The sequence below is a fragment of the Ammospiza nelsoni genome, chromosome 3, assembly GCF_027579445.1.
Source record: "Ammospiza nelsoni isolate bAmmNel1 chromosome 3, bAmmNel1.pri, whole genome shotgun sequence".
NCBI classification, from domain to species: domain Eukaryota; kingdom Metazoa; phylum Chordata; class Aves; order Passeriformes; family Passerellidae; genus Ammospiza; species Ammospiza nelsoni.
In genome coordinates, this window is record NC_080635.1 from 73,855,780 (window position 1) to 73,927,868 (window position 72,089).

The 72,089-nt window shown below is 37.0% G+C and overlaps 1 protein-coding gene across 1 annotated transcript; it reads left to right on the forward strand.

The window, feature by feature from the left end:
• The first annotated feature begins 20,252 nt into the window (after window positions 1-20,252).
• On the forward strand, window positions 20,253-55,838 carry APOB (apolipoprotein B). The gene is given in 30 exon segments (XM_059468992.1): window positions 20,253-20,399; window positions 21,707-21,745; window positions 24,228-24,343; window positions 24,453-24,598; window positions 25,608-25,761; window positions 25,947-26,102; window positions 27,073-27,197; window positions 27,385-27,470; window positions 28,186-28,405; window positions 29,201-29,428; window positions 29,597-29,714; window positions 29,906-30,052; window positions 31,513-31,724; window positions 32,060-32,297; window positions 32,832-33,008; window positions 33,302-33,493; window positions 34,251-34,418; window positions 35,632-35,843; window positions 36,367-36,549; window positions 36,758-36,879; window positions 37,451-37,661; window positions 38,917-39,092; window positions 39,223-39,410; window positions 39,673-39,818; window positions 41,482-41,858; window positions 42,748-50,328; window positions 50,780-50,894; window positions 51,734-51,917; window positions 52,969-54,579; window positions 54,581-55,838. Coding segments are annotated over 30 exon segments (13,896 nt in total). The 5' UTR covers window positions 20,253-20,341; the 3' UTR covers window positions 54,791-55,838.
• The last annotated feature ends 16,251 nt before the right edge of the window (window positions 55,839-72,089 follow it).

The window sequence follows — 72,089 nt, forward strand, 5'->3', positions numbered from 1 at the left end:
GCTCAGCCCTGCATTGTATGCTGTGTCAAAATTCTTACCTAGATAAGCAGTTGGGCAAGCAAAGAATACCAGGCTAAACTTTGTTTCCTACAAAGGTAGGTAGCATTGACAAAAGAAGGCTATCTTTTGCCCCCGTCTTTTCCATTTCTAAGGAAGTATTATTAATAGTGATAGCATGCTGATTCTTTAAATTGACCTTAGCTTAAAATACTAATTTTCATACTTAATCTTACTTGTTCTTTAGTGGAGAAGACACTGTACCCCTTTTACTTTTCTAAGTGTGCAAAATAAAAGCAAAGAAATTAAAGAGAAACAACCAAAATAAATAGGGAAAAAACCAACAAACCAAAACAAAACAAAACTAAACCAAACTAACAAAAAATAACACAAAAGAAAATAAGAGGAAACAAAATGGCCAAACCATGAATAACTAAACTTCCGCAGTGACAGCTGCCAATGTTTCAGGGGTAAAAGGACAAGACACTTATTTTAACTATTATTCTGGCTATCTCTATTATGAGGAAGCAATAGGGGAATGAGAAATGGATTGTGATGCAGGTAGATACTCTAAAAAGGAATAAATCATTTCAGATGATCTGAAGATGCAACTACATTCACTTCTTAATCTGGAGCAGCACATGCTCCTAAAGAAAACCCCCCCTTACTCTGCTTTGATTCACATCAGAACTGTCTTGGGGTGCACAAACTGGATTCCTTTGAAATGAGATTAAAGCAGGAGTGCACTTTAAGACCTCCAGTCCTTGCACTGTCTGTGGGACCAGATAAAAACTGGTCTGAAGTCTGCAAATGTGCCTGCTTATGGCTGCTGAGTCCCCAGCATGGGCGGTTCTGCTCTGCATGGTCACTGCTTTGGGTATGCAGCACTTGCAGGTGAAGGAGTAGAATGATAAATGCCCAGGAAGAAAGTACATCTTCCTAATGTCTATAATTGAATCTCAAAAGATTTGTCACATCAGTGTCCAAGAACAGGAGGCTGAATAGGATCAGTTAATCTCAGGACTTTTTCTACTTTTGTGTTAGGCACCACACAAGCCCGCTCCTTATTGTCAGTGTGTGACAAATCCAAGGTTCAGTTCCAAAAGAGTAACATTTTGAAAGATTAATATGAATTTCTTTCTATCCTTAGTATTTGTTGTGCCCTCACATATTTTTTTTTCCTGTTAGGAATGTGGTGACCATTTTTTACCACTTATGCAGTTTTTAGGAGTAGTAGATATAAAGTGCAGATAGAGCATAAGGATTGTAATCAAATTGTGGTCCACCTAAGAAATCCCTGAGCAAAATATATTTATTAAAACAAAAAAACTAAATATTTGTGTTCAGCTTTTATTTCTGATAAAGACTCAATATATACTGGCTTCAGAAGTTATTTCATGTCAGCTCAGCTGATCTTGCTGTTGACATATATATGCTTAACCCTATGGAGATGTGAACTTAACCTGACATTGAGTTGCATTTGCTGCAAGCTGGGAATGAGCACAGGGAGAATTACTCTGGTAACTTGACTTTTCAACCAAACCCTCATTCTAGTCCTAGTGGATAAGCATTCAGTCATATGTGAAAACCTTACAGCCATGTACATTGCATATTATTTCTTTTAGATAATAGGGATTTATATGCTTTATGATTCACTATAGAGCAGTGGGAACGGTTCATGACCTAAGCTATATTAGGCTGCAAACCCCAAGATTTTGAATCATGAGAACTAGTTCTGCAATTTATGTTTAACAGACAAAACTTCCTTTACACCTCTTTGTAGATAGAATTGTGTGGTACTCACTGGCACTCATAGAAACAAATGGTTAATGGTGAGGATAGCAAAATAACCTTTGTAGAAACAGTGGTCACCAAATAAATGTTTAACTAAAATAAATTTGCCCTAGATTTCTTTGGCAAAATAACCAGGACGCTGAAAAACACACAGAAGTTTTCCCAGTGCCTTTCATTCCCTTTTCATGGAAAACAATTGTTTAAAATTCAAGAAAAAGTGTTCCAGTCTCAAAACAATTTGCTTTCTATTAGTATGTTTTCATGAGAAATTCTTGTTAAGTCTGCAGAGAATTTTCTAGGAAAAGTTTTCTGTCTTTAGAAAGTATTTAAAAACTCATCAAAAACATGGTGAATTTCAGTTTAAAAGAGACGAGTTCAGTGTTTTGCTTCAGGCTTTTGAGTGGGTTTTTTAATTTTGGTTTCATTTTGTGGTTTTGCTCTTTTTTTTTGGTGATGCATCTTTAAATATTTCTGGCTTCTGCATAGTGTTGTAAAGGAGCAGAAATGCAAATCCACCACTGGGAGGGTCCATGGCAACATGGCACATAACTGCTTTACGCAGAGGATTCTAGGAGAGCTGTTATCCCAATAGACCCTGAGTGTAACTTTGGGCCAAAAACTGTATTTCAGTAGCCTTTACCTGCTGTCACCTATTTGGTTTGAGAGGCTCAATCTGAGCATTTTCTGTGCCAACCCTTGTCCAAGTCAGAGATCTGTTAGTGTGCTGATAATACAAAAATGGAGAAACTGGGAGTTTTTTGGCTTAATCTCTTCCCTTAGCAGATTTTTTTTTAATGGCTAAGTAGTGAAATCTTACAGGCCTGAAAGGTTCATGAAGGCCCGTACTAAGGCGAGCTATATTGCTCTCTGTGAACAAAAACTCAAAGGATAAAATCCTGGCTCTCTCGTAGTTGATGGCAAAACTCCCATTGACTTCAATGGGGATAGGATTTCTTCCAAGTGCATGGAGTATTCCCAGGTCCAAATGTAAGCACACCAGCTTATTAATAAATGCACAATAACACAGCAAGCCAAAGGCAGTATAAATACCTCAATGGAGTGTGATTCAGTTTAAATGCCAATAACAGACTTACTTCTGGAATCTGTGAGGGATCCAGATGCCACAGCTAAGATCTCTCACGTTCAAACATCTGGATTCACTGATTGCTATTCAAAAGGAAATAATTAATAAAGAAAAAGTGGCAGAGTGGTGCTATATATCTAATGGCACAGGACTTTATGGTGATTACGAGCTTTTTTCTAATGTTTAAGTAAGTGAGAACTGGATTCCTTTTCTGCAGTCCTTACTCTACCTTTTTCCAAGAGAAAGTGAAAAATAACAGCTGAAGTTAACACAGTGCATATGAAAATGTCAAAAAGTTTTAAAATTGCAGTTGAAAAATACAAGAGAATATGAGCATTTTAATTAATATATTTTCCATAGTATAGCTATCTCTACAAAATAGCTGTCATTTATATCTACGTTTGAGTTAGAGAGAGTATCCCACTACTAACTGCTTTATACCAAAAGAAAAAACCCAAATCATATATGGTCTGGGGACATCTTTCCTGTATGGAGTTAACTGAGGCTTAGGGCAGTGGTCTGTTCATTTTCTATCTGCTTCAAAGGAGCACATTTGCTAATTAATTTGATTCGAATAAGAAAATTGTCTTATACAATAGTGAAATTTGCATGTTAATTTTCAATGTCTCTTATCAAAGAAAAGTCTTGAAATTGTTCTTTCTGCCTGTAAGTGCCGCAGAAAAGATATTTCATGCCTGAGAGAGAGAGGTAGGGACCAAGAGGGAGAAGTCTTTTACATAAGCTGTTTTTTCTGTTTTTTTCAATCCTATCTTTGGAGACTGGTGACCCTAACCAGGGGATGCAGCAACAACCTTTAACAGTGGTCTGATAAGCCTGTGAGGTAATCACCTTTTGTCTAATCATTTCCACCACCATCCTGTAATGAAAGCATTTGCAAGGCAGGCAGCTAGTCAGTAAAAAATTTTCTTTGCACTCCTTGCTACATGGTTTTTAGTTTAGGAAAACTATTTTTACCAGCTTGTATAATCATATGAAATGTATCATACTAAGACTGAAATTCTTACATGTTCTTGTGACACAGGCCTTCAAGCAGAGCTCATTTTTATACTGCAGGTATCAAACACAAGCAAATGCTGACTTCCTCTCAGTTGTAATTTATGTTGAGTGGAGAACATCACACATGAGCTCTGTAGTTTTTTACAGTGAGTTTTATATTTAGTTTCTTCTTTTTGAATGCCTTTGTTATCTGTTAGGTTAAAAAGTTTATGCTGTGTTTACTTTGATCTTTCTTCATTTTATCCCATGTACTTTGCTCCTTGAGCCCTTCCTCAGACTGAGCTCAGCTTGGCATATATTCTGTGTGGCAAGGCTGCAGAGCATGGAGATGATCTTGAACTCAGGGATCGTGGTTCTGTTCTCAGGCAGAGCCAGCCCAGGCAGAGCTCAGGGCACCTTTGCTGCCAATCACCCAGCTTCTAAGGTGGGCTTTGCTGCTTTGTTGGCATGACTGACAACAATCTAAAATTACCCCTCCCTCTATTTTACTGTTAAAATCCAGAATTGGTACTTGGATGGTAGCAAGACACTAGGAAATTAAAATCTTAGCAGATTTACTGCTAATGAAGCTGCAATAATTTATGTTGTGTCTTTCTTTAATGTCTGTAACTGCAGAAATACATTGAGCTAAATTGAATGCAGATTCAAAGACAAAGCATTTTTGATGACACTGCTTGCTTTCTCCGAGATATTCCATGCAAGCAGCTGCTGCTCTGGCCACGAAGCAATTGCTCTAAGCCTGTGCCTCTCTCCAGGGTTTCACATGAACTCCCAGTCAACATAGGACACACATTTCACATGCAGTGAAATGGTATTTCAGGAGTTATTACCTTTAAGCAATTTCATGTACTTGAGGAAATTTCACCATTGTGGCTAAGAACTCTGAAAACTAATTTATTCCACAGGTTTTCAAATACATTAGTGAACAAAAAGCATCTCACTAGTGCCTTTTAAAATGCACCCCAAAAAAAGAATTAAATGTATCACTGAACATCCAAACATTTGGCCAAAGAAAGCCAAAAGTTTTTTAAAAGGTGGGGTTTTTTTTAATTTTAATTTTTTAAAAATGTTAAGCTTCTAAGTCTGTAATAAGTATTGGAAGCTGATTTTCATTCAATCAACTTTGTCATCAACTTTTTAAAATTTAATGGAGGCTTGATTCTGAAAAAAATCTCTGTAGTGCTTATTTTAATTGGTTACCTATGCACTCATATTTAGAGCAGTTAGCAGCCTCGTTTTAGTTAGTACAATCTTTCAAAATCCTTCCCATCATTACCTTTTATGAGTTTGTCTATGTTTATATCAGATATATGACTTAAGAATATCTGTCTAACTGTGTCCATGACATAATGAGTTTTTCACAGTTTAATTTATACCTGTGTTAATGAAGAACAATGTACATGTTTTCCCCCCAAATCATCTGAATATCATTTCTTGGTCGACATAGGCAGCCAGCTATATGCCAATAGAAAATAAATCTTTATTAAGAATAATTATCATGATAATGGCAGCATAATAGAGTAATACACACACACACAATCCTGCAAATGTGAGAGTAGTCACTAGTTTCTACCAGTAAAGTGTCAACATTAATTTGCAACATTTAGTACTTTATTAAGCTCTTTGCATTGCCACCACATTCCCCAAATTATAACCAGAAAGATAAATTAAAGTTTTGTGGGAGTTTTGTGAATTCCGTTGTCATTGAACAGTTAATTGAAATGCCTTCTATTCCTTATAATTCTTTTCTTGTCACAAAATGGTATGTATTGTCAGGTGTATCCTAATAAGCAGTGATCCAGAAAATTAGTTTTTTAATAAAATTTCTTAAAAATGAAAAATACCACTGAAGGGAAGAAAAAATTATGAGCACTTTGAAAGAAAGGGTGGCAAGGTGTGACTGTCAGCAGAGGTGGCTAAACCTTCCTGCTGAAGGGAGCTGGGACAATCCATGGGAATGAATCTCTTTAAATCCTGTTCACCACTTGCTCCAGACCTTATTAAATAGTTCAAAGGAAATTATTTTAAATATTATTCCTCTTCATTAATTAATAATAAGTAATGTTTAATAAACACAGTGTTTCATGCAGGCAGTGTTCTTGGGAGCAGGCTGCCTGACTGGTTTATTAGATAATTTAGAAGAATAACATTGTCACATTTAACTAGATACCTTATTGAAAACGGCTGTTTTCTACCAGTTTCTGTCACTGTAGGATAATGGGTCTATTTTAATATTGTTTTGCATTATAAAAGCATTTCTTTTTGTTGGACATGCGATGAAACCAATTTCTTTCATGAAGGCAAAATTTGATTAAAGAGTTTGAGGGAAAGGAAAAACATGTCCAATTGTGGAACAGTTTGTCTGACATAAGTCCTAGATTTGTTGCTATGATTGTGTGCATTTTTTATATATAACTGGTAGCCCTATCTACATCACTAATTGCAGAAACTATGGAATCTATATGTAAAGATATAATAATCCTTAGGCACCTGATTTGTATTGATAAGCAGTTCTTGGTGCCTTTGAAATTATTTCTTTTTGTCTTCCTCTGTGGTTGTGCATTCCCTGACATAATCATGAATCTAATAATGAAACATAAAAAGTGCAATACTGGACTTGAGTATTTCAATGTTATGAAATTTATTAATGTCTGTTTTTCTCCATAGTTGTCAGCCATAGATATCCACAGTTTGTATTTTAGAAGCATTCCTGAAATCTTTGGTGTAGGTTCTTAGTAGGACTTTTTTTGTCTTTTTATTTTTCTAAAAACCCATCAGTGTTTGAGGAAAAATACCATCTGATGTTGCAATGAGTGGCTTCACCTTTCAGGGTAATGTTTAACCGTAGGTGTAAATGTGCACAAACAGAAAAGCTTTTCTGTAAGAACTCTGTAGTTTTAGTCTAAGAATGTGTATTTTCATCATTCTCTTAATTATTTCTGCTTAGCTAAGTTCTGCAGCATTTCTGAAGAAAAAAAAAATTGGAAACGACTATCAAAATCCTTAGGATCATAGTCCTGCTTCCTGTCTCAAGCAACTATGTTTTCTTCTGCTGGTCATAAATGTATTAAACTAGGCTCTAAAAATGTTTAGGTTTGGTTCCTTAAATGCCACTGTTTTTCTGCAAAGGCTCATAAACTAATGCATAATTTCCAGTCTTTGGCCTTGATGTACCATTGTCTGCTTTATTTTATGCCTGTAAAACCACCATCCTTAAGCTTATATGGCTCCTTTCTCTTTCTGTCAATTTACAGGGATCAGTAATCACCCTCTTAAACTTTTCTAGGATAGATGTGTCAGGCTGCTTTCTCTCTTCTTAGAGAAAGACGTTTTGCTTCCATATTGATTTGCATATGATTTCCATTCCCATCTAGTTTGAATTCATATTTGCTGAATATAAAGAACAAGAAGTGCTTATAGTGTTCTGCATGAAATCCCAGAAGTATCAGGGAAAATAAACAGTAATTATGATTATATTGTAGTGCATAATAATACCACCAGTACAATACTTTCATTTCCTCTTATCTGCTCCTAAATGGATGACTGTTCCCTTTTTACTACAGAAACTGATTCCTAATATTTGAATTAGGTTAATTTAGTTCCTTCCTGAGCCACTTTCTGATCTCTTCCATGTTGACTATATCCTAGATCACAGAGAGATGTGACAGGATTCAGTCTCAGTTTTAGGTTTGCTCTTTGGCTGGGTTGCTTTCCATCTCTGACGGCAATGTCATTGTGAAGTACCTCTCTTTATCACTAGAAAGCATCACAGCAGTTCTGCCACTGTGTGTGCCCCAAGCTCTGATAGAGAGTTGAGTTTAATGCCAATTTAATTTTCAGACCAAGCTTAACAGTAGCTTTCTGTCAACTACTTTCTTCCTATCCTTCCTTTGCTGTTTTTTTTCTTGCGGCGTTCATACATTCCCTCTGGAGTTTTGACACAACTCCCTCAACCTTCCAAGACAGAATTTTTTGCCTCTCCTTTTCTTAGTCATTGTTAATATTGTATTATATATTTTTATATTTAAATATTTATATTCTGTTGAAATATTTTAACAGTATTTTCTGACATTTTTGATATGATTTATTCAGTTAGGCTGGGAGTTCTTAATTTCAAGTTTTATCCTCTTGTTTATTATGGAAATTCTGGAATAGTATTGCTGTAAAGAAATTACATTCTATTTCCATGTGCTGAAGATCAGTCTCTTAATTTGATTTTTTTTCCCTAAGAATATTCTACTTTCATAAATGCTCATTGTTGGCTGACATTGTTGGCTCTGATTCCTAGAAATTCATAATCTAGCTATTTTCCTTCCCTTTTCAAGGTTTTATTCTCATTTGAAATTAAAATTCTCTGCAATTGCACTGGAACAGAATAAATAACTGTTATTTCCAGTTATTAATTACTGGAAATAACACTTTCTTGACTGTTTTCCCTAAACTAAACTAAATAGAACTGCTTTAGTATGAAACCAGCAGAATCATTGCTTTCCACTTACCTAAAAATTAATAGAAAGTTTTTCAGGTTTCCTCAATTTGTATCTCATATCCTTACTTTGGTTTAGCATTGCATATTTTTGTTCACTGCCTACACTTTGATGACAAAATATTGTCATTGACAAAATTTGATGGCTTATTGACTAATTCTAGGTAAGCTGCTTCCCAGGATTTTAGATCCAGCCTCTCCCAGATTTGAGAGGAATTGCAGCATTTCTCCTCCCTGCTTTTCTTTGGTCCTTGGGTGATGGCATTCCATTGCAATTCTCTCTATGTTATCTTCATGTATCCTTGGACTCTCCTCTCCCAGGCTACACCTACACTGGGAAACTAAACAAAACCCTTACTTTTTTTGACCCTTACTTTTTCTCACAGCTAAATACAGAATCAACAGCAGGGTTTAGTACCCAGGCACTATTTCAGACTTCTCTCCTGTCAGGAATCATTCCCAGTACACATCATGCATGTAAGCATTTCATGTCAATGAGAGGATTTAAATTGAAGGACATGGATTGTGCTATGACCCTTTGACTCTGACCCAGAAAATTATCCTTGGCCCATTTTATGTGTGAGCTCATTTTTTAGGTACAAACAAACCCAACTGTCCTCATCAACCTTTCCCCCTGTTACTAGTATAATTTCTTGTTTTTGCCAGACACTTTCTGTTTGTGTCTTTAATATTGTCCACTACAGCAAATCTGTTTGTCAAAACAGTCTTTCTGTAGCAAAGGGTGTCTGAATTTCTCTTCCTGCAAGTTACTATCTGCATTTCTGGGCATCTTTAGGCGTGTGAGTATTTGAACATCATATTCACTCTCCTAAATTCTGTGTTCCATCCCTAATTGCACACCATCTTTCCACTTTTCTAATATTTTTCCTCTTATATTCTGCTTTTTCAAATATGTACCTTCATCCAAGTAGTCATCCAGAGATAATACACCTCCTAGCTTTCTGGACCCACTCTCTCCTGACCATCATCACCTTCTCTCTATGGACCCAAACTTTAAAGAAATAGGAGGAAAATCCCATCCAAAGTAACCTGTTTGTAGACTATTTGACTGCTGACCATTTGGTGTTTCAATCTAATCCTACTTCTGTGCTTTGGTTGAGTTGGATCTCCATCAGCAGTCATTAAAGGCTGAAAATTTCCCGCACTGGTTGACCTAAGAGCTGGTAAGCCCATATGTAAATTCACCTCAGAATAATATTTTTACCAAAGTGTAAAGTCATGGGAAAATTTAAAGCACTTTCCCAACATAAATCTCAGGTAACTGAAATTCAACATTAGGCTTGATATTAATCCCATGAAACTGAATAATAAAAAGGCTAACTAGAAATTTTAAGTACAACTTCAATTTCAAAGACTTGGAGAAGTTTAACATTCTCATATTTACCTCCTTTAAACTCTATCATCCATCAACAAGTAACTTCTTTCTACCCTCTATGTTCTCCCTCAATTCTACACTTTTGAGTGCATCAGGAATTACTCCACTTAAGCACAGAAGAACAAATGTCTACCTATGTAAGCCTGTTAAGTGAAAATTCTATGTGAGGATGCAGCTAAATCTTTTAAATTTATTTTCCAGCCCCACTAGAATCAGGCCTTATGAATTACTATTTAGACTGAAAGATGGATTTTTATCGAATATAAAGTTGACTTACAGAAACAGCTACACTCTTTCCACAGCAATGTAAGGTGATTCTGAGAGGTATGCTGGAAACTACTAGATGGAGCTATAGAATTACCTTGCTCTGAAGGGAGATTCGTAGTTCATGTGCTTAAGCATGACAGTTTGGACCATTTCAATACTGTTATCTGGGATGTAGGTGTGTACAGGTAATAGAAATATTTACATTTGTACTCTGTGGAGATCTAAATGTTTAATCAAATGGGTACCTAATGCTATCTGAGCTTCCTTGTGTTCCTCAGCAATGTCAGCTATTTTATAAACAAGTGGTTCTTAAACTTTTGATGTGGCAGCTGGAAACCAGTCAAGATCCTCTAGGATATTAATTTATTTAAGGTCTTCAAGTTTGCAAATACATAAATTATATCCTTTCTGTATTCTTGCATTGTTGTATCCACCTGCTTCAGTATCTTTAGGTTGTATTCAGATCACCAGCTCAGTCAAGAGAAGTCTTCTTTTATGTCTTTATAAAACGCTACTTCACAGTCCAACCAGAACAGGACTTCCAGGAGGTAAGCAAAACCAGAAGGTACATTGATAAAGATATTTAAACCTGAGATCTCAAAAGCTACCTATGGGTCATACTTATTCTTCAGTTTTGTTTAATTAGATTAGGTTTTACATTCAGATATATTGCCAACTTCCTGGTTCATTGAATGCAAGATTGAAGGCTTGTGTATCTATTATACTTTCATCCATGGTGAATTGTCTTGTTTGAGCTTCAGCTGCTAGCTGAGATGGCTGCAAATCTTCTGTAAAATTCATATATTGTTTCCAGCCACCATACAAGTGTCCTTGATAGCCAAGGAGCTAAAAATACATTTGGCTGGCCCTGTGTCAGGAATGGATTTCACACACAGGCACCTTCCAAATGTCTTCAGTACTACAAGAAGAGTAGACCCTCAGTGCTTCTAATTGGTTTGTGTGTCTTTATCTTAGTTCTTCTTATCTCTTCTTCAAACCACACAATTAGAGCCTCTTCAGTCTCTCTCAGATAAGAGGTGGTGTGGCTCTGACCTGTGTTTCTGTGATCCTTCTTAGCTTCCAGCACATGTTCATTGAACTGGAACCACTGGAACCGAAAAATAGCTCCGTTTGCTTTCTATTATTTTTATTGTTGCTGCTGATAACATATCATTGCTCGCATTACCACAGTACTGATATAATATTTTAACACTGTTCTCCATTTTCTTGCTTCATTATGTTACTTTTCTTTTTGTACACCTCTACACATTGATCACAATCCTGCTCGCAACTATATGCATGTTCTCTGCCCACCAAATCCTTACTGTTATGGTGGAATTCATCTTACCTGAATTTAACATCTGAATATTGGAGGCCTGAAGTCTACTCCACACTAGGAAACAAGGCACACATGTTGCATCACGAGCTTGGGAAATGGGCAGAGGGATGTTTCAGGAAGCCCCACAATAAAGCACTCTGAGGTTATGCGTGGTTTAATGCCACAAAAGTGAGCACTTTAAGGAGCTGAAGAGGTGTATGATAAGAATCTGCTAGGTTGTCCTAGCAGAGGAATTCCGGAGAGGATAATGGATTACAAGGGCTTAGTGAACAGGGAAATGAGGAGATTTCAGCACTGTAGCACTAAAGCAAGACTTAGCAAAATTCTACCTATTAGGAAGAAGTAAAGATAACAATGAGATAGTGTGTGGTATGGGTAATGTGCTGAAACAGAAAATAGGAAGAAGAAATGGAAGAACAACATTAGAAAATAAAATTCTTTAGGTGCAATTGTGGCAAAGAAAAATTAAACAGAGGTACTGGATACAAGGGGAAAAATGGTAAAAGGTCAAGAAATAGAAAGCAAAATGTGGGGCAGTCAACAGAGAAATAAATGCTGAGAGCATCAGATGATAACAAAGAGGCAACTGCAGAATAGAGCCCAGTCCTCCTGTGCGATAGATTAACATAACTCCATCATGGTCAACCAATTCATTCGTGCAGATAAAGTGACCTTTACTGTTACATGGTCTCTTTCATTAAAATATGCCATAATTGGCATGCTGATATGTTGGAAGTATATGCCAAAAAGTCTGAATAAGAAATCCTCACTCTTGCCAACCAAATAAATAGTTAGATATTTTATTTACCTTGACTAAGCATGTTTGCAAAGAACTTTAAAAAAAATTAACTTCTGAAAGTTTTCTTTCTGTTACTAAATAACATCTGAACTGAATACTATTTGAACAACAGGATGTTCCCAATTTTTTTTTTCTGAGCTCCAGCTGCTATTGAAAGATAAACCTTAACCTATCTTCACAGTTTATACCTTATCTTAGTGTTAAATGAGGTTTGGTTTCATTTGAGTGAACAGCATAATGAATCACTACACTGCTAATAGCAGAGACAATTGGACAGTCATGCACTAACATGAGACAAAATGCTCCATCTTCACTGAAATCTTTGAATAAAGAAGTTTTATCTTAAGTGGCAACTGTCTTCAACTCACTATTATCCTGAGAGGCATGTTTTCCACAGATGTCATGGGCTGATTTTTAAAGCTGCAGACCCCAAAGCAGAAGCTCTGTACAGAGCCCTGTTACGATGTCAGTCTAGCCCTGGGACATCATCCAATGGGTAGGCAGGGCCAGCAAAGGGTAGCATGCTTATTTCCAGCACCATTCTTTCTGACTCTGTGGTGGAGTTAAAAAAAACAGATTTTACTGAGAAAAATGTAGTGATATTGGAAATAATTTTTAACCAAATCTTTAGATTTGGAACCCCCTTGATTTATCAGAAGTCTGTATTAATCAATGTATAGAAGTTTGTATCTGTAGACAAGTAAGGAAATAACCGTTCCACATGTAAGATATTTACAGTAGAACTCCTATTTGTGGTGTGAAATAATAGAGACAATTTATTATACTGAATAAATACACCTCTCTCATGCTGATTTATATTCCATCAAGGTTATAATTCATCAAAACTGAACTTCCTTTGCAAACATATAACTGTTATTAATATGACTTTTAGGAGACACATTTCCTTCTTGAGAAATACAATAACAACAAAAAAAGTCTTATCCTAGTTAGAAGACTGATAATTTTTTTGAAGTCCAAACTGATAATAATAGAATCATAGAAACACATAATCAAGGAAAATAAAATAAAATAAAGTAAAATAAATTAAATAAAATGAATAAAAATTCATGAAGTACAGCAAATGTTTTACTTACAAAAATACATTGAAATACATTGCAAAAGTTTAGATTTTACAGCATATTTTAGATGTCTTGTTCCTGTGATAGGGAAATACGTAGTATTTTTATGCACCACAATATTGTCCATATATTGTCCCATACAAGTAAGAATACAATTATTTAATTCAATAAAATTACCTTAGTATTAAAATATATTAAAATCTATTTAAAATATTGTATTAATTTATGTTAATTTTATGTTCATCTAGGGTGGTGTATTGAGTTTAGAAAGGAACTCAGAGGGTAAAAAATTCTTTCTTTTCAGATGCCTTCTAAAAATGAAGGATTTTGGATACCATCAGTAGTTTGTGCTGTTTAACCAGTAAAATACTCAGGTGTATGGGTAAGCTGAAGATATTTCAATGATGCAAGCCATGTTTAGAGATAAAAGGCAGGGATTTTTTCAAATCTCTGTGACTCTTGGCCTGTCCTAGAATGTAAAATCACAACCACTACAATAATGTTTCTAATTTTGAAAGCATTTTTACCCAGGAAAGGGAGCTGAACCCACTGTTTATTAAGGCTACATTTTCAAAGGTGACCAGAAAGTGAAAAACCTTTGATGTCAGCACCAATCAGATGCAGAACATGTCCCCCTTCTTTCTAACTTCTCAGAGCCTCCGGCCCAACAGGCGCAGTTCATCGTCCAGGAATGAGAATTATAACCTGGTGAATATAGAGATTAAAGTTCAGTCCCCACCTGACAGCCATATCTGCTGTCGTCACCCTTGTGGCTTCACGTGTTTTGTTTTCATTTCTGGTATCATGCAAAAGCACTGACTCATTTTTTTTTCTTCCTTGTATTTCATCTGCACCTTAGTAAAGGAAAAAATTATGTACAGAGACCTCTTTCTCCTCCTCAGATGAGACACTGGGTGTCACACCTATTTCCTTAGCTGTCATATGTGAGTTCAGTCCACAGAGACTTCCTTGTGGCTTCGAGCTCCTGGTATGTCACAGGGGGCATCTTCTGCAGTATCAATTATCTAACATTAGGGACAGCTGATTCTGAGGGCTTCCTATGCTCTGTAAGGCAAGTTATAGTCTGCTTGTGGTTTTATTCCCTATCACTAATATGAAGGTGGATTTTTTTTTTTGCCCTCTCCAAGGAGAATAATGTCCTAAAAAGACTCAGGAATGGTCTAGTAAAATTACATATAATGTTGTGTAGAAAGCTGTGTTGCACAATATCAATCAGCTGAAACTGATGGATCAAATTGATGGATCAGCTCAGAGAGAATGAAAGTGACCTGTCAGAGTCTTTGGCTTTGAATCATTACTGAACAGCACTCAAAAGGAGAAAGAAAAATGAACTGCTCAGAGTGATGGAAAAAATGAGCTCCCAAAACAACTGGAAAATATTTAAACATTACTCCTCAGTGTATTTGTGAGCAGTAGAAGCCAGCAAAAAGAAAAACAGCAAGGCACAATTACCATGAATGATAATTCTCTGGATAAAGCTTCCATTTAATTGAAGTGCAGAAGGCTATTTTGCTATAGTGTGATTCTTTGAGGACCATGATATTCTGTAGAAAATTGACATGTGACAGATAAATATTTGAAAAGAAATATCAATAATAATTTTTAAAAACACCCAAAACTTAAATAAACCATTTCTTTTTTGATGAATTCAGCTTGTAAGTCTGGAAAAAAAATTGAGACTCTGAGAAGTGGCCAGATGGAGAGATGAGGAAAAGCATCATAGAAAGCACAGTGGTGGTGTGAATTAATTTGGGGAAAGCAGCTGGAATTTGCAGGCAGGGATGGCATCCTGTGTACATGAAAGCCTGTGGGCACAGCATGAGCTCCAGCAGTATGAAAATGATGGAGAGCTGAAACCATGGGAGAGATGAAGCAAAAAGGTGCACAGAGTTTCAAGTTGGAGCTCTCAAAAACCATGGCTCACTGAACCACTTATGTCATGAAAACAATGTTTTGGCAGGGCAGGCACTACTGAAACATGTTGCAACCTGAACAGAAAGGATGACAAAGTGCCACTGGTTCAATGGAAGTTACTAGAACAGCAGCATGTAATTTTACTACAGGAAATCCCCAGATTGTCATTCTGAGAGTAAATGGGTTATTTCTTAGCCTTACCTATTTTGCAGATGAACTGAACATCTGTACCAGAAACAGTATTATTAATACTAAAAGAGACAATACACAATCAGTCTTCCAGTGGTGAGCTAAAAAGCAAGCATTTGAATAGAAAGTATGGACAAATAAGAAAGAAACAGGGAAAAAATACTGGTTTAGAAATACATCAAGCACTTCATAATGTCACCTTGTTGAAGAGAGAGACTAAAGATGTTTGCTACATCTTTGTAAGGATGTCTTGGGAAAATTAAAAACTGAATTTAGAGATCCAACCTACCACAGTTTTGAAAAGCAAATTCCTTTGCCTAATGACAAAACAAAATGAAGGAACTGAGGAGGTTTAATACTTTGAAAGGAGAGTAGGAATAAAAGGTTCAAAGGATTCAGTACATTTTCTTGTTAGTGTTAAAAGAAGTCAGACCCTTTGCCCAAGAATATACTCAAAAGAACTAAATAAATATGTAAAAAGGAAACATTTTCCACTACCTACAAGGAGAGACATTCTGGAGGAGATGGCTTATGCCAAATATTTTTCAACTCTTGATGCCTCAGCAGGCTTCTGGCAGCGTTTCTTAGACAAACAGAGGGTATGTTTGTGCACCTCCAACACCTCCTTTGGGACACACAGTTTCCCCCAATTGCCACTGGGTTATAGTTAGCACCAGAGGTGTTTCACCAGAAAATACAACCATTTTTCTCTGATGAGGGACATGCCAAGACCTGAACAGATGAAACTGTGAACTGGGAAATGCACTATAAGGCTAAGACCAATGTTTCCCAAATAACAGAAGTGCTGGGCCTTCACCTGAATGAGATAAAAATAAATTTGAACGCCACATAGTGGGTATATTTCTTAGAAGAGAAAAGAAGGAAGAAGGAAGAAAATGGACAGACAAGAAGGAAGGAGAGAAAAAAGAAAGAAGAGAGAGGAACAGAAGGAAAGACAAAAATGATTATTTGGAATAGAAGTAGGAAGGAATATAAGGAATAACTTTCTGAAGGGTGGCTGTAGTGAGCTGGGGGTCGGCCTCTTTCTCCGGGCAACAACGGATAGAACAAGAGGACACAGTCTCAAGTTGCGTCAAGCTAGATGTAAGTTAGAAGTAAGAAGGAAATACTTCACAGAAAGAGTGGTCAGAAACTGGAATCATTTACCCAGTGAGGTGGTAGAGGCATCATCCCTTGAAGAATTTAAAAAAAGACTGGATGTGGCACTTGCTGCCATGATCTAGCTGAACAGTTAGAACATCGGCTGGACTAGATGATCTTATAGGTCTCTTCCAGTCTTGAAAATTCTGTGATTCTGTGATTCTGATTCTGTGAATATAAGTAACTTAGTATTAACCATAACTGCTCCTATAAACTGTCTGTTTTGTTTTCTTGCAAAAGTCATTGAATGAAAATGAGATACAAAACTTAATAAAGTCTTTCAATGAGCTAATTAAAGAATTCTTATCCTAAGACTATGCAAAAGCCTCTCCTAAAAGTACTGTGAAAACATCTGAGCAGTCTCCAGAGAGACAAAGAAACTCTCAGTATCACCAAGCAGACAAAAAGACTACATCTATAATATATCATGCCATATATAAGATATGCACATACATAATAGGTACAATTTTATATATAAATATAAATATAAATATAAATATAAATATAAATATAAATATAAATATAAATATAAATATAAATATAAATATAAATATAAATATAAATATAAATATAAATATATATACACTATGCAATATATAATTAAAGGTTAATGGAATTTCTCTAATTATATCAGCATTAAGAAAATATTGTTACATTGCCAAAACAGGCACGACTAAAGTAGCTCCTCTCTAGAAGACAGAAGTGTAGGATGGAGTGAATTCAGGTGAGTGATTTGATGTGGATTTCTCCATGTAGTTGTGGGAAAAGGTGAAGTCTGAAGACAAGAGTTTCATAAAATAAATTGATGTTTTAAGAAACTAATCTAGATTCTGAATGTCAGAAGAACTACAACTTAGAGTTTTCAAAAAATAAAGTGTTAATGCACAACATGGTTCAGAAACAAAATTCAAACCCAAATCAGTTTAATTGGCTTGGTTAAAGTTTGAATGTTAAATGGTTTTTTTGTTCAATTCTATACATTTAACAATTCCATAATTGCAACTCGCCCCAGTACATGCACCAGGCATGAGGTTCCTTGGTTTCTTGGTATGGAATATCCCTTTGGCCAGTTTGGGACAGCTGTCCTGGCCACGCTCCCTCACAGGCTCCTGTGAACCTCCTCACTGGCAGAGCACAGGAAACTGAAAAGATCTTGAATTTGGGTAAACACTGCTTGGCAACAAGCAAAACTTCATTGAGTTGTTAACATTATGCTCATGCTAAATCCAAACTACAGCAATGCACCAGCTACTAAAGAAGAAAATTAATTCTATCCCAGCCAAAACCAGGACACTAGGTAATACAGCAGTATAGAACTGTCACAGCGGATTGGTGTATGCATGACCTGCATGCTTATGGGCTGAGTCATAACTTTTGTAACCTTTTTATAGCCATGCAACATGATATTAATACAGTCAGGTTCAACTTCAGGGTGAATAACCACTTGAAGGCAGTAAGGAGACGCAGGCAAAATAGAGAAATATCTAACTCTGAATGGTGGGCACTCCACAGCTCTGTTTATTTGCAGTGCTACAGTGAACAAGTAAATAGATTTTAGGAAAGAGTCAAAGCCGTTATGTTTGCGTGCAAAAATTAATCAAATGCTATGAACAGAATGCAATCTTTGGTACAATCTTACTATAAGAAAAAGTCATTTTTACACATCACAGCACATATTGGGGCAGCTGTGGACACAAAAGTAAACAAAACACATTACTTTTTGGAAGTAAAAAAATAAAAATCTGTATTGATTTTTATTGAAATCTGTATCTGTGTTAGTATAAGCCAAGGACAGAAACCAGAATGGTAAAATCAAAGAAATGACTGCTTTCTGGTGTCTCCAACACCAATGAATCCACAAAAGGAATTTTTGCAGGAAATGTCTATGAAATGGCATACTTTTGTTAATGTCATCAGACAAAATCCTGATTACAAGAAAGATGCCTCCCTTACTGGAAAATACAGGCCATCATACATCAATGGTTACCATTTGGCTGAGCTGATGTTAGGAGTTACATGATCTCAGTGCACCCTGGGAAATGTAATCCTTAAGTCCAAGAGAAAGGGTATGAAGAAACATGAGACTTTAAAGATAACTGCCATGATGTATGGTAAAATAGTAACTTTGCAGGGTTATAGAAATTACTGCTTAGCTAAGCCAAAATTTGATTTTTGATTCAACAAGCTAAGGAAAAATATTTAAATATGTGAATGTCAAAACATTTCCATTTGATCAGATATATGAAAAATTAAATTTACTGAACAAAATGTTCTTAAATATTTCCATAGTCAATTTTTTTACTGCAGTTACCTTTGATAAATATGAATAGAGAAAGAATTCAAACTACTAGAATTTCTCATGACATAAACCTTGTCTTTTTTGCCAATACACATAAACTTTAAAAAGGGGGATTTGTTTGCATTTAATCAAGTTTATTCTCTTCATAGGTTTATCTTCTTCATTAAGATAAAATGTATCATCTAGTTTTGATATTTTTGCTGTTATTAGCAAAATAATGAACCTAAAAATAAGGAAACAAAAGAATTATGCAGAGCTTACTTTCAAAATAGGCACAACCTGTTTTACCTGAATATTGTAAATCAAAGTAAAATATTTTTTAAAAGGCATATGACAAGTTCTGTTCCAAAGGGAAAAAAAAACTTTCAATCTCCCACCAGTAGTTGCACAATATTCTGATTTTGTCAAGTACTTACATTCTCAAGCTTATCAACATCTGTACTAAAGCACGATGCAATGATAATTTCTTCCATCTCCAATTTATGCATTGTAGTCACTTGTGTAGATGTGGTGCATTTATTTTGAATACATTGTTAGAGTCTCTAGCTGGGGGATTTGGCTCTTAAAACTCTGCTTAAGGGAAAGACTGGTGAACTGGAAGTGACTTATCTCCAGCTCAGTCTTGTGCCTTCAGATAAGCCTGGGGGCAGCATGCCAGTGCTTGAGGGATCGTGTCCTACCACAGTCCCTGATCTGCCACTGCAGCAGACGTAGGGCATGGGGACCCGCTTCCGTGGCAGCAAAGACACAGGAGCTGTTGATGTGTTACAAACAGGGGATGCACCTAAGAATCATCACATAGGTATTAGAACGTCACCCCTCAAAAGGTGGCAGGACCAGAAGCACAACTCTAGTGCACCTACACCAATGCACACAGCGTGGGTATCGAACAGGAGGAGCTGGAAGCCACCGTGCAGCAGGGATTCTGTGATGTAGTGGCCATCGTGGGAACATGGTGGAATGACTTGAATTACTGGACAGCCATAGTGGAGGTCTCTAAACTCTTCAGAAGATGCAGTCAATGAAGAGGAGGCACTTGGCTAACGCTGTATTTTAGGAGTGTTGGGATTCATCACGAAATCAGAGTTCACAAAATCATAGTTTTGGATTCTCAGAGGAGCAAGGATGAGGAGCTAGCAGGAGTGCTCACTGAGCCATTGTCAATCATTTATGAACAGTCCTGACTAACTGGAGAATCCCGAGTTTACTGGAGGTTAGCTCAATATCTTAGAGGTTTTTTCCAACCTGAATGTTTCTGTGACTATCAGCAACCAAAGCAGGGCATGGTGTGGAGCGCAGTGAGGATCTGGGACTCTCACCTTTGGACCTTTGGCAATTTGCTCTGAGCTTTCTAAACTGTTTGACTCAGCTGCTTGCTACAGACTATATAAATGAAGGTCCAAGTCAGAAGGCTCACTGTCCCTGAGGCAGCAGGGAAGACTTGAGGAGGGAAGAAAAAGGAGATAAAGAAAGAGCAGCAAGAGGGACCAGGGCTCACCATGGGCCCTGTGCAGCTCTTGCTGCTCTCCCTGCTGCTCAGCAGTGGTGTTCTCACACGTAAGTATTCTCTTTTATGTCAGTGCTCTCTACTGCTTTATTTATGAGCCCAATAAAACAACAATATGGAAAAAAAAAATCAAAAGTACCAAGGCTTTTAGAATTAGAAAGGTTCAGTGTGGCAAAGATATAATTTCTTCCGTTCATGGGAATGGGCAGTCATAGGAGGAAAGTCATTCATGTTGCCTGATGGCTTTTGATTTAATGTATTTTGCAACTTGTGAGGCATTCACTGTTTTTCTGTAGCATTGTCTTTTTAAACCCTCATGGAGCTACCATAGCTTGGAGATACCATGCAGACTTGGCCCAGCTGTTGCTAACCTATTTTGCAGCAAATGTGAAGAGAAAGAGCAGTACAGCAAATTGTATTTGGCAGGCAATTTAAATGCAATTTTGTATTGAAGGGATACAGTCATCAGAAAAAGAAGTAGGCCACTAGAGGTTTTTTCCTAAGATCAGAAAAGACAACTGAGATCAATGTGATGCTATGGATTGGGAGCTATCCTCGCTTCCCAAGAAGTGGCTTTTTAGAATACAGCTCTGTAGTGTTACCTAAGGCTTCAAGGAGCTTAAGGAGAAAAGTGAGTCTAGAGGTAATTATGCAGGTCTGGTTTTATACAAAGGTCTAATTCATCATATGGACATCTTTCTTGAACTAATGTTCTGTTCCTGACTGATGTTACACAAATGTATTATTACACTAATTGCTGTTAATGATATTATTAATTTTATTTTCATAGCAATAGTAGTATTTCTGATGCTGTTGTTACCGTGACTAATGTTACAGTCTATTTCTATAGAGTGGTCTACTTAGAATTTCCAGAATGAAAATGTGGAAAGTGTGCAGAGGACATTGTGAAAAGTGCTGGCCTTCATGTGTGATATCCCAAAGAATGACATAGCATCCAATAAATGCCAAAAATTTAGTAGACTATGTTTAATTTAATTTAATTTAATTTTTTTAAATAGAGTCATATGGAACATATCTAAGACTGATTGGAGCAAATAATTCTTAACTTGAATAAGCTTCCAACCAGCATTCTTTTCCTCCAAAGAATAAACTCTCAATATCCAGAAAAGATTTCTTGGCAGAGAATTTTTGTATTAACCTTCAAAGTTGTCCTATTTTAAACATACAAAAACCAGAGTATAGCCATTCATCCATTTTGCAGTATTTTTGTGTGGTCAAATAGACCAAAATTTAAAAGTAAAATGTGTTATATGGTACATTTTATCTGTCTGGATTTACAAATTTTTTGTAAACAGCTTTTCCAGTTTTTAATGTTGTTTGTTTGGGTTGTTTACAGAAGAAGAATCACCTGAAAGTGCAAATCCAGGATGTTTAAGTGAGTGACTTTTTGCATTTCCTTTTTTTATCTAAAGTCATTATTTTAACTGAAAACATCTTTCAAAGCCTGAGTTTTCCCAATCTTTTCTTCTGAAATAACTTAAATGAAGGTGATGGTAATATTCTTAAGCCCTTCTTGATATGTATTTTAAGTATTCAATTATCCATTAGACTTGGTTCAAATAATTTTAAAACTTTCCTAAGACTGGACAAGCTTAGGTTAAGTTTCTGAACCTTCCTAAAGCTCTCATTAAGAAACTATTTTCTGTTGGGTTTGTGGGTTTGTTGGTTTGTTGTTTGGTTGGGATTTTTTTATTAATTTCTTAATTGTCAGATGCAAATTCCTTAGTCTTGAAGTCCCTGGTCACCAAAAGTGAAGCTTTAACAGTGAGGTTAAGTACACTACACCTCCGTGTGGACTGAATCTCACATTTTATTTACCCTTCACAGCTGCTGCTAAGCCCACATAATTGCACATAGATTTCTAACTAAATACCTGTGGAATAAATCATCAACTCTGTCGGCAAGGACAGCAATTTCTTTAAACAAGCCAAGAGTCAGGAAATGCTGACTTTATGCACTATCTTTGTCAAGAACTCTGACTGGTGCTGACTGCTCGGTTAGATACATAATGTTCCACCACAGGGTCAAAGTACTGAATGAGTTAGTTCGTTCTTAGTCTTCAGGGGTTTTTTTCTCCCTTTGTTGGGTGCTTTAGCACCACCTCCAGGCAATTTGGTTTACTTCAGATGGCTGAACCATCTCAAAGACTGCTGGACTTCATTGCCAATTTCTTGTTTATTTTTTGATACAATTACTTATTTGTTATGTGTACGTCTAAGCTTATAATTTCACTATGCCTTTTTCATTGGTTTCTGTTTAAAAGCAGGATATGAAGCAATAATTTTCACTCTAGCAATATAGATACTGGCATTGCAAATTTTTCTGAGTACAGTTGGAGACTAAGATAGCCAGAAGTGACAGGATTAGTGATGAATCCTTTAATAGCAGCTAATTCTAGGGTTAAATAGATAATTTAATTATAGTACTAATTTGTTGTCCTCCCTGTGTATGAAATGGTGTGACATAAAGGGCAATGTTAACATTGCCATTGGCTTCTGATGTGACAAAGATTTGATAAAAGAAGATTAGGCTACATTTCTGCTAGCACAGGCAGGCAAAGTCATACAGATTTGATGGTGGGTATTTGGGCTTACACCAGCATTACCTATCTTTGTTTTTTCTATAGAAGTAAATCAGGACTGCATATAATCAGGCAGTCACAAATAACCACAGAGGAGCAATTTAGGAAATTACCTTTCATTCAGGATCGCAACAGAATCAGTTCCAGTGAGTTGCTCAGTCTGAACCAAGGGAACAGTAATTTTTGCTTCAGATTGATCTACACTGCTCCAACACAGACACTTCAAGTGCCTGATCATCATCTTTAGTTTGAAACAATGGCTGCAGTTTTAGTGGGAGTGATTTGTTATTGAGGATATTGTTCGGGTTATGTTACTCATTTCAAACACCAAAGTAATGTCTTGTATTTCTGTATTTGACATAGAGATTATTTTATTTCTTTATATTTCTATTAGCACTTTCATTCGTGCTTGCAGGGTTTAAAATTACAGAGGGTTGGGTTTGAGGGCAACAGGGAGAGGTTAAATTAAGGTGGAATTCATTCTTTTTAGGAAGCCTATTAGGTTTTTGATAGAAAGAGAAACACCTCTGGAAATACTCCCTCCTGCAATAGTTCTTAATAGGTCATAATTTAGTGCTCTTCCCTTGTTCTGGATGTTCTCCAATTAACTAAAGCTTATGCCCATTAAAAATAATCTACCCTAGTACAATTTTCTGATCTAATAAGTGAATTAGAGTAAATCATATTTCAGAGAGTCTGAAGCAGAAAGATTGTCCATAAATTCAGGTGAAATTGTATTGAGGAATGGTAGTTTTGGTGTGTTGTCTATTTCTACGGTTTTTGCTTTCAGTCTCAGTCATGTGGCTAGTAAAGCAGCCCCTTGTATTTGCATTATGATGGAAAAATCTGAGCTGAAAGGAATCTTTTTATTACCAATTTGAAAATTACAATTTTATTGGCTCAATTTAGAAGCCATAGGGTAGTTTTTAAACAGTTTCAGACTTCAAGTTTTCTCCTGTCTTTCTCATTTGCTTTTTGGGCATGATTTGAAGGACAGGTGGGGTCACACTGTCAGATCCTATCTGAGCAGTGGACCCCAAAATTTATGCTGCACCCAGAAGTTTTGTCCTATGCTTCAGAAAGTATCCAATTGACATGAAGGCATCACTTCTCTGTCTGAAAGATATTCTGTATAAGGAAATAGTTGGAGCATGGGTGTTCAGGCTTCCTTTTTCTGGCATTTATTTTAGTTACACAACACTAAGCATGCACTGTAAGGATTCCATATGCATATCCTACCCAGGTCATAAAACCACTCATATTTTCCCAATTGCAGAGGATGCAACCAGATTTAAACCCCTGAGAAAATATGTTTACTCATATGAAGCAGAGACATCAAGTGGGATCACAGGAACAGCAGATTCTCGAAGTGGTTCAAAGATCACTTGCAAGGTAGGCAAAGAGGAGTAAATACACACAGGTGGGGACTGTGTACTTAACAGCATGATCCTGGAAATGTGAAAATGCTAAAAAGAATAATGTATAATATTTGTGTTTTCAGGTTGAGCTTGAGGTACCTCAGCTATGCCGCTTCGTCCTGAGGACAATGCATTGCTCCCTGAGGGAGACTTTTGGTGTTGACACCAAGGAAAGGGCTATTCTGAAAAAGTCCAAGAACTCTGAGGACTTTGCAAGTGCCATGTCAAAGTAAGCAATGTCAATTATCAAAACTTGGGACCTTAACATGGAACCAGCTGCAGTGTAAACGGTCCACCCTGATTATGTTTTTCTAGGCATGGGACACATTTCATGATCACATGATAGATTTGTAAGCTGGTTCCACAGCAGAACTATGCATGATACACTGAAGAGTTTACATAGTCCTCAATTGCCAGTAGGGAAGGGAATTTTACATACAACATTTTAACCTGGAATGGTTTCCTAATTTCTGTCATCTACATCAGGAAGTTGTTGGGTAGTGGCTCAAAAGATTATTGCAAGTGTAATTATTATTACTTCTTGTAAGCACATTCTCAAATGGCTGCACTCAGCTGGTTTAAGATAGTTTTCCTTTGCTAAAAAACTGTGCAATAGAAAGGCATTTGAGACTGAAGTCCAGATTTCCAATCCCAGTCTGTGTAGCTAATCTTTTCCCTACCTATTTGCTTTTATAAGTAATTTCTTCTACTACCTCCACTCAGCTAGTCTCTAATGCTTGTCTGTGCATATTTTAGTCATGCACCTTCATGCTTTTTTCAGCACCTCAGTAATTTTTTTTCTCATTACTTATAGATCTCAAACCAACTAGAGACAGTGTTAAAATATGTTTTACAGAAAACAGTTAAAGTTTTCTTTAATGACTCAGACTAGTAGTGAATCCTTTGCATCATTTCCCAGTTTATTGCAGTAGTTAATAATTATCCCAGTCTAAAAATTTATCTCCTCTCTGCATTTATGCAACTCCAACTTTCAGCCATTGCTCTTGATATTTGCTTGCCCTTAGATGACGTAATCTGGCGAAATCGAAATGTCCTTGGTTGGAATTTTGTTGCTTTAATAGTAGTACTTTCTGTTAGTAACAGCAGTGAATAGTAAATAATGATAGACCAAGATAAACATGATGCTTTATCTCTAGCCCAGTAGGTTATTGATAACATGTTCTTCACTGAGTGGCTTTAATATGATTTCATACTAATGTTGTTTTTCTGGGGGGCAGGAATGAGCTAAAATTCAGCATTCAGGATGGAACCAAAGTCAAGCTGTATCCAGAGAAGGATGAGCCTCTGAATATACTGAATCTCAAGAGAGGTATCATCTCAGCTCTCCTTGTGCCAACAGAAACGGTGGAAAACATGAAAACAATTCCAATGGTAGGTCTTTTGAAAGCATTCACGTTATTGCGTTAACCAATGGAAAAAATTTCACCCAGACAGAGCTATTCCTGAACACCATTTTCAAAAGGCCTGGACATTCAGATCAGAAAGGGTGCCTTTCAGGTAGATCAGGAAATGTCTGACAGCACGAGCAAAGGCATTCACTTCTTTCTTCTTTCCAGGATACTGTGTATGGAAAGTGTGACAGTGAAGTTGAATTCAAATCCAGAAAAGGGAATGTTGCAGAAGATATTTCAATCACAAGGTACCTGAAAGGCTGTGACAGCTTCAGTCCCATCAGAGATCATGTCAGCCCCATTGCCATTGTAAAAGGACTAGTAAGTATGCCATTAAAAATTATTTAATGTAACATTTTTCACACCAGCACTTAAAATGATCAATAACCACTACCATGACTACTTTTATATTTATTTTTTGAAAACGTAGTTTTATTGCACTCTTCCATTAGATCAGACTGCAGTATTGTTGGCTGTTAATAGAAAAAAACGGATGCAGAGCAAGAGTTCTTCAATGTTCTTCTCTATTTTAAAGGAGAGCTTTTCATATATGGAGTTACTCCCATTGATTATTCAATAATCCAATAATCTATCAGAGCATAGCCAAATTGGGTCAAAATTTTCAAAATTCCAATTTTATTTAAAACAAGTAGACCTCTAAAATTCTAAAAGTATGTGTAAGGTCCAGGAGGATAGGTCTCTAGCTGCCCTGAAGTAAGAGGTTTGACAAAATGTTTGGTCTGTCTGTTAATCCACAATGATCCCATGCACTTGCTTGCATGAATATGGTCAGATTTCTTTCTGATATGAAGGCATCTGTGCTTTTGGATGTTTTAACTAAAAAAAAAAAAAGGTTTTATATAATGTGGAAAACACATTTTAGAACTTTTACCACTTCTACAGCTTTTTGTAGAAATCTTTAAAGTTTGTGTTGCGAGACTGAACATCGCAATTGTTACAAGGGGAATGAACTACTCTAAAAATTACAAATTGGTTTTATAAAGGAGCCTTTATTGTAGGCAGCAGGGGATCAATCATGCAGTAACTACTAACCCAAGCACCTCAATAAGGCCTGAGGGAACATTTCAGTGGGATTTTTGCCTGAGAAGAGACTTAAATCCAAAGATTATTACTGGCACAATTTTGTCTTTGTGTAAGAATGATTCCAGTTATACGCCTCCATTTCCAATATATAACTATTAATCTAAAAGTAAAACTGTGTCAACCTTTAAAACTATGACTGCTTCCCATTCTACTCAGTAAGCTGACTGTCAAACTATTTATTTTACAGAACACCCCGTTATCTGCCCTTCTGAAGAGCACTCAGTTCTGTCATTACAATATTGATGCAAAGAAAAGGCACATAAGAGATGTTGTCTGCAGTGAAAAACACCTGCTTCTGCCTTCCTCAAACAAGTAGGTTGTTCACTATTTATCATTAGCCTATATTTATAAATATCCATTTTAAATGGTGATGTATCACATTCTGCCCTGATTTCATCCCTAAATGGACATTTTGTTTTGAAGAATGCAGGAGGCCTGTCAAGACCTTATAAAAGCACTTGCACTTAACTAAAGCACTAAATTTGTCTTTCTTTCCTAGAAGTCGCTATGTTGTCATGACAGAGGTCAACCAGACTCTGAAGCTTGAAGATACCCCAAAGATCACTAACAAAAATTTTGATGGAGGTATAGCTGCAGTTCTCAATATCATAAATACAGAGACAAATACAGGGAAAATTTTTTGTGATTTTTTTTATAGTGAATTAATTAAGGATGTGGGGACCAAATAAACCCATCATTTAAAATGAAATATTACCAACTTAGTAGGGAAAAGTTTGAGTATAAAATGAGAAAACCAGAGAAGTTTAAAAACACCTCTAATTTTAAATAATCTTTGTGTTTTCATTTTAATTTTAAAATTATTCTTTAAAATTTAAAAATATATAATTTGCTTGAAAATTAATTTTAATCTTATTGGAAATTAGTTAAATGAACCCTTTTCAGCTACCCATGATTTCTTAAGCATCTTTTCGCTTCAGTGCCAAATGTAAGCAATCCATTATTACTACATATTTTGTTCTGAAACATACTTTTCTGACCTGTTAATCCCAGTCATAAAATACTTCTTACAACATATATTTATTAAAATTTTAAAAAGAAAAATATGCTAATCTGAGAGGTGTTAAGGAATAATCTTCATTAAAATACAAAAGAATGTATACAAATATTCAAGTTTTGGGACAATTATATTAAATTCCACATCATTATTTTTGTAAACTGTTCAACAGTTATTAAATAATGTACAGACTTTGTATTTATACTGAATGTATGACAGAAGATAAAAATTAACATAGCTCCCCGACAAAGACATAAAGAATGCATTTTTTTTTCCAATTTCTAGATGCACTGGAAGAGAAGGGACTTGCACTGGAAAGTACAGATGCCAAACTGTCCAGGCAGGGCGATGCTGTTCTGAAAACCCTGCAGGAAATGCAGAAACTTGCAGCTTCCCAGGAGAACCAGCAGAGAGCAAGACTCTTTTACAGATTTGTTTCTGGGCTGAGGAGTTTGCATAACAGCAGTCTCGGCCTTCTTGTACCAAAGATGATGGAAACCTCAAGGTGTGTTTGAGCAGTTCACAGTGCAAAAACACCATACATCAATGCCATGGCAAAACCATGCTATGGTTGACGATTTGCTGTAAATGGTTTTAAATTAGAGATGTATTGGATGTAATGAGTGTCTTTCAGAAAGATAAGTGTTATAAAAACTATACATAGAGGGAAATAAGGAAGGGAGCCTCAAGCCAACTGTGTATGCCTGACACAATCCTTTGGATGTGTTTTTATAGCCAAATATCTTTCATGCAGCTTTGCTCAAAGACAATGGCTGTAATTCCAAGGCCCCAAGTGTAACTTATAGCAAAGAACACAGTTTTGAGTGGAGACAGACTTCAGCAGACATGGAAGAGTGCTACTGTTTGGTCTGACCCTGCCGTCCACTCCACACCTTTACTCTTTTGTCCAAGCTGGACTTGAGCCAGTTTACATATCCTTTATGTCCTCCATCTGAAAAGGAACTAGAGCCTCAGTCTGGGTCAATATATTAGATGATAATACTTAAAGTTGTGTAAAAGTCTGTTGCGAAGGAAAAAAAAAAAGATATGTCCATGTAATGATCATATCATTAATGCTTACTTTTTCTAATTTAATTGGTTTATTAGTATAACTTGTAAAACTAAGAAACTTCTTTTTTGGTAAGAATTGATGTAATTTGCTTCCTGACACACATAAGCTTACATCATTTCTATTAAAACACCTTAATAAAGCTGCCATATGTTTGTTTCAAACAGTCAACATGCAGCAATAACTGCAAACAGGGAATTAATTTATAAAAGAAATCTCTTCTCCTTTCAGCTCCATCACTGTCCAGGCCCTGACCCAGTGTGGGACTCCAGAGTGCTACAGTGCAATCCTTCAAATCCTGAGAACTGGAAATGTGAATCCACTTGTGGCAGACCTGATCACATACACCCTGGGACTGTTGCCTTCTCCAACTCCACAAAGAATACGGGAAATTCTTAATATGGCCCAGTATCAGCCAAGTAGAGCTTCATTCTATGGCTTGAGTCATTCTGTTACTAAGTAAGTAAGGATAGCATGCAATTGTACAAAATTACAGTGCTTTGAGTAAACCCAAAGAGTGTTCACTTTTGTTTTATTTTTATTTTCATGTATTTACTCTTTAGGAATAAAATGTAGACATTTCCCAATTTCCTCTTCTGTTTCTGACGTGTTTATCTATTTCTTTAGGTTCTACAATGAGAAGAAGATTGTGACAGAAGAAATAGCAGATGTTGCAGACTTCATGGTTTCACTGCTTGGCACTGATTGTTCTGGGGAAGATGAACTTACATACCTCACACTTCGGGTATTTTTATTTCCTTCTTTCCTTCTGCAGGCTATTATTATAATACTAATATTGTATGATATGATATGATATTATGTGATATTATATGATATTCTATTATATTTATGATATTATGTTATATTTACTATCACATTACTTGTCTTGGTGGGGAGGAAGTTTTTATTATCTTTCTCTGTTTTCATCACTACCAGGCTATTGGAAACATGGGTGCAGTAATGGAGAAAGTTAAACCCAGTGTGAAATCTTCTCTGAAGACATGTATCAGAAATGAAGCTGCATCACTTTCAGTTCAGAAAGCAGCCATCCAGGCATTCAGGAAAATGACAATTACTGAAGAGGTAAATTGGTGCAAGAACCAGGATAAACTCTTCTCAGTTCACCTTGACTGTTCACAGGAGTTATTGAATATGCAAAGCTATTCCCATTTTTTAAATTCTGCTATCTCCCTTTTGGCTGGCTCCAGTTTTCAGAACCCCTTTAGTAAGTTTCCATACACATAGCTGGGAAACCTCCTGGTGTAGTGGGTGTTGCTCTTTTGAGATGCAGTTTCTTTGTCTAGTTATTCTTCTCAGTTTAAATGGGAAGATCAAATCTGTTCCTTTTAGTGTCTTAAGTGTCTTCTGCTTATTTAAAAGTGGTGTTAACTAAGTAATTACCCCAGAGTTAAATGTATTCAACTAAGAAAAAAGTCATGTCCCTATTTTATACTTGCATTTTTTTGTCATTGTTAACAGTACTGGGTAGATGTGTATTTACAATGCAGCGACATTACAGCATCCCTTACAAAATAGGTATCATTAAACAGAGCATTTCTGCTCAGTATCGTGAGATAGTTTCAATATTGCAAAATTTCTTCCCTAAAAGATATGCTCTCATTTCCAGATAAGGCTTAAAAAGTCTGGGAAACTGTGAACACCTGAAACTCATATCCTCAGATTCAGTTTAATACATTTAATTTTTTTAATTATTACTTAGTTTTAAATTATGTTTTTTATTTTTCCTGCAGCAGTAGATTTTGATCTTCTTTTTCTAAACTGAATTATTTTTTTCCAAATTTTGTTCATTTGTCTGCACAGATGATTCCCAATTATCAAAAATCAGAATTCTCAAGTAAAAGTGTAACCTGTATGTACAAGATAAAAAATAAAAGAAAAAAAAAAAGCAAACAGAAAAGATAAGAAGAAAAAAGAGGGGAAAAGTAAATTAAAAATATAAGAAAATTAAGGATAAGAGAAACTATTTACAGGACCATTTAGTGACAGGACAAGGGAGAATGTGTTCAAATTAAAAGAGAGTAGTTTTAGATTAGACATTAGAAATAAATTCTTTACTGTGGGGGTGGTGAGACTGTGGCTCAGAGAAGCTGTGGATGCCCCATCTCTGGAAGTGTCCAAGGCCAGGTTAGAGAGGGGTTTGAGCAGCCTGGTCCAGTGAAAGGTGTCCCTGCTCATGGCAGAGGAACTGGAACTAGATGGTTTTTAAAGGTCCCTTCCAATACAAATGATTTTGAGATCGTCTGATTCTATGACAATCACTTTCAGTAAAGCCATAATTTCTATGATGTTTTCTAGCAAAAGAAAGTTTAACAAAATAACTTCAAAGAAACTGTTGTGATAGGCTGTAGAAATAAGGTACAAAAATAGCTATGCAGTCACTGAAGACTTGGACTGGTGATCCTTATGGGTCCCTTCCAGTCAAGAATATTCTGTGATTATTTCACCCTATATATTCCCAAAAGGGTTTGGCAATATCATCCATGAGCCAGTTCATCAATGCAAACCTCTCTCTGTTTGTGCAGGACCGTTCAGCCCTTCTCAAAGCATTCCAAGAACCGGATGCACCCACAGACAAACGTCTAGCAGCCTATCTCCTAGTGATGAAAAATCCCTCTCCAAGTGATCTCGCAAAGATTTTGAGAGTCCTCACAAAGGAGAAGAGTGAGCAGGTGAAAAGCTTTGTTGCCTCACACATTGCCAACATCCTGGACTCTGAAGAACTGGGCATTGAAGAGTAAGTGAAATTTAGGTCTATATTGGTCTCATTGGAAGAAAAAAGTTTTGCCATAGCTGCAGTAGTAGTTATCTAGCAGTATAGTTTTGGACTGGTTTTTCTGTTTATTTGGACAAGCACATCAGCTGAGTAAACTGGCTTTGTCAGGACAGCGCCAGATTATAGTCTTTTCCTTGAGTCTTATGTTTACTGTTAAATATGTGCAGAGACCTACCCATTAGCAATTAGCACAGTTGTATGAATGTCTGCAAAGGCATTAAAAAAACATTAACTAAGACTAAATGAGTGTATGGAATATATACTAATCATATTTTAATTGCTATCCTCTTCCCTAGTCTAAAAAGCCAAGTTGAAGAAGCTCTGAAAGGAAATCAGCTCCCAACAGCCAAAGATTTCAGAAAATTCTCACAAAATTATCAGATTTCAAAAAGAGTTTCTGTACCTGGAATTGACCCCATCTCTGCCAAAGTAGAAGGAAACGTGTTATTTGATCCAAACAGCTATATTCCTAAAGAGACCATGCTGAAAACCACCCTGCATGCCTACGGTTTCAACCCAAGTGATGTCTTTGAGGTACAACAATTACCAAAAACATTTGCTAGTATTCAGCTGCTTTCTTTCTCTGTTTTCTTATAACAATTTCTGTGAATAATGTATTTTTTTTTACAAGCCTTGGGAGAAATCACTGTGACTTCAAGGAGACTTTGATTTGGTCTCACTGGGCTTTAGAGCAAGCCATTCATTATTTGATGTCACTTGCCACTGACTGGATGGACGACCCTGTGGAAGTTATTAAAGGGTTCAGGGTAAATGAACCCATCCATAACACATTGACTTAGTGCTAATGAATCATCACTGGCACACTGAAATACTCATAGTAGATTTTAAGTGAGATACAACCTATGCAGATATTTTTTTGTTGAACCTCACCATAGAGATAAAATGAATTATAAGACATAGTGTTCTATATCTTCTGTTAAGAGTCATGGGCTTCTAGGATACACTTTAAATGCATTTTTTGCTCCCCAGAAAGTCTATTTGTCGTAAAGTTCCAAAGAAAAGGAGGCAACAGTCTCAGTTATGCATTGTCCTTTCTGTTCATTTCAGCTTGGCTTGGATGGAAAGGGATTTGAACCAACAGTGGAAGCATTGTTTGGAGAGAATGGATTTTTCCCAGACACTGCAACCAAGGCCTTGTACTGGGTTGATGGCAAAGTGCCAGAGAAGGTTTCCAAGGCACTTTTTGACTATTTTGGTTACTTGCAGGATGGCAAGCAAGATCAGGTACAGCTTGAAAACATTCTCTGTGCAGCACAACATTCCTATCTTTACACAGTAATTACAGCACTTAGCGCTTTACTCTGTATGTTCCTTCTACTCTATTGTGAGATAAACAGAAATCCTTAATGTTATTTAACAGCATGTTTTCTTAATTGTAGTTGGAGGGATCTTTGTGTGGGGAGAAATCTATAAGTGCATGTGCAGAATAGCTGACCTTCATGAAGTACCTGTTCTAGATATGTGACATTACATACTTCATATAAGTCTGTTTTATTGCTTTCTGACTGAATTTTCAGGATATTGCGAAAGGAATAATACTTAACCTTGAAAAACTGATTAAAGAATTGGGCAGCAAACAAGCTCCAGAAGGAAGAGCATATCTAAGGATCCTGGGAGAAGAACTTGGGTACATGAAACTCAATGATTTTAAACTGCTGGGAAGCTTGATTTTAAAGAGTGTTAAAACTCTTCAGACTGTTCCTGAAATGGTATGTTTCTGATGCAGCAATGTACATTATCAACCTTTTTTTTTAAACCAGATATTTTTAAGATTTAGATTGTATTTAACTTTATGCAAAAATATTTGATATCAGTGTGAAAATATAATTATTTAAAATAAAATACCCAGGCTTATGTTGAAGGACTGAGAAATCTATGAAGACTCCCCAGTAACCAAGTAGTGTCCTCCTGGAGGATTGGAGGGGAAGAAAAAAGGGAAAGTTCAGGTCATATTGTATTATTGAGAAATCTACTGGAACAATTCCCAAAACTTTGGTACTGGCTATTAAGCTACATGACTAAATTTTAAATTATGTAAATATGTTTTAATATTAAAAATGTCATCCTTGTCAAGTTAAAAAGAAAATATGTAGTAAATTTTGGGAATATTTGGTAATATCCTTCTTTCATTGAAGTAAAATAATGCTTTGCCATTATCTTTGGGGAAACCAGAATATTACATGGTGTCTAAACCAATTCACCTTTGTATGTGTATGTTAAGGTAGACAACCTGTGTGTGTCAAGGCTGGTAAAAAATCTGCTATTAATTTAAATTTCAGCTTTTGCTGACAGTGTTTAGTATACTTTTTGAAGCAGTGAATCTGTGGAAATTAGATTCTTACTCCATATGAAATTAACTTTTGGATTATAGAGTTGCAATCATTCCCTGATCAGTTTGAAAAGTACAAAATGTGCATATTCCAAACTGTGGATTTGTTAGTGTTCATTTCCTTGTTTGATTCCCAGATTGCTCAAGCCATCTCAAAAGGTGTTGACAGGGATCTATTTGTCCACTATATATTCATGGACAATGAGTTTGAGCTTCCAACTGGAGCAGGTTTGCAGCTGAAGTTTGCCTTGTCTGGAATAGCAACACCTGGGGCAAGAGTAGCTGCAAAGCTTCATCAAAAAAGCGTAAGTTTCAATAGTTGTCTATATTTTTTCTCCTCTTAGTAATCTGCATTTTAATTTATGGGTTAAACTGTAACACTAGAAGCATTTTAAAGATTGCAAAATGTTCTCAATATTAAAAAAAAAAAAACCCTAACTCATTGGAGGTCTTTGGTAATTTGTGGATGAAATTTAAATTAGATTAAGTAATACATATAATAAATTACAAATGAGACATAATAAAATGTATGAATTAAAAGTATTTCAATCACTCTTTCAAAAATAACACTTTTTGATCTGTTTATTTCTCTCCCCTTGCACTCAAAATACAACAGTAGAAAAGCTACACTATGTGAATTTGCTATTCAAGCCTAAAAGTAAACAAAACATTTTGTTGGGGCCAATTCAAATAGAAAAAATTTGATTAGCAGTTAAAAGAAATATTGAAAATTGAGTCAACTAAAATATTTTTCACCTGAGAGGGAACATCTTAAAATTGTAGCAAGAAAAAAGCATGTGACACAAAATTAATTATCTACTTAAAATTAAAAGAAAATAATTTTTTCTATTCCTTTTTACAGTTCTAATAACTACCTTACTCTAACTTAGTCGATATTTTCTAAGAATTTCTTATTAGTGTCAGTTAATCTAAACTTTTCATTTCCTACCATATACAAATTTAAATCAAAATAAGAAATAAATTCTCAAATTTAGTACTTGTTGCCCTTCAGTTATCTTTGGAATCTTTTCCAGAATTTTGCATTCTGTCCTTTCTTTCTTAATGGCCAAAGCAAAAGGTTGACAATAAGCCAGTGTGTGTTTGGAGAAATTCAAATCTTGGATCCATTTCTTTTTTGTCATTTTGTTTGTTTGCTCATTGTCTTTGAAAACTGCTATTTTTTTCTTATAATGGAGAACTGGCTCATGTTTTCAGATTTATAAATACATGCAAGTAGCTCCATGTATAAAATCTTTCTGAAGCATGAGTATTTTTACATTAAAATAGGTAGGGATTCTTGATGTTTTCATCTTGCTGATTTGTATACCACAGTTACCACTTATACATTCCATTTGATTATGTGATTTGGAAATAAGATTTTTTGAATAGCAAAATCAATTCTGTAAAATTTTCCTCTGTATTAACAGGAGTGGTATGGGTTTTTTTTTTTTTTTTTTGTATAACCAGCAAGAATTATATTAGACCAATAAATACCCCTTTTTTTTGATTATTAAATAGATGCAAGCAGATCTCATTGCTAAACCTTCAGTAGCAGTGGAGTTTGTGACACACCTGGGAATAAATATGCCTGAATTTGCTGGAAGTGGTGTGGAGATTAATTCTAATATTTTCCATGAATCTGGAATAGAGGCACATGTTAGTGTAAAAGCTGGACAATTGAAATTCAGCATTCCTGCTCCGAAGAGTCCAGTAAAACTCCTCAGTATCAGGTAATGGGAACTGAATGAGAACTTTCAAGGCTATGTTCTTCCTTCTGTTCTTGTTTTTTATTGTGGTGGAATTGAAAATCTAGGATAGGCATGGAGAAATTTTCAGTTCAGAAAAATCCCAGACATTATAAAACTGCAATAACTTCTTTTGTGAGACAAGCAAATATGCCAGATAAATGGTGACTTGGAGTCATGGCTTACAGATTATTTGTCACTATTTTTGAAATTTTATACAAGACTCTTACTATTTCCGTTATTTTGTTTTCTTTCACATAAAATTATTATAATAGCAATAGATAATTTAAAATTGAATTTAAAGTAAATACTTGCATTAATTTTAGAGAGAGCAAATCGCTCAATACACTAAATTATAATTATCAATAATAATACCTACATCATGTAAAGCCAGATGTTATTTCAGTTAGCTCCTACATCAATAAGGGAATTTTATTCAGAAGTAACTGTGTTAATGGGACATCTGAGCACCTGTCCTGGGAATAAATTACTGACTCTTCTGTTTCAGTGATACACTGCATTTGGTGTCTCCAGCCAAAACTGAAGAGATTCCAACTCTGATAGAGAACCAAAAAACCTCAACTTCTTGTAAGCCTTTCATTCCTGGTCTAAATTTCTGCACCAAAGTATTGTACCCTAATTCCACTGATGCAGAGGCAGTTCCTTATTTTCCCTTGACTGGAGAATGCAGGTAAGTCATGTGAACTTAGACTATGTTTATTTTGTGCTAACTACCTTCCTGCTTAGTCTCCAATAGTCTCTCACATCAAGCTTACCTTTAAAAAATCATTCAAACTTACTGGCAGCAGCAGCTCAGAAAGAGAGCTGTTGAGAACTGTATGATTTCTTCTGTTTGTGGTCATGGACAAAAAAGTTACATTTGTTTACTCCTTCTGTAGATTTGAGGTTGAATTAGTGTCCACAGGCGAAGTAAAGGAATACTCTGCAAGTGCAAACTACGAACTGCAGAGAGAGGGAAATGACCAGATTGACACCTTAAAGTTTGCTGTCCAGGCAGAAGGTAAGTGTCAAAAAAAAAACAAACCTGTGGTTTTTCTCAGTTTTGAACTGTCATTTTATAGAAAAGACATTTTTAGTAATAAATCTTAATAGTATTCTTAACAGTGTAAGATAGAATACCATTTTCACACCCAAGCAGGCCCACAATTTAACCAGATTTCCTTTCATGCAATCTCAGTGCAAGATTTTCATGATGAGAGGCTGATTTTGTATTTTGAATGATTTTAATAAAAGTGTGATGTTGGTGAATGGAAGCAAGGAAGAGGAGATATTGAGGGGGTCTATATAAGCATGAGAAAAATATGTTTCTTATGAAATACAGAATGAAAGCATACAAAACATCTGTGGGGTCATTTAAATAATAAAAGTATTGATGAGTCAGTGGATCAGCCCATGGTGTGTTTAGAAGACGAGAAGAAAAAAGATGGCCCAGTTGCAAATCAGACTTATTAAAAGTTGTGTTAGATCTTTGGTGGGATATAATTGTCAGCTGATTCTTTTTGTTCACCTTTTAAGAAAAGTCCAAATAGATTCCATAGTTGTGAATAAATAAAGTACGTTATATTTTTTAGGTATAAACCAGCATGAGGCCACACTGACCTTCAGGTACAACAGAGGCAAAAAAATTTTGACCAGTGATGTCCAGATTCCAGATGTTGGTGTTGACTTTGGTACAAACTTCAGAATTACTGATGAATCCATTTCTGGGAAGAAAGCATACACCTTTGTCTTAGACGTCAACAACAAGAAGATTACAGAAGTTACTCTTACTGGCCAGATAAGGTAACTCAGGAAAATATTTAGAATTTAACAGCTACCTTTGAAAAGATTTCACTGGATGTAAAAATTTGGCAAAATTTTCTCTTGTTTTGGAGAAATTTCTTAAATACAGACACAGATAAACTTGCCATTGAAACCCCATTATAGAAAAATTTTAAAGTATTTTATTTTTAATGCATCAAATGCATACATATAACACATTGATTGATCTTTCCTACTATATGAATATATATATATATATATATATATAATTTGTATTACAAGTTCCTTGAGGTAGTTCTTCCATGTTTGCACACACATGACTACAAGAATGCATTGTACTACTGTTATTGCAGGTGTGATAATCCAAGAATATAAACAAGGCAAGGTTTGTTCAGAGAGGTATTATCTTTTACTGGATATGCTTGGCTCTAAAAAAAGTTATTACATCTCCCCATGAAGAAATCTAATGGCACTCAGTAAGAAACAAAACCAAAAATAACTGAGAGCTTCCTGTAAAAATTCCCACGCTTCTCGATGAGAATATTTCCGGGAACATCTACAGGGGAGCTAACAAAAATGTTCAGCCTGCCAGGGTTTCTAAAATTGTCTGCCTCAGAAACCCATAGTGAAATGGGCTGATCACATTCTTTAATAAACCTCAGTCTTCCATGGAATTCTGTGATCTTGATGGTGCCCCAGGGAGTCTTTGTCTTTGCTGTTCATGTAGAATTGCCTCTGATATCAGTGGGAGCTTTGGACAGATGTCAGAGACCTCAATTCCCTTTCATTTGCACTAACATAACATTAGAAGTTTGCTAGAGTCAACAAAGTTACAGAGATATAAAATAAATGTGAATAAAGGAAAATGAAGCCCACTGGCATAATATATTTTGCCAAGTGTTTTGTCTCTATGTGATTCATGGCCACAGTCTGTATCCTGAGTAGAGAATTTAGCTTGAGTAAGGCATTTAGAATTTGATTCAGTTACAACTTTACCAGGACAGGTACATATTTCCATCCTTTTCACTCCTTTGAAATTAACACAGACTCATTCCTGTGTGTATCTGCACAGTAGCATTATAATAGTCTATTACAAGTTTTCCAAAGTAACTAGCATAAGCTGAAAATATTAATTGAATTAGAACAGTGTTTACAAGTTTGATTAAATCTAATTTTTTATAACACTATTATGCCTTTGCTATAGATTTAAATGCTGAAATTGCTCCTGAAAAAATACAATTAAATATTTTATTCACATGTATTTTTTCTTTTACAGATATGCTGGAGTGGAAGAGGCAACATTAAGAGGCAGCATTGCTTTTCCTCGCCTGGAAACTGAACTTGAAAGTGAAGCATTGGTTAATTATTCACCAAACAAAGCCTATCTTCAGATCAGCTCAGCTGCAACAATTCATGGAAACTCAATTTCAAAAAGAGTTCTTCTCAGATATGGTAGGAGCAAAAACATGATCCACATACACAACCTGTACACTTTAAGCATCTTTTTTTATTAGTTTATAGTATTTCTCAAAATAAGAATATTACTAATTTTACCATTTTCTTTTTAAAATTTGAATTTTAGATGCTGAGAAAGTTGAGCTAGAGTGGAATTCAAGTGCCAGTGCCGCTGTGAAAAAACTGTCTTCCGCCTTCCCAGCTGACTTTTCAGACTACCCAAAAACTCTGGAGAAGCATACCAACGAACTCCTGGATCAGAAAGTGGCTCACACAGATATGACACTGCGACATATTGTGTCACAATTTATCGTGGTATGGTTTTCAACCTGCAGTAGATATCCAGTACATAGACCGAAGGAATTCTTGCCTCCCACATGAAAGCCAAAATAAGAACTACTTGTAAAATCACTCATCAAATTGAATAAGCTGTGTATTTCCAGCTTTGATAAGAATGAGTCACTTTAGCAGATACCTAGACCCCAGTATTTGGGTAGTTCAAATAACTTTCAGATACCTTCACAGAGAAGTCCTAAAACTTTTTATTTACTTTACAAAACTTTTCTCCTCATTGTAGGCAACCAACACCTGGCTGCAAAAGGCATCAAAAGATGTCCCTTATGCCCAGACTCTACAAGACAAACTAAGTGCACTGCAGGAACTGAACATTCAGAAACTTAACCTGCCTGTTTTCACCATTCCTGAAGAACTTTTCCTGAAAAGGTAGGGAATAAAATTAGGATAGTGAAACAGGAAACTGAAAATAGATATTTGTTCACACTTTAGTGTTACTTTATTTTGCTTTGGTTTTATAAAACAGCATGGAATTGCTGTAAACATTAGCATAAAATTGGAATGATAACAAAGAACTTTACAGTCAGAGAAATGAAATTATACAGAGGAATTGATGTACGTATTTAATACAGATTTGACTTCATGTCGTATGTGAAGAGATCCCCAAGTATTGTATATATTATAAGGCATACTGAATGAAAATACAGTCTTTAGGCCACAGAACTACCGAAGCCATGTTTCTCATAGATTTGTGTCCTACATCCCTGCTGACACTTTGGCCATCACCCTCATAGCTCTACATTTTCCTGTGCAGTCCTGCTGGACAGTTCTTCCCATTCCCCTACACACAGTGGTTAACCTCCACCAACAGAGCAACCTGACCTGCTCCCACGCCTGACATGCTCAGAGGGAAGTTGTACTCGTATGGACTGGATGTGTGCACTAGTTTGGTCCCATCCCTTCTACCTACAAGAGTTTCACAGGACTTGTATGAATGTCCTTACCCTTCTGTTAAATTTCATAGAAATTAAATGCTGAAATAAATGAAAAGGACAACAGAGGCTAGTGTAAGATTGGATTCAAAAAACAAATGGAGAAGAGTCTTCAATTTTGTATCTCTTAGATCTGTTTTTCCATGTATTCTCTTTTATTGTGCTAATATGGTATGGTGTGTTAGTGCTACACATCTCTATTGCTACCTTTGTGCTCCTGAGCTAGTATAAGCAAGGAAGAAACTTGTTTTTTTCTCCTAGGTTGTTATCATCTGTGCTAATAATAATGGTAATAATGGGGTATTTTACTGCTCTTTTATGTAGCTTTTTAAAGGACCAAATTTCCTTTTGTAAATTTGTAATCCTTTTGTAAAGGAACAAAATTTCAAAGGCATTTGCTTAATTTTCATCTTAGGATGTAGCTCTAAGTGTAAAAATTCAAGATTTTGCAATATAAAAGACCAGTTACGAAAACAAGGAGTGTCTTTGCCAGCCTATTGTTCATTCAGAAATTAAGGCCAAGTTTCTTTGTTTTGCCTTTTCCTAATTACACTTTTTGAGCCAATGATCCATTTTTCAGTCCTAGTTCCTAGTCGCATGCTTAGATTTTATTCCCTTTTATTCAGAATTTAAAAAAATGCTGAATATTTAGATGAAACTTTTGAAATGGTTATAATGGGAAAGATAGATAAATTCTTAACACTTATATGATTTCATGCATTTCTCTAAGAATACATCACTTTTTAAAAAAAAAAATTGCCTTTTTCTGGTACTCAGCATCCCACAAGTGTGCCAGTAATTTTGGAGGATTTTTTAAAATTTTATCTACAAGTCCCTTTGTTTATGAAATAAGAGGAAAAAACATTGAAACAATTCCCTGGTATCAAAAATACTTTTGATAAATACTGATGAAGGAGTGCTTGAAAATGTTGACATTAAAGTTTGATTGTTACATTTCTCTCTAAAACTAAAATCAGGACATTGATATAAGCATGTAAGGAAACTCAGTATCTTGGGCAGAGGAGGAAATCATGAAAACTCCTGTATATGCTTTATGAGCTTAGTTTCTAACAGCCTATCTTTCTATCTTTATTTTCCAGCGAAGGCCGGATCAGATACAACTTCAATAAAAACAGTTTTGTAATTGATATTCCACTGCCATTTGCGGGAAAATCATCTGATGAGATACGGATGCCGAAGACTGTTAAAACACCTCCTCTGGTAGTGGAGTCCATGGGAATAAGTGTGCCATCTCAGGAATACAGAATCCCAACATTTACTGTTCCAAAATCCTATCCTTTCCGTGTGCCTTTGCTGGGCAAGTTGGAGGTCTCTGCTAATGTGTACAGCAACTATTACAACTGGACAGCCGCGTACACTGTGACTAACAGCACCACAGAGAGAGCAACCAGCGTAAAAGCTACCTATAACACAAATGCTGATTCTGTTTTGGAGCTGCTTTCCTACAGTGTGAAAGGTAAGGATGTTTGCTAGACATCAGTGTTTGTAAACCTTCTTTACTTATTTTGTATCCCTTATATCAGGCACAGTGTATTCATTCCTATCTAAAGACAGGTGTTGCATGATCTCGAATCACTTTCCCTTTGATTTTAAAGATATTGGGTGTGTCTGTTTATTCAGGCTCTGAAAGTGAAGAAGTCAGTTTAATTCAGTTAAGACTTTTACAGTCCATGTTTTCCTGGATGTTCCTTACTAAAAAAAATGTCCTTCAAAACTGAAGGCATGACTCTACAAACACTTGTGCAGCTGGTAAATCAACTGTTTTCAAAATCAGGTGTGCAAGTGTATGTGTAGGTATGCCCACAATTTATTTCTCAGTCTATTAATATGTGTATATATGTATATAAAATTGTCTTATCTTTTCTTATGTCCATATATTGTCATAATATGGTATTTTTAAGTTGGTTCCCCTAAAACTGCAGTTTGGGTTCTTAAACAGCAAAAGGACAACCTGACTTCATTTTCTTCTAAACTCCTCGCCATAACTGAGGCATGATAAACAAAACACTAAAGTCTAGGAATGTTAGATATGGGCTATTCTTGAGTCCATCTTCTTAATTTAAATAATGACATAATTTTATGCTATTTCACATTACTATATTTAGCAGTGTAGTGTAGAAACTTAATTTATTTTTAGTTCAAAACTTTAGCTTCAAAAAACAAAATAGTAGCCATTTTTACTGAAATATTCAGTATTTACCAAAGCACTTAGGCCTTTAAAACAAAATATCATCACAGAAATTGCAATTCAAGCAGTAGCATAGAAGTTCAGTGGCATCAGACAAGTTCTCAAAGATTAAAAGGTATAGACACACTTACCTTTTGTCTCTTTTTTCCTATTAAAGGTTCTGGAGAAGCATCATATAACAGAAATGGATTCATCTGTGCATACGAAAATCACCTGAAGCACAGAGTCTTAACATCAGTTTTTAAGCTGTCTGGCAGAAAGAATTATGAACCTGTTCCAGTTTCAAACTACACCTTATCACTTACAGCATCAAGTACTCTGGGTCCTCAGCTTTCATTTTCCAGTGACATTGTTTCTGAAAAGATCAATAACATGAATACCAATAATGTCAATATGGAAGGGCAGCTGGAAGTGGCTTCAGTGTATGCAAAGAGCATTTACACTCTGTCTACCACATACAATGAAAAGAGGCAGGTTTTAGAAGGAAAATCAAATCTGAAGTTGGAGTCTTCTTACCTTCAGGCTACCAATCAGATATCTGGCAGATACAGTGATGGTTCATTTTCCATTACTTCAGTTTCTGATGTACAAAATGAGCTATTAAAGAACACAGCTACACTGAAGTTTGAAAACAGCCAGCTCAAAATGTCATCTGAAACCAACGGGAGGTATCAACATACTGCAGGTGTCAATAAGCTTGAAATAATTTTGTCAAAGAAGATGGCAGCACTTCGATCCGAATACCAAGCCACTTACAAGCAAATCCAGTATTTTGCCGTGTTTGCAGGTTCCCTCAATTCCCAGGACCTTGTTTTCAACACTGATATCTCCCTGACTGATCAGAAGAATCGAGCTGCACATAAGTCATCACTCAATGTCAATCGGTATGGTCTAGCCAGCAGTGCAACCACCAACATGCAGTTTAGTCCCTTGGCAATTCAGAGTGAAATGAATGCCAAGCTCGACACTGCTGGAGGCTCCATGTCACTGTCCTCTTCCGGGCGCTATGGGAAAAACAATGCAAAATTCAATGTAGGTGGAAGAGTGAGCCTAACAGAAATAACGCTAGGAAGTGAATATCAGAGTACGGTTCTGGGTATGGACAACAAACATGTTTTAAATTTCAGAGTTAATAGAGAAGGACTCAAGTTTTCAAATAATTTGCAGGGATCATTCAAAGAGATTAAGTTGGAGTACACAAATGATTTGAATATTCCAGGCTTATCCTTAGCATTTGTTTCAAAATTAGACAACAGCTTCAGCTTTGACAAGTTTCACAAACATGTTTTTGACCTTCAACTGGAGCCTAGCTCACTAACAGCTAAACTGAGCAATAATCTTAAATACACTAAAACGGAAGTTTCCAACAAAGCAGAACTCCTTCTTGAGCCTCTGAATATGAACTTGGGTGGCAATGTCAGAGGAGCCCATGGAGCAGATGAAATAAGGCACACCTACACCCTTACATGCGCTGGTCTAACTGCAGACTTGAAAACAGACACCGTGGCAAATGTTCAAGGTGCAGCAGTGAGTCACAGAGTTCATCTGGATGTGGCAGGACTTTCTTCCTCAGTTACCATGAACACAAACTGTGATTCCAAACCTCTCCGTTTCAGCAATGTTCTGCGTTCCACTATGGCCCCATTTGTCATCACGGCTGACGTACACACCAATGCTAATGGAAAGCTGGTTGCTGTGGGTGAACACACAGGAGATTTGTACAGCAAATTGCTGTTTAAAGCAGAGCCTCTTGCTTTCACTTTCTCCCATGATTACAGAGGTTCTACCAGCCATAGCCTGAAGTCTACAGGAAGATACACTACCCTGCTTGACAACAAAGTTCAGATGCTTTTTACTCCATCGGAGCAGTCAAGTTCTTGGAAACTGAAAAGTCAGCTAAACAATAATGTATATTCACAAGATTTCAGTACTTACAATAATGCAGAAAAGATCGGTGTGGAACTTAATGGGAGAGCTTTAGCAGATCTCTCTGTAATGGACAGATCAGTCATACTGCCATTAACATCTGAAGAAGTTAATTTAATTGATCTGTTGGGTCTCAGGAACAGCATATCGGAGCCTCAAGAATTCAGCATCTCTGGCTTTGTGAAGTATGACAAAAATAAAGATATGCATGTTATCAGCCTACCCTTCTTGGAAAATTTGCCAGTTTACTTTGAAAAACTCAGAAGCACCATCCTATCCACACTGCAGCCCATACAACGTTATCTGAAGAGTGTAGATATCGAACAACACGTGAAAAGATACAAGGCAACTTTGAGCAAACTGCCACAGGACATTACCGATTACATGGACAAATTAGATATCAAAGGCAAAGTTAGCAGCATGAAAAATAATTTTGTTGCTTTCACAAAGGACTACAGAATAACATCTGATGATCTCCAAATTATGCTGGAAAAAGCCATGGACAATCTTCAAGAAATACTGTCTCAGCTGCAGATCTATCTGGTAAAAGTTGAGCAATACATCAAAGACTGTTATGAGCAGTACGACATTAAAGCACTTATTGCACAGCTTCTTGATCAAATAGTTGACACAATGACAGCTCTAGAAAACAAATATCAGGTAAGAGCAACTGTAATCAACATCATTGAAAAATTGCGGGTTTTTTTCCAACAATATGATCTTAACAAAATTGGAAGCAGCACTTTGGCTTGGATTAAAAATCTTGATGATGAGTACAGAATTGCAGCTAAAATACAGGAAAAACTAGAATCACTCAAGATTCAGATTCAGAATATTGATCTCAGAAGCATTGTGGAAAATTTGAAACAACAGATTAAAGCGTTTGATGCTAAAGAATGTTTAGAAAAATTTAAGCGATCATTGCCAATTGAAAAAATTAATGAAATTCTTGAACAAATCAAAGACTTTATTCTAAATTGGATAGAGGAATATGAGTTATCTGAGAAGATCAGCGCTTTCCGTGGTCGTATGCACAAATTGATTATAAAATATGAAATTGATAAGCAGATATATTTTTTAATTGACAGAATGATAGAACTGCTTAAAACTTACAGGATAAAAGAAACTGTCCAGAAACTGACCATCTACCTGCAAAATGCTGATGTGAAGTCATACTTTGATAAAGTTGTTGCTTTTGTTGATGATGTTGTCAAGAAAGTGCAAACCTTTGATTATGAAAAGATGATAAAGCAAGTCAACAAGTTCCTTGACATGGTTATTAAAAAGCTTAAGGCTTTTGATTATGACCAATTTGTAGACGACACAAATAAAAGAATTCGAGAAGTGACTCAGAAAATAAATGAGGAACTCAGAAATCTAGAACTTCCACAGAAAGCAGAAGCCCTGAAACAGTATATAAGAGATTTTAGAACTGTAATTTCAAAATACATGGAACAGCTAAAGGACACAAAGCTTGCTGCAGTAATTAACTGGCTCAGGGAGCTCATAGACTCAACAACATTTGCTAATCTCAAAGCCAAGGTAAATGAACATCTAGAAGACCTGCGAGAGAGGATTTCTGAAATGGATATTTCTCAGGAACTCCAGAGGTGTCTTCAGAAGATAAGCCAATTCTACAATTCTGTTGTCATATACATCTCTGACCAATGGAACAAAGCTTCCAAAAAAATCACTGCATTGGCTGAAGAGTATGATCTAAAAAATTGGGCTGAAAATATAAAACAGTTTGTTGAAACTGGATTTAAAATCCCTGAAATCAGGGCAGTTATAGTCACTATACCCGCCTTTGAGGTTAGTCTCCGAAGTCTTCGGGAAGCAACATTTCAAACACCAGAATTCATTGTCCCACTGACTGATCTCCGTATCCCCTCCTATGAGATCAACATTAAGAGACTAAAGGACATGAAAATCCCAATGAAATTTACTACCCCGGAATTTAAAATTCTAAATACCTTTCCAATTCCTTCCTTCACAATTGACCTGATTGAAGTTAAGCTTCTGATTGTGAGAACAATAGACAAATTCATGTCTGCAGAATTTCAGTTCCCATCTATCGATATCTATTTGAAAGACCTGAAGATGAAAGATATGCCTTTTTCTGATATTTCTTTCCCAGAAATACAAATGCCTCAGTTTCAAGTACCAGAATTATTGATTCCAAAGCTAAATCTAAATGAGCTCCAGATTCCTAACATGAAGATACCAGAGTTCCAGCTCCCACATATCCCACGTACTGTGACTGTACCTACATTTGGCAAGTTGTCTGGTGCTTTCAGAGTCACCTCTCCATTTTTCACACTGTCTACACAAGCTGAGCTTCGTAATACCACAACATCTGCAAACAGTCCAGAATTTGTTACTTCCATTTCAGCTCAAACAACATCCAAATTAGACTTCCTAGTTTTTAGCGCTACTGCAGATTCACGTCTGCTGGCCCCTGACATGAAACAGCTGAACCTTAAAAATGCCATGAAAGTCAACCATAGGTTCCTTAAAGTTGATCACACCAATGAGGTGGTATTTTTAGGCACCTCAGTAGTAGGTGAAGCTGAAACTAGAGCAAACCTAAATACAAAGAAAAATTCAGTAGAACTACAGAATAACTTAATGGTCAAGCTGCAAAGAAAAATTTGGATGCAGAGTGGAATGGCATATTCTCACAGACTGAATATTCCACAAGCTGATTTCTCTAGCCAGGCTGATCTGATCAATAACATGACAACAGAAGTAGAAGCAGGATACATATCATTTACCTCTGCTGGTAGAGGAAACTGGAAATGGGCTTCACCTAATTTCTCCGATGAAGGCACTCATGATTCACTTGCCACTTTCAAGATTGAGGGCCCCACTATTACATTTTCTGCCAACAACAGAATAAATGATAAGTACCTGAAAGTCAACCAAGCTATGAAATATGAATGCCATTCCTTAATGTTTGCAGTGTTTCAGATTCAGTCTGAAATGGAGTCACAGCGTGTGGGACGTAGCCTTCTGAATGTGCAAGGCACAGGAGAACTTCTAGGAATGAAAGTAGAATTAACAGGCTCTCACAATTCTCGGCTCCATGGACGGATTACCGGAACTGTAAATAATGAATTTTCCTTCTTGGCAAACCCTTCCAAAATTTATCTTTCTACAAACAATGATGGAAACATGAAAATCAGCTTCCCGATGAAACTAACTGGCAAAATTGACTTCCTGAATAACTATGGGTTCGCCCTCAGTTCTTCTGTTCAGCAGGTCAACTGGCAAGCTACTGGCAGATTCAATCAGTACAGATATTCCCATAATATGTCTGCTGGCAGCAATGATGACAGAATTGAAGGTCATATTGAAATGAATGGAGATGCCAACTTGGACTTCCTAAACATTCCTCTAAGCATTCCTCAGATGCAGATTCCCTACACTGGAATCAAAACTCCTCAGCTGAAAGATTATTCACTGTGGGAACAGCTAGGCCTGAAGGAATTACTGAAGACAACAAGACAATCCTTTGAATTAAATTTGAATGCTCAGTATGAGAAAAACAAAGACATGCATGCAATCCCACTTCCTTTAGCAAAAGTGCATGAAGTACTTAATAAGAACATCCTTTTATTCAACAAGCATTTTGAGAAAGGGAGAAATGCAGCTTTAGATTTTCTTACAAAGTCATATAATGACGCCAAAACAAAACTGGACAAATACAAAATACAAACATCATTGAACAAAATACCACGGACCCTCACAATTCCAGGATACACCATTCCAGTTGTGAATATTGAAGTTTCTCCTTTCACTGCTGAGATGCCAGCCTTTGGTTTCACGCTTCCAAAAGAAATAAGCACAAGAGGATTCACAGTCCCAATAATTGGCTTTTCAGTTCCATCTTACACAGTAGTTGTACCTTCTTTTGAGCTTCCAGTCCTTCATATCCCCCAGGATCTACGCACTCTAAAGCTTCCTAGATTCAGAATCAACAGCTCAGCAAACAACATCTTAGTTCCTGCCATGGGCAACATTACTTATGACTTCTCATTTAAATCCAGTGTAATCACTTTAACTGCAAATGCTGGACTGTTCAATCAGTCAGATATTGTTGGACATCTCGGTGTCTCATCCTCTTCTGTCATTGAGGCTCTGCAATTTAAGCTGGATGGTTCAACAAGTTTGACAAGAAAAAGGGGGTTGAAGCTGGCCACAGCATTGTCCCTGAGTAATAACAAATACCTAGGAGGAAACCATGATAGCACTATCACTCTCTTAAAGAGGATGATGGAAGCTACTGTGGCAACAAATATAGAAGTTGACACACCACTTTTAAAAATGAATTTCAGCCAAGAACTTTCTGGAAATACGAAATCTAAACCCACTCTTTCCTCAGGTATAAAATTAATGTATGATTTTAATACTCTCAAATATGGTACCAGTGCTAAGGGAGAAATTGCTCACAAGTTTGCTTTAGAGAGCCTGACATATTACATATCAGTAGAATCTTCTACAACTGGAGGTATTGACGGAGTATTTTACACTGGAAATGCATTTTCTGGGAGTTTAGACCATGAGGTAAATGCCTATTTAAATGCTAATGGAGCTCGGTCATCCCTCAGATTCGAGGCCCACTCTAAAGCAGATGGACTCTGGTTGATTGAAATCAAAGAATTACTTGCAGTTGAAGCATCTACCCGTCGTATTTATGCAGTCTGGGAGCACAATGGGAAGAATTATGCACGATGCACATCTCGTTTCACAACAACGGGGACTCAGAGATGCAAAGCAACCTTAGAGCTGGCTCCTTGGGATGTATCAGCAGATCTTCAGATTCAAGCCATTCAGCCAAATCCCTTGCTGGGCATGGCATCAGTTAATGAGGCTGTTGTAGTGAAAATCAGTCCTGCAAACCAGAAAGCTGGCTGGAAGGGTGAAGGCCAAATTCACTCACTGTCTCTCAGTCATGATATGCAGTTATCAAATGAAAACTCAAAAGCAAAATTTGATATTTCTGGTTCTTTGGAAGGATACATGGACTTCCTCAAAGTCATCAAGTGTCCCATTTCTGAGAAGAGTTTATGGGATATTTTGAAGCTGGACGTCACTACCAGTGCTGACAGGAAACAGTACTTGAATGGCTCAGCATCACTCGTGTACACCAAGAGTGAGGATGGTTACTTTTTCCCCATACCTGTGAATAAGCTGACTGATGGCTTCACTGTCACTATTCCTGGGTTACACCTAAAGGCTCCAAGCCCTGTCCTCAGCACTCCAGAGTTCAGCCTTCCTTTCACCACTCTCCAGGTCCCAGCATACACTGTTGACTTGCGCAACATAAAAATTCCACAGACACTAAGCACAATGCCATTTGATGTCCATTTACCCACACTGCCAAAGCTGAGATTCCCCAAAGTGGATGTAGGAGCAAATTATATTACATTAGAAGAATATAAAATGCCATTTTTTGAGGTGACAATACCTGAATACCAAATAACTATGTCTCAATTCACTTTACCAAAGAGTGTTTCATTTGGCAGTTTCTCTGTAGATCTAGATGAAGTAGCTAATAAAATTGCAGATTTTGAAATGCCTACAATTACCATTCCTGAACAGAAAATTGAGATCCCCCCTCTGAAAATATCCTTGCCTGCTGGAATTTACATCCCATCATTTGGTGCCTTGACTGGATCTTTCAAAGTTGTTTCCCCTTTGTACAACGTCACCTGGAGAACAGACTTGACAAATAAGAAGGATTCTTTTGAACATTCCATTGACTCTACCTGCAGCTCAACATTGCAATTCCTGGAATATGACCTGAATGGTAAGACATTAAAATTCTATATGCCATGAGTTTGAGGGAAAAAATTATTGTATTCTAGGATTTTCCAGATCTTTTTTTCCCCAGAATGTTGCATATGAAGGTGTTTCTGTCTGTTTAGCATTGATTTTAGATGACTTTTCTTTTATCAGGAGTGGTATTTTTTCATAAATTAGTATCAGAGACTCGGTCAGTCACCCTGAAGGCTAATGACTACATATATATAGCATGTGTGTCAGTCATATCCATGTTGAGATATAATGTGAATTTTAAAATGCTCCAGTTAAACAAATGTTTTCATGTCTTTTTATTTGGGACATTATAGGCATTAAGTTTCTTGAAGCATAATTTGACATATCAGTGAAATACCCCAAAACTGACCATATAACATACAACTGGATGTGTCTTTTGTATTTTTTGTTGGTAATATACACATTTGAAATCTTTTTCACAGTTGTTTCAAACTACGAATATAAAGAAGGCGTGTTTGTCATGAAGACAACTGGCAGCTTTTCACATCGTGACCTGAGTGCAAACTACCAGGAAAATCTAACTATTTCAGGATTTCGGTAAAGATTTGCTCTAATAATGTAATTTATAATATACATAATTGCAAATGATGTGTTGTTGCTTTGATCTCTAATGCCCCAGGGCACTTTGCAGTAATTAATAAGAACCTGTGTGTATATCTACCTTGCCATTATGGGCTGTGTCCTTTTCCCTCTCAAGGTAACTTGAAAGCTGTTCCCTCTCAGGGTTTCTAGAACAGCTTTTCTCACCACCTCAGTGGTCAGAAAACCACTGAGACATAAACACGGTATTTTATAATCAGAGAAGTTCTATATCTAACCATCAACATAGCTGGGTTTCTTCCCAGTGGATCCCTCTGTCACCACAAGCCAGCACAGAGTAATTTTTATTCACAAGTGCCCACACCAGGAATTAGACTTGTCTCTCTTTCTGCCTGTTTCAATCTGCAAGTGTTGTGCTGATACATCCAAGGGATGGAATCAGTGAAGGCAAGTACAGATACAGATAAACAGTAGTGTCCATACTTGTGTTGGTGGAAAAATTGCTGTCAGTTTGTAGAAATCTGTGGAAAGCTGACAATGGTACAGCTACAGGCTTTGTTTACCTGCCCTAATTTAATGAAAATTCACAACAGAGCTCAATATAGTTTTATCTAAAATGGAAAAATTGGAGTGACAGGAAGTTTTGAATATGTCAGGCTAAATTTTAAGAAATGTGGATAATAAACCTGATATTTTATTTTCATCACAAAAGCATTGTTTACTAATATATATATATATATATATATGAAATTATAAGTGGTACTATGTTCAGACATACATCATTGGGCTTGTGCTTTCTGCATTGCTTCATAGCTGTGTATTTACTGTGGTTGCAGAGGCACGGAGGACACTTTATCACTAGACATCATCAGCCCAACTTTCACAGATGTTCATGTGCGTTACCAAGAGAATGAATGGAAATCATCAGGATCAATATCCTCACCCTCAGCTGGGACCCTTGCTTATATCATGGAAAGGGACAATGAAACTTTAGTTGCCAGAGTGTACTACCAAACTCAGGTAAGCTTGATATGAGCCATAAAAAGCAAAAATGTTTGGTGTGGTCAGAGAAAAAGTTCCCTTTTAAATTTTGTGTGTGTTTATGTTGAGATATAAATTAACCACCAAATAAAAACTATAGTATCAGTAATTAAAGGTTTTATTTCCTACACTGGCCTTTCTAGTACTAAAACTAATATCTGTGTAAAGAGGTGTTTTCAAGCCCTTCACAGAGTTATTTTTTTCCATCTCCTGTGGTTAAGAAGGCACATCCACTGAAAGTGAAGAATGTACAAAGTCAGTTTTAGATAAGCTACCCATCATGTTTAATAGGTAGCCATCAGGCTACTTGGAATTACTACATAAGTGACCAGTATAGGAATAAGGCGACTAGAAGAGGTCAGACCATCTGTGAACTATCTTTTTTAATCTGTTAATATTAATTTTTTTAATCTGTTACAATACATGTTTTTATTATTGGCATACTACAATAATTTCCAAATTAAAATATTACGTTCCAAAATTATATAGTAATTTAGGGATCAGAAGCAACTCATAATTAACTGTTTATTATAAAAACAGGTAAATATATTCTCATTTGAGGATTTATTAACTTCTCTGAATAACTGTCTAAATTGTCTCATTTACTTTAATGATTACAAAATTAAATCCTCTAATATTTTCATATGAAAAAGATCCTTTTTGAATTCACTTTAATTGATTTCAGGAATGAGTAGAAGGCTCATTTTCCCAAGTAATTCACCTGCCTTATGAGACATGATGGGCATTTAATACAAAGGAAGGAAAAATCTTATTTGTAGTCAGATATTAAAGACCAGACTAAGTTATGTTCTAGTCTTGCACTTTGAAGGAGCTGGAAATAGATTGGTACAAGATAATTTCTTCCAAAATAAACTTTCAGGATGAAAGCAAACAGACAGCAAACAGACAGTGGACAAAAAATTGGAGTGCTTGTCTTAATGAATGGTAAAATTAAAGATGCAATACTGAGAATGTTAAAATACTCTCATAAATAATATTGGAGTTTTCTTACCCTGTTTTCTATTTTCAGTCTGCTCCCCAGAATGACATCAACATACTAAAAGGTGAGATATCCCTTAAAGAACCTGACCAGATTGAAATGAAATTCAACTGGAACGAGGATGCTGCCAAAGATTTGCTGTTGGGTCTGAAAGCAAGAGTGCCTAAAATGACAAATGCAGTCTATAGATATGTTAATCGGTACCATAAGGAGCATACGGGACTGGAAATCAGTGCTGCCACCTTAAAGATGAAGAATATAATGCAGAATAATGCTGAAAAAGCATACACTTTTGCTGCAAATCAAATAGATGAACTAGATGCTCAGCTTCGCACAGCTGCCAATGAGGCCTCGGACAAATATCAGGAGCTGAAGTTCAAAGCTAAACGGCTTTATCGAAGAGCAGCAGATCAGGCTGAACACTTTGACTATCAAAGAATAAAAGCGGAACTTTTGAACGTTTTAATTGACATAATAGAACAGTACCACCAGAAAATAAAACACGTAATTGACTCAGCCACTGAATTCCTGAAAACCACAAAATTTCAGGTCCCTGGGTTGTCTGAAAAGTACAGTGGTGCAGAAATATACCTCATGACTACAGAGAAGGCAGCAAAAACTGCTGATGTATGCCTTTCAAAACTTCAGGAGTACTTTGATGCCTTGATTGCAGCTATCAATGAGCTGGAAGTCAGACTTCCTGCTTCTGAAACAATTCTTAGAGGCCGTAATGTACTTGATCAAATCAAAGAAATGCTGAAAGATTTGCAGAACAAAATCAGGCAGACATTTGCTACTCTTCAGGAAGCTGACTTTGCGGGAAGGCTGAAGCAACTGAAACAAGCAGTGCAGCAAGTTTTTCAGAAGGTAGAAGAAATGGTTAGAAGCTTGCAATCCAAAACTTTTGAAGACATCAAAGTCGAAACCCAACAGCTGTACAAAGATGCAATGGCTTCAGAATTTGCCCAGAAGCTGAGATCCTTGACAAAAGATGTTAAAAAATACATTTCTCAGTTCAAAGACTTCAGCCAGAAGACATTCCAGGACCTTTCAAAAAAGCTGCACCAGCTGCTCCTCTATGTAAAGTCATTGCGTGAGGAATATTTTGATCCAACTACACTTGGATTGTCAGTGAAATACTATGAGGTGGAAGAAAAAGTACTGGGATGGCTGAAGAATATCATAGATCTTGTCGTAGATTGGCACAACCAGCGTATTGGAGATCTGGCTGGCATTGCTACACGCCTGACAGAGCAAGTAAAAGAATATGTGGAAATCTACAGTCAGGAATATTATGACCTTATAACTGATTTTGAAGGAAAAGGAAAACAGAAGATCATGGAACTCTCATCTGCTGCTCAAGAAAAAATCCGATCTTGGTCTGCAGCTGCTAAGAGGAAAATCGATGAACATAACAAGCAACTCAAAGAAAAACTCCGGGAGATCTATGGGCAGCTTAGTCAGTCCCAAGAAAAGCTAATCAGTGAAGCCAAAAGGTTAATTGATCTAACTATAGAAAATTACTCTGCCTTCCTGCAATACCTCTCAGAGCTTCTTCGCTGGCTTGAGCAAATAACAGCTGAGAGCATAAAGCCGTATGTAGCTGTTCGTCGAGGAGAGCTTAGAATACAGGTGCCCATGTGACTGGCAGGCCATTTACCAAATGCCCCAAAAAAGCAGACAGGCACTCAGGAATAAAGTGGAAATGACACACATACTGATTCAGCAAGGCATTGAGAAAGGCTCCAAGAAATGGAACGAAATGCAACACTTCACTAATGGACAACTTGACGCTGAGCAAGTGAGTCCTCAGGAGATTATGGAAAATATCCAGCAGCACATGAACACCTGAATGGGCGTGTAGAAGAGGAAAAGTAACAAGTTTCTACCAAAATGTATTTAAATATAACAGCAATCAGTATACTGGAGCTTCGGGTATATATGTTTGAATCTGAATTTGTAAATGAAAACTTGATAATCTACACTAGGTTATTTTAATAAGCTTAATAAGCCAATAAATGAATTCTTTATTACATTTTTGTGTCATTTATTACAGCTACTTTTACTTGGAGCATAAGGCTTAATCCAACAATTTTCAAGGTCAATGGGAAGTCTTTTCTGTAATTTCACAATATGTTGGATCAAGTTAATAATGTGCAATGCATATTGTAAATAGTCACAAAAGCTATGGAATACATAGAATAAACAGGTTTTAAGATAAAGGTCACATTCATAAGCCAGTTGAAGGAAGACTTGGAAACACATCTATTTCCCAGCATAGAGATACCTTAATAGATAAGTAAGGAAAAGAGCATGTGTAAAACCATGAATTAAAAAAATTATAAATTCCGAAAATGGCATCAAAAATTGAAAATTAACATACAAATATGAACATATGTAGAAATCTGACTCCTGGAAATTTTCAGATAATAATACAAAGATTTTTTAAATAAGAATTAATTTATGCCTGTGTCAGTTTTCAGACAACTTTACCAAGAATTTTATATTAGTTTTCTTTCTACTGGCTAATTTATATTTCAGAAATACAGAGTTTTCTCACCTGTTTCCCCATGATATTTCTGGTTTCACTTTAAATTGTCTATGTTTTACTTATTATGAGTTTACTCAAGTGTCAGAGTTTCATGGACATCACTGTGTATGATAGAAGTCAAAAAGTTTTCCCCTCTTAGGCAGACGCTTAGGCCATTTAAATGAATTTTCAGTTTAAAAGATGAATTTAAGATGTTGAAGAAGTCCCTCACAAAATAAGACTGTTTTTAAGTGAAAAATATGTTGAGCAGCAGTGGTGTACTATACAGACAGTCCTAGAGAAATGCATGCTCGAGCTGAAATAATGTTGCCTCTTTGAGAATAAACTTTTTGACAAAGAACACTAGAAATTTTGTGCACATGTCTGTTTTGATACAATCAATTCACTCTGTAACGTGGTTCTTGCTTGTTCATTAATGGGAAAAACAGAGCTCTTTTCATTCCATGGTGTGATGGAGTACATACATGAAGCAATGGAGCACCCAGACTTTGACATCCCTATTGACAGATAATATTATTATCTGAGTAACTTCACCAGTAATGATTTTTATCAGATAATGATTCTTATCAAATACTTATGAAATTTTTATCTTTAACCCAGAAGTCAGAATCGCACAAGCATGGTATTATACACACACCTATCTAGCTGCCAGCAAGTGGTTGTCTCTTAGAAAGTAAGGTAAATCAATTTTCTCTTCAGAGTTTTCAGACATCACAGCAAAAATTCACAGAATAAGAGATAGAATAGTCCCCTGTGAACTACAAAATATGTTTTGATTCTGAATAGAACTAATCTGCATACGTTGCCCTGCCCAGAGGAACCAAAGGTATAAAATTCCCTTTTTACATCTTCTACTGAGCATACCAGTAAAAAATATGCTGGCTGCAGAGCCCTTTCACCTTCATTCACAAGGAAACCAAAGCCTATGGGTCACCTGATCTTTATTGGATGTCAGACTGCACAACTCATTTCCCTGAATTTTTCCCTGAATTTTAACACAAATGTTTAAACACAACCAGATTTCTCGGCCACTGACTGATTGTTGTTTCCCTTCATCAAGACAAACAACCCTGTGAAACAAAGGACAATAGAATAAATTATAATAGTTATGGGAGAAGAGCGATTTAAATTTTGTTTTCTTTTGTTTTTCCCCTTATGTCTATTTATTTCTGTCCATCATCCATTGTTCTTGGAACGATTTTAAATGCTAAAAAAATTTTTTACTTATAAGGAATGGGCTAACTGAATAATAAATATGCCAAATAGTATAAATACTGGCTCCTGTTGGCAAGAGTGAAGCTTCCCAAGAGCAAACACAATAGTTTGCACACTAAACTGTGGTTAGAGGTTAGAGGAGATTTCCAAGTCTCATAGCAGCATTGCTGCCAACTGGATTAAAGCTCTCAATCCTGTAATCGATGTGCCATCTTGCCGTCATCCCACAGTTGGTCTGGGAGGGCCTGGAAGCAGAACACTGCTCTCAAAATTGATCTTACTGGAACTTATCTGTTTTGTAAATCTCCAAACCAGAAAGGTCATCTCAAGCACCCCTTTGAAACTCGGGCAATATTTTGACACAGGAAGAGGTTGCTTTTGTTTGTATGTGTGCATCACATGTGACACAAGCACTACAACCAGGTGACTCTTTTATTTCCTTTCTTTTTCCTGTTGTTTGGTTGTTGTTGCTGTTTTCTTTCAGAATCTAGAAAATTTTAGCTTTATTTCTAATGTAGTAAACTACAAAAATATAGAAAAAACCACAATTATTCAAATTGTGTTGGAACTTATGAAATGTTTGCAATATCATAATTTGTAATATTATTAGTTCTCTTTTGGCTTCTTTTCAGTCTAGTTTATATAACAGGAAATATTCTATTTCATTAAATCAAATTGTATTGGAGATAACAGGGAAACAGCAACTATTTGGGACTCAGTGACATTGCTTCTTTCTTTTCTTTTTTTCTGTAGTCTTCATCATCTGAATTCTCATAAATGTCAGAGGGGTTTTTCTTTATAATTTACAGCAGGTATCAGACATAGAGCAGAACTGGTTGTAAAAGTTTAATTACGTGAAACATTTTAACAAGAAATTGAGAGAACAATATGCCCTGCTCTAACTAAGTGATTGTAGAAATAACATTGACAAGAAACGTGTGTGTTCCTAAATGAAAAACTTTTGCAGACGTAGGACAGCAAAAATGTTCCAGAATTTTAGATTATGCAACCAACTAGAGCTGATTTTTTATTAAGTGATTTAAAAGTACATGCATAGTTTGCTGCATATCCAGAGATTCTTCACACTTATCCACATCCACACACACTATCTTCCACCTCTGGCTCTAAATTGTGCTATTGATACTTTTAGAGCAACTGCCATTATGGCCTACTGATACCTTTCAAAATTTATATTAAAATATTTAGTTGTTCAGTAAGTGACACCAAAATTTGTAGTACTCTTCTGCTGGCGGATTTATTGCCCAGGTGGGAAACCAGAATTTATTAAAGGCCATGCGGACATACAGAATTGCTCATATTCCATTTCTACACAGCCAAATCCAGGCCCAAATGAAATCAATAGCAAAATGTCTGTTGGCCTCAGCAGAAGTAGGCTTTGGCCAGTTAGATGTATAACTTGAGAAGCACTCTGGGATCCTGTAGGACAAAGCTATATTATTATCTATTAAAATCTACACAGAAATATCATTGAAAAAACATGCAGACAAGAAAATTAATCACTAACAAATTTGAGTCAGATCAGAATGAAGCTTGCCTGTACAACATTAACCAGAGCTTCTTTACAATTTTTTACCCACTATTACTTAGTATCACAGAGAAAGTCTGTCAGGGCCAAGAATTCTGGGTTCTGGTCCCAGGCCTTAGACATGGAAATATACATATACATCTCATCACCTTTTCCCACGTTTCATTATCCATTCGAGGCGTTAAGGGAATCTGGAACAGAATAAAAACTTGTGTTGATGTTTGCAAGACCCAACTGGGCAATTTCTTGAGCAACACAATCTGATTTAAAGCCTGCCTCTCTTTAGAGAAGTAGGTTGTAGAGACCTCCCAAAGTCCCCTACAACTTCAGTTACTTTGTGATTCTCTTGTGACTAAATTGATATGGCTTTAGGTTGCCATCTCTAACACTTTGCCTACCCTTTGGTCAATGGTTTACAAGCAATTTGCTGCATCATTATTGTAATACATCATTATACATAGACAGAAAATTCCATGGTACCCCTGCATGTAAACACAACCTCATTCTGATTGCAACCATGAGGCATTCTAAAATTCCCTGAAGCTTTCTAGCAATTGAAGCCTTCTCAGTTGGTTCTGCATCTTTCCTCTTCTATGCTTTTCATGTGAATACCTCTGTCATACTAAATCATAGAGGTTTTCCCAATATGCAGGAATTGATGTTATGACTATAACCATTCATATTCTGACAGCATGATTGTTGTAGCTGTTAGAAGAATAAGATGCACATCTTCTCAGAGCGGCTGAAGAAGGGTCCTCTGCTAAGCTGAGCCTTGTCAGAGTGAGAGGATCGAGTACATGAATAGCAGATCCACCACAGCTTGGGGAAGTAACAAAGGTCAAATGTCTATACCATGCATCTGTTGTGAAGAATCTGCCAGGTATTTGCTGTAAGCAGAGACCCACCACAAGTTATAGCCTCATATTGATGTCCCAACGAATGAATTCAAGGGGACATGTTTAAAACAATCTTGAATTTATGGATAAATCTATTAATCTATACTGCCTTTGGGACTCAAGGAGCAAGATCTAGTCTCTGAACAAGTGATACAAACTAGTTCAAACATTCTATAGCATATAGGAAATAAGACTTGGAACAGCTCTCTGTTCAAGTGTCCAAGTTTCCTCTAAGAGTGAGCCAAAAGCCATATGCAGCATAGGTGCCTGGGGGACCTGAGACTTGGTCTGAAGCAAGGAGTGAACCAAATGCGCAGCAGAGAGAGCATGAAGAACTAAAATATTCACTGCATCTACCAGACAAATGGCGTGGTTAGATACTTAGAAGAGGCCACTGGGATGAGTAAAGATGGCCTTAATTAAGGCCATTCATGGGGAAAAGTATCAGACCGATAACTTTTTAAGTGCTGCCTGCTACTTCTATTATGCTACTGAATGAGGCTGGTGACTCCTGGGTTTCTGGGCAACATGGTTATTCTTACAGGGATAATATTCTGCTCTGCTTTCTGTGCAGCTTCGACTAAGGATGGAAAGGAAACACTTAGCCTCCATACTTTTCTTTCCCCATGTTTTCCCTGCTTCCACTACCTCTGCCACAGTTAAGATGTATTCCAAGGTTGGTGCCAATAAGAGGGAAATTGTTAACATACTTGCTAACTTGTTATTTTGCTCTAGTATTTTTAATGACTACAGAACGTTATTTCTGAAAAAAGTGATACTGCTTTTATTCAGAACTGTTTTCTGTAGAAAGTATTTTATGGACGTCCTTCTATTCAGCTCTGCCAAAAGCAGTGGCAATTGTAGTTCATTTGGTTGGTTTCATCTGTGGAAGCTTTTTGCACTGGAACCCTCAGAAGTCTCTTTATCTGCTAACCTGTTGTTTTGTCATCAGTCTCATAAACAGCCCCACACTATGCCAGCCAGTCACTCTGAAAGGTTATTTATTTCTTTGCTTCTAATACCTGTAATACTCTTAAATCAGTGGCTCTCCTGGCTGGAAGTGAAGATCCAAAGCCAGTTACAAGGTGCCATTAGGCCCCTACACTAATGCCACCAGATCAAACTTCTGCATTTAGCCAGAAACTCCCCATTTCCTGGGTGTATGCACACTCCTTTCCATTTCACAATCCCATTGAGACTGCATCATATTATTCTGCTAAAAAGGAAGAAAAATGGAAAGGTGGTATCACTGTCTCCAAAGTTCAGCATAGTTATTAATTTAATTTATTTCAAGATTACTACCTTTGAATGTTCTCAAAGAGAAGCTGGATTAAAAAAATGCTCTCACTTCTTTGTTGCATGACACTTTGCACAGACATTTCCCATTTTTAGCAGGCTGTTTGTCTCTCCATAATGTTCTTTCCCTGTTGTTACTATATTTGTTCATTTAATAAGCCTTTACTTTTCCCTATGGAAATGACTTGCTTATAACTATTCGCAAACGATATGGACAGTTATGCAAAAGCATTTGATTTTAAAGCTGAAGAACAGAAAACCAGCCAAGTCTGAAGGAACACACATCTCTCACACATAGCCCATATTCCAGCAGTACAAACCCACGACGTCTCTCTCTCAGACACATCTGTCTATATGTGCAAACATCCATGCAAACACACACACACGTACTATGTACATTACTGTCAAGTTAAAAGCCTGAAGTTAATCCTTAATCCTTAAGGATTAAATGAAGGTCATCCCCTTCATTTCAGCACATCGAGCCGTCCAAGCCTTCCCATCAGCAGTGAGCTGACGTAGCTCTTCCCACTCAGGACCTATTAATCCAGCAGTTTCACCAGTGGTGTTCCACCAGGTTCATTTTCCAAAACTTCAATTTTTGTTTAAACTCTGAATCAGAAAGTTATCGTTTTTGGGTCCTGCAGGGAGGTAGCTTTCCTTTTATTTTTTTTGCAGTCCATTTCAGCTGAAATGTCCTGATGAAAATATTGCACAATTTTGTAAAGTGATAGAGCTGATCTTATTCAAAAATGGCCAGTTCCTCTTCCAAAAGATGGAGCTTAAATTTTCCAATCCTTTTAGAAACACACATTTTTTAAAATAAAAATTTGGTTGATATTCTGCTAGCCCAGTATTGACCTGGTAACTTCTTTGTGGCCATGTGCATGTGTGTCATCTGCACTCTGTGTTGTCTCTCTTCAGGTTTTCACTGAACATCACTATCTTTTTGCTTTTTACAAATCTTCTTGATGTATACCCCATTCCTGACTTCCCTTGAAATGCGTTACCCATTGAAGAGACGGGTTCAAGTTTTAATAATTCACTTTCTGTATTTGGGTTCAGTTCCTAGGCCAGTTTTTTATCCACTGCATCATTCATCCACCTCATTTTCTCATATTTTAGTTTCCCATGAGTAAAATGGGAATTATACTTCTCTGCTTTTCAATGGAATTGTCAGAATGAAACTAACTCATGACTTGGAGATAATCTGATAAATCTCATAGTGCTGAAGACCATGAAGTAGATAGACACACTGTAATGGCAACAAGAAATCAAGATACAGATATTGACTTCCCTCTCCCATCATCATGTTTATTGTTTTAGAAACTTGGAGTTGATTTCATGTGCTAAATCACTCAGAGACACTCTAGTCCACCCCAAAACCATCATACATACCAGGCATCAAACATATAACACTCTCATACAGATAAATGATCCGAGGAATGGACTCAATGGCTGCTAGCAGTTAATTTATATCGTGGTTTCTCCATAAACTTTTAACTTTGGAAATAATCTGCCACCCATTTCAGTTTTTTGGCTGCCACATAATGCACCTTTGTGAAGTCACTTTTCTGTCTAATAGAGATATTTCTTTTTATGGTTGAACATTTGTTTAAAAATAACAAATAGTAATCTCATTTACCGTGCACAAAGAGTGAGCTACTTAACTGTATGTAACCAAGTCCCATTTTGTCTGGTTTAATGTTTAGCAAGGCATGAAAACTAGTTGATATTACAGGGAGAGGATGATTTATTAAATAAAATTTCATTCCTTTTTTTTCCCCATTAAAAAAACAAATAATTGTAACCAAAAAAAAAAAAAAAAAAGTGTTTAAAGTAGAGAAGCATAGCCTGCAAAGATTGATACTGAAAAGTCAGCACATATTAGAAAGTCTGATGCTAAGCTCAGCTGCTTCTTTACCCCCTCCTCTGTTCTGAGTCTGGTTTGCAGCCAGTCTGTGTTTCTGAAGTCAAGTACTCCCATAGTGATTACTGATATCCACCATAATGTAGTTAGCAGATAGCCCATTTGTTCCGCTCTGGATAGGGTTGCAAGAGAACATTTTAAGCCCAGTTTGTTCCTTTGGGGAGGATAAAATTTAGGATATATATAGATATAATATGAAATGTGCAATGTCTAATATATGCATTTACATGTTATATCTACCTGTCTGTACTCTCCTTGTGACAAGAAGTTGAACAGGAGTCAGCAGTATGGTCTTTTGCTGAAGAAGGCCAACCACATACTGGCAAGTTGTAGCTAGGAGGTCTGTGAGGAGATCCTTCTCCTCTTTTTGGCATTTGTGAGCCCACATCTGGATTACTGTGTCTGGTTTGGGGATCCCCAGTGAAAGAGAACCATGGACATACCAGAGTGAGTTCAGCAGTGGCCAGCAACCTACTCAGGGGGCTGGAGTGCACAGCATGCAAACAAGTGGTAGATGGATGAGTTTGCTGAGCCTTAAGAGGAAAAGACTGAGGAGAGACATTATTTCTGTTTTCCATGACCTGTTGCATGGTTATAGAGAAGACGGTCAAGCTCTTCTCAGAGCAGAAAGACAAAAAGCAATAAATAAAAGCCATATGAAGGATAAAAAAAAATTGCCCTGGGAATAATCAAACATTAGCATAGATCCAGGAGAGGTTGTGGAATGTTCTTCTTTGGACATGTTCAAAACTCAGATGTGAACATTCACAAACTTCATCTGACTTCAAAATTCAACATAACTTCCAAGTTAATCCTACATTGTGTAGGGTATTGGATCAGATGATCACAAGAGGTACTTTGAATTATTCTGTTTATGTTAAGACCTAAACCCCTTTTTGGAGCTGGGCTCCCAAAACCACTGAAAGGCTGAAAATTCACACCCATTGAATGACAGAGATTCTCAAAGAAAAGCTTAACCATGAATGTCCTATGCAGGAATATCTTCCAGTGGAACTCACATTCAACCATGCAGCACAAATGTGTATCAAACATGGCTTCAGCAATTCTTGTGTTCCCGAAGCTATTCAGTGAAATGTATTGAACTGTTTCCCACAACATTTCAAGTCACACAAAATTGCCCTACGCAATATTTAGTAGTCATAGAGTCCCTGCTTTGTTGCTGTTGTTTATCTTCAACACATGTAGAAATTGTTTTGGTGGAAAGATGGGCCAGTAAATGTGATCTTTTGTTTTGACGTAATTCATTCCTCTTACTCATTAGATGCCTTTTGAGATTAATCTAAGAATGTTGCTCTTGCAGTCAACCAGATAACACTTCCTTTTTCTTTTGGGGAAGGGAGGGATGGGATGCCCACAATTTTTTTTTGCTAGAGCCACTCTGACACTTTATGCATTTGAGCCTTTGTTCTTAAAATAAACACATAAACTTGGCTTAAAGTGAGAAGTAGTAGAATTTGTTTGTTATTGGAATACACTTGTGATTAGAAGAACCATTAAGCAGCAGCTGTTCTTATGCTCTGTGTGAGACGACCACACTTTCCCTACATATTTTGAAGGGCAAGAATGGCATGTGCTATGATGCTAAGGATCTCACAAATGTCAAGGATGCCTTTTAAATTACATTTATTGCTCTGTGCTTCTCCAGCCAAAGAAGCACTGTAGGAAAACAAGGAGACCCTGATAAAGACGAAAAGCTTATGTCCAATTATTTTTACCCCTGAGTTGCCTTTTGCTATCAGGTTTCCAAGCATAATTTTCTTGAGACGATTTCCACTCAGAGAAATAATACAGAAAAAAAGACCATTCATGCAGACATGCATATCTTCCTGAGACTGTCTGTAGCACTGCTATGTGTACACCAGAGGTTGTGAACCTTTTCCAGAGGGCTGTAATTTCTTCAGTCTCTTCCATTTAAAGTTTTTTATGCCTATTTCATGTCCATTCACACACAGCCCCAGAAGTGTCTGGTAGGAAGCCATGGTGGATTTCTCCTTCATTAGCAAGTGGGGCTTTAAGATCATTGAGGGTACCTTTAAGATCATTGAGTCCAACCATCAATCTGACACTGCCAAGTCCACCACTAAACATGTCCCTAAGTGCCACATCTAAATGTCTTTTAAATACCTCCAGGGATGGTGACTCAGCCACTTCCCTGGGCAGTCTGTTCCAGGGCTTGACAACCCTGAAGAAATTTTTATCCAAATAGCCAAACTAAATGTCCCCTGATGCAACTTGGGGCCGCTTCCTTTTGCCCATTGCCTGTTATTTGGGAGAACAGAGTGACCTCTTCGTGGCTACAACCTCCTTTTAAGGAATTGCAGAGAGCCATAAATCTCTCCCAAGCTTTCTTTTCTCCAGGTAAAACACCCCCAGCTCCCACAGCAGCTCCTTAGAAGACTTGTGCTTCAGGTCCTGCACCTTTAGGATCTCTCTGTTTCAAAATATCCAATCTTCCTGCACTTCTTTGCCTTTCAGGCAGAGGCATAGTCCCAGCTGGTACCATCATTGTTGTGCTACCAGCAGGTGATAGTTCCTCATAGCCATGTACCACGTTGCATCTCTGTACTCCACCACAGTCCTCCTGGCAGCTGGAAGCTCTATTCACTATAAACCTACCGGGAACAACTGAACAGACATCAAACTAATGCCATTAAATTAATTATCTATAAAGCTAATTTGTCTCTAAAGGTAGGAGTGATTGCATATAAGGAAAATATCATCGATTTTAGGGTGCAAAACTCTTGCACAACAACATTCAGGGAAGGACAGATTCAGGAAAAACAGAGGAAAACACAGATTCACAAAAAGCAGTGCAGCCCATGAAAGCCAAATGGCTCTAGGACAGGGTCATTATCCAAAAGATCACTCATTATTAAGGGCATCCTGTGCTGAGGACTGCGACAGCAACAGCACCAGTGAGAGCTCTGGCCTTATGCTGGGCTCTATAAATACATGGATTCAAGGCGTGGGGAAAGAATCTTAAACAGATCTTTTCCCCATATTCAGTACATGTACAGACTTCACATCGTGGCTTGACCTTCACTGGTCCTGAAACACTTGAAGTACATTACTTTTGGCAGCTCTACAGTGGGGTCAGCAGCCTCCAGCAAGAGCCAGTAACAAAGAGCTCAGGTGCAATAACATCTTAAATCACCACAGCTGCTTGTTTGGTGTGCGTGAGTCACAGGTCCGAGTGGATGAGTATAAAAACCTAAAGGTTAAATCTATATTAGTAAACTAAATAGTGTCAGGGCCATTGAGCCATCTGGAACAATCTGACGCATCCATAACATTAAACTCTCTTAACCTCTAGCACAGGACAGCTGCCTGCATGTTGCCTGCTGGCAATGGTCCCTGGCCTCAACTAACTCACAAGCCATACCTAGGAATTTTTTGGGAGGTTGTTAGTTGATCTAGGCCAAAACCACACCAAGGACTGTTCTAACAATTGAATAGTGTGGATGAGCAAATCCCAGTGCACGTGTCCATGCTTTGACAGCGCTTAATTTACCAGAATATGTGTACCCATAGTTTTCTGAATGTGTCACTAATCCATCTGCTGTCTCTAAGTATTTTGGTCTTTGAATATATATATTTGAAACATATGCAGCCTGACAGTACCTCTTTACTCTACACACTCTTAATTGGTGTGTTGGCATAGAGCATCCAAAATTCCCTCCATAAATATACATTTTTTTATGACTGCAAATGAATACATCTCTATTTGAAATAAAACCCTCCATGTTTGGTCAAGCCAAGCATAGGTTCAGAACTGGCACAGCCTGGGCTGCACATCTGGAATGTGTGATGGCGTTAAGAGATCCTAAATACCAGAAGAGCAACAAGTTGGACTTCTGAACACAGCACTTATATTTATTGCACTGGCTTTGATGTTCTCTAGTTGTCAGGCCTCTATGGACACCCCTCGTGGTGTGAAGAGTCTTGGTGTTTTTTAACCCATCAAATTTTGGTAAAATTCAGCAAGGTCTCTGGTTCTGGTCCCACAAATAGGAGCCAAATATGTGCTTTTTGTACAACACTACTTCTGGAATTGCCTGAAGATTTTTCCATTTTCTATCAAGGGCACCACTGCTTTGAGCACACTTCCTTTTCTACCCCTTCCTGTCCTATGCTGTGAACAAAGGCATGGGAAAGTATAACTTAGGGATAATAAGTGCAGAAACCTGAAAATCTCCCAAACAAGCCCAGAATATAACTCTACTCCTTTAAATCATTGGCTTCTCTTTGCTTTAATCTGCTTTCCCTCCAAATAAAACATTATTTTTTGGAACACTACCATGCAACATGCTTTGTTATCATTCAGTTAGTCCATTCTTATTACCAAACCTTGAACAGATTTCAGTTCTTTAGATATGAAAAAAAACACCTTTCACAGAAAAGCCATAGATTGCTCCCCACCTCTCTGCAAGGATTCGGGAGCAGGAAGTTTCTACCTTTTATTTTTTTTTCTCCCGGTTGTTTTGACAATGATTACTTTTAATGTGGTGTCAATAAATCCATTAAAATCTGGAGTAATGTTGGCTTGAATAAACAAGAAAAATTTCAAAAATAACCTTTCTCCTGTATATGTTCCAATAAACGGAGTCATGTTATACTCAATAGTAATTACGAGGTTACCCTATAAATTATTGTACAGTGATTCATGTTATTCTATAGACTTTAGGTCATACACTTCATTTCAAGCTGAAAGTGCTGCAAAGGATGTATTAGGCTCCAGAGGAAACAGGGAAAGAATATAGTGTACACTTCATATTGGTATCACGGGAGACCTGGCTGTGAGAAAGCACTTTCCAGCAAAATATACTGAAATTACTGCAACGAACCTGAGCTGAAGAAGCAACTGCATGTTTCCCTACTGACTTGAGAGAGGGAGGACTTCAGCTTGTCATCAGAAGCAGTGATTGGAATTAAATCTCTGTAAATTCTTTGTCTGTTCAGCACTAGACAGAAGATTAAACATAATAACATTAGTTTAATAACATGGTTTTGTTTCAGAAAATTATTGTGGTGATGTGACATTGTAAAAGAATTGACATACTTCATTTTCTCATAAAATTTTCTTCAGTCTACCTGAAAACGCTTTCTGTAGGAGGCAAATAGACTTAAATTTCAGGTGGGAAACAAGCATGAGAACTAAAAGTGAACTAAGTGTCCCACAATCACTTAGAATCTGGGAGCTTGGCCGAGGCACATATTCCATTCTTCTGATTTTCTCAGCCATTTTTTCTGTACCTATCCTGTGTCTCCTAGAGGAATAAGTGCATACCTGTCAGGTTTGCAGAAGCTAAATAACCTCTTTCTGTTCAACTGACAAAACCCTGAACTTTGAGAACCAATCTAAGCTGGCAGAAGGAGAAAGGAAGTCACCACTAAACTAGGAAATATAGTTTGCCTATCTCGGTTCCTTTGATTTTGGAGTCTACTGTATTTTGTCTTTGACTTCCATTATCAACAGAGGGAAGTGTCTTGTTCAAGGAAAACTCTTCTCTATTACCAAAGATGAACAGGTGGCTCCAAGACCAATTTTCTCTCTACAAACACTGAAACGCAACCAACCTTCCCTTTGTCTCCCAAATTCACAGCATAGAAAAGAAGACTTTTTTCCACATCAAATGTGTCTGGTTGATCCCATCTGTGGGCCGCCCAGACATTGCTGGGAGTAATTGGCTGCAAGTCAGGTCAAAGACTCCAACAGACCACTCCAGTTTACCCCAGCTCATATCACCAGCATTCTGGTGTTGAATATAAAGCAGGGAAGCATCTGCCTCTAGGATGGCACTTGAAGTGGGCTGTCCCAGACAGGGCAGTTTGTCCAGCCTAATTCTTGCTTCTCACCCCACAGTGTGCGGAGCTCAGGAGAAGTGAGCTGTGTGACCTTCCCTTGGCAGTGTCAGATTGATGGTTTGAAGGGCAAAGAAGTTCAGGAAGACTGGGTATTCTGAAACAGGGAGACCCTAGGGGTGCAGGAGCTGGTGCAGGACCTGAAGCACAAGTCTTACAAGGAGCTGCTGTGGGAGCTGCGGGTGTTTAACCAGGAGTAAAGGAGACTCAGGGGAGATTTATGGCTCTCTGCAAGTCCCTGAAAGGAGGTTGTAGCCAGGAAGGGGTCACTCTGTTCTCCCAAATAACAGGCAATGGGCAAAAGGAAACAGCCTCAAGTTGCATCAGGGGACATTTAGTTTGGCTATTTAGAAAAGATTTCTTCATGGAAATGGTTGTCAAGCCCTGGAACAGACTGCCCAGGGAAGTGGCTGAGTCACCATCCCTGGAGGTATTTAAAAGACATTTAGATGTGGCACTTAGGGACATGTTTAGTGGTGGACTTGGCAGTGTCAGATTGATGGTTGGACTCAATGATCTCAAAGGTCTTTTCCAACCTCAATGATTCTATGATTCATCGCTTCCAGGCAGGTTTACTTTTTCCTCTTCAGAAGGTCAATCAGTTCAAGGCAGGTGTGAGAACTGCTGCACAAAACAGCCAAAGGCTTATATAGTGCACCTTTCAGTGTGTGGTCCCACCAAATATTTTTGCATGGACTTACAAGTTGGCCCTAAAATGGTTTCCAAAACAAGGTCAAGGGAATGCATTGGAAAATACTGCTGTCATCATTCAAAGAACAGCATCAAAACATTAAAACTGTGGAGTAAAATGTACCATATGTTCCTCCTGTAACGACGGCCAGCCTTACCTCTGGGGCTTTGTTAGCCTGACAGATCCAGGCAGCACACGGAATGCTTCAGCTGAAATGCACTGGTCAGTCAGACGATGGCACTACAGACCCAGGTCCACCAGCTACACTCATTAAAACTTCTGCTTGGCCGTTCATTATTCTGGTTTCATTCTCCATCCCAGATTTCCCCTGGTTACCTGGTTGGAAACTGTACCCCCTGATAATTCATATGCTGGTGCAGACAGCCCATGGCAAACGTTGCTAAGAGAGGGACTGCCACCTGTTAAGAATTCATGGTTTGGGGACGCACTGAAGTGTGCTCCTTTCCCACACTAGTATTTTAAAAGGTTATAGATCATGTGTGCATAATAGGCAGAACATTAGGTCACTTGTCTCACTTACAACAATAATCTGTTTTGATATGGGTCAGGTTGACACAAAGGGTCCACCCATACCAGATCTATTGATGAAACTGATCCCTTTCCCCCAAACTAATGAAATTTTCAACTAATGGGTACTTAAGTTAATAAAGTGTGCCACACATCTGCTAGAAGCCATTTGTAAAATAAAGCTCTGGAGTTCAATTTTGAGAACATTGACATAATGTTTGAGTGGCATCCCACAGGGACCCAGCATGGCACCAAATTAAGGAGAGTAACACAATAAACGTGTAAGAAATAACGTTAGTATATAAACAGTAAGTAGGAGCTTCTCTTTCTTTAAAGGAAGCGTAATACTGCTTGGGGTTCATACCATCACTAATGAATTGAACGGGACAAATCCTCATCTCCCCTCACAGCCAATGAGCATTTGGACAATGACTTCAATAGCACCAGGATTTAACCTGGGGAATTATTTTGACAGAAATTGGCAACAAGCTGGTTCTTATAGCTGAAAAGTATCTTTTCACTGATCTTGTGCGTGGCTCAAACTCTCCACTCCATTTTGTGTTGTATGGTTTTGGTTTTGGTTTTGTTTTTATTTGTAAAGGAAATTGGAGGGAAAAGGCATTTCAGCAGAGTCTGAGATATTTATTTTTTAGTTCTTGAAGTTACCTTGCTTGATACAATCCAAGCTAAATGTTTCTTAGCTGCATCAAAGCTCTCTTTTACTGCAGCCCTCCTCATAAAACATAGGAATCATTCTAGACTATCAGCTGAATTTTAATAGTCCTCTTTCCTATGCCACACTACAAAACAAGAGGCAGCAAGGAATATCAGTGACTGACTGATCATCATGAGTGGCATTGCTCTTTATAAAAAAGGTACTGTTCAAACATTGCATTGTTACAGTTGGCCAACATTTTTGCATGAAAAACATTTTTGATTTTACGATTGTATTTGAAAATTTTTAAAAAGCAGGTTTTGACAGTACCACTCATAATCAATTTCCTTTTTAAGAAATTAAAACATCAGAAGTAACTCAAAAATATTTTTGTAACAAAAAAAAAATCTTACTTTCTGTAGTACTTCTGTCCTATTTTGAAGAGGAAAATTGCTACATTAATAAAGCTAAAATTTTAATTCAAAAATTGAGAAGGATTTACAGCTCTGTTTACTAGTTACTCTTTTTCTCAGAGTTTATATGGGAGAGAGATATGTTGATCTTATAAAGAAGACCTTTAAATCTCCTTGTTAGCATATTCCTAAAGCAGTTTTCAGTTAAATGGGCAGTTGCCAAGTGATGTGAAAAGGTTATACTGAAGAATTATCAGAGTTTATGCCTGGACTTTGATACACATTGATTGTCCCAAGACAGGATGAAACCTAGACACAGACAAGAGCACTAGGCCTGCTTTTGTTTTGCAGGTCTCCCATTTCAAAGTGCTGTTAAGCTGGGATTGCATTTATAGCAAGCATTGCTTAATATTCAGTCTATGTTTTTTACTAATAAAGCCCCTCTATTTTTAACCTTATTTATTAATAACCCACACAGATTAAACATTGTAAATGTGCTGATTTCCCTCTTTTCCCTCAGTTGTCCTCCATTTCAGCTTTTAGTTTTGGCAAACAGGAATAAAATGCTCATCAAATTCATGGGTTGAGGTTAAATGTGGTTGGAGCCCCTTTAACCACCCTACACTGGAGCACAGTCATTCTCACCCCTCAACACATACATATGTTGTTCCAAGAATAATGTTTCTCACAATATTCCTAAGCTTTCAACACTGAGTTCAGTTGTATTTACAGTACTTATATGGAAGGGTGGGAAGGGAATAGATGAGGATGTGCAGAAGAAGATCCCACTCAAACATCACTGCTGTGAGATGGTTTTTTCCAAGTTGGTTCACTCCAGGATACCTTCATGCAATAATGCTGTTTCCCAAAGCAAACCATGTCTGTATTCCTCATCCTACAGCTCACAAATACATGGGAGCCTGCTCAGCAACTACAGTGGGGTTTGAACTGCCTCCTGCCTGCTCAATAAATCCAACTCGAGTGGGCTGAGGGGTCTGCTGTGTCTGTGTGGCAGCTGAGTGGTTGGGTGAGGGCTGAGTGGGCTGAGTGAAGTTTAACTCCAGCCAGGGACACATCTCCACTCGCTTGGGTCACTCGGCTGCCGATCTCGCCTGTTTTACCCTGCTCTCAAATGTCACCCTGCGGGTCTGTCTCTCCAGGAGTGAGCTCTTGTCATGGCCAAGTGCTGGATATGTGTGTTACTGAATCCCTTAGCATCTGAATTCAGCAACTTTGAGTCATCTGGTTCTATTATAAATATTATGGGCTTTTGGGGATGGTCGAATCTAGAAGCCCCCACTTTCTACCATTTCTGAATCAGGCCTCCATTACTTTTAGCTCATTTATACCATTACAAATGAGAGAAGAAGCAGCCCTACAGGTTACACTTCTGCTCTCTACCAGGGCATGACTTCAGCTGGTGTCTTTGGAGATGAAACTGCTGTAACTAAGGACATGGTGGGACAGTCCTTTACCTATTTGGATTGACCCTGACAACTGAGGCAGTAGAAGGTAATCTTCCATCCCAGGGTGCAGAGTCAGCAGTTTAA